Raw genomic sequence first — 72,089 nt, 5'->3', positions numbered from 1 at the left:
CAAACAAAAACATCTAAAGAGCTAGACTTGGCACTCAGTACACCTTGGCAGCAAAGACGCCATACTAACTGCAACTCAAAAAACTGTATATACCTGATCACATGCCCCTGCGGATATAAATATATAGGCATGACAACAAGATCGGTGAAAGTCCGCATTGGTGAGCATAAGAGCACGATACGTTGCCAAAGAGCGACGACCCGCTTACAAAACCACTTTCTAGAGCATAACCACCCACCAGAGAGTCTTCAATGGACTGTGATAGAACAGAATCCAACATGGACCCCAACGGCCCTGTTCAGGACTGAACAATGTTGGGTGTTCAGACTCAAGAGTAACATCAAGGTTCTGAACGATGACATACCGTGGAATGATCTAGCAACCTAAACACCCCGCCTACTCAGTCATAACATCCATTTGTGTACCTACACACCCCGACACCTCCCTGTTCATGGACACCCTTGTTATTATCAGTCCTTATCCCCCCCTTGTTTTTGACTGATTACTAGCACTGTACAGTACCATATCATTAATCATGCACGTAAACTAGACATAACAAATACATGGAGACAGTACAGATTACGTACCCCTTTGATATCTCTTAGATATCCATATGTACTGACTACAGTATATGCCTTAATGAGGGGTCCCAACTCAGCGATCTTACCATCATATTTTAGATCCGCTTTTGGTGTAACAAATCTTGTAACTGGGCTTTACCTTGGAGGTACATTGTACTTCCACGCATTCATACTGCTCCAATTTACCTATTCGGTTAGTGTACATTCAACTCATCACTCCCCATCATTTCCATGTCTCACATAGACACACGCACCTGCGGGTGTACAGCGATCAGTACTGCTCTTAACATTACCATTGTATCCAACTATTAGGAAGAGGACTTCACTCTTATTACATCTGTGCGGTATCATTAGTCACTTGATCATTTCTTCTCCCTCCTAATAAATCCCCTTTTTTTCCTTGTTATGTATTGTTCTGTGGTACTGCTCCAAACCCAATCCAACATGGCCGCCACTGTGCACGGACACCCAGCGCACTGGTGACCACTTCCCCCGCCCAGCACACACCCCTGGCGTCCATGTCACGGCGTCGCACAGCAACGAGCATACTCCCTTTAAAAACCGCTTCCCTCCTGCCATATAATCTACCGGCGACCCTGGAGGAAGATCAGGTTTCCAGACTTCACCAGAGGGGGGACACGTAAGTTGTTTTCGTCCCGCTGCTGTCAACTCTCCCGGAACTAAAGGTAACACGCGATACGCTTGGCTTCCCCTGGATCGCACTAATTGTATTTATGTTCCTTTCTCCCCCTTGTTTTTTTCCTGCTGTACGCCTTGACCACCCCATGCAGTTTACCCGTCCTATCCTGACGGGGTTCCGCCGCAGAAGCCTTTCTCAATAAAAGGGAGGGTATGACGATATGTTTGTTTTGTTTTTCCTCATTATAGCTTGCATTACCTTACAATTCGTAAATCACCTTACGGAGTCAATCCGATTGACAGATTGTTTACTATTCAGTTACATCGAGGCTCTTTCCCGTTACTCATTAATATTAATGTTAGTAATCTGTCCTTCCTCGAGGTACCACACCACCACATATGCAATGTGTACTCTGGTCAGTTGTCAACGCCACACGTATTTCTATCTTTTATCTTTTATCTTTTGTCTTCTCTCATGTGGGCTTGCGCCCCTCTCTCCTACCAGACGCCACCACGGAAATAGATCGTGTGGCATTCTTCAGATCCCTGACGGGGTTTCATTCGCTAGCACCTATGTGTGTTTTCGCTCCCTTGCGTCATCCATTGTCCCATCCCAACCTCCTTTACCGATGACCTGTCCAATTAGCTTCTTTCCACCCTATCGAATGCACTGTGTTTGTGATCGCCTCATGCACATTACAGTGGTTCTCATAGAGATGGCCTATCTCTATCCATGTATCCCATGGACCCAGTGTCACACCCCTTTCCACCACACGCATCTGCGTGAGTACCACACCCGGTAATGTTAGCTCTCTTCACTGCATGCTCATGTCCTATAATAACGATATGACACATGTAGTGTTTATGTTGCTACACCCCTGTCACATGACCAATACCATGTTATCTCTCCCCCTTGTCCCTTTCTCCCCTCCCCTTCTCTTTTTGTCTCCAACAGGTTCCGAACATGGGACACGAATAAGACGTGCCCACTTATAAGTTACCGTGACACTCACCTGTCACACGGTTGTAAGGGAATATAGGGTGTCTCTCTCCCTGATCCCCTCCCCCCCCCTTTTTTCCTCACAAAGGTCCTGATGAAGCGCTAAGGGATCCGTTAGGGACCACGGGCAGCGCGAAACATGTCGACCACCCACAATTCACTCACTCATTCATTTTAGACTCACATACGGGTTGCGAGCAGCGGGACAGTATCTTTCCCTCCCCCGACTCATTTCAGCGCGACCTGTGCCTCGATCCCTGATTTATTTTTAATCTGACCCTGAGGACCCACGAATAAAACCACAAGGGTACCAAAGGGCCATTTTATTTCACCACTCTTCACCCAACCCACACACCCACATGCACAACTGCGGCGACTCCTAAAAAGATCCCCAACAGAGCGCCCTCGAGGATGGCCCGTGAGGGATTGCAGCGCCACCCCCACGAGGAGCAGTGCCCAATGATGATGCTTTGCACCCGATAGGGTGTGTGAGGGCACAACGATTACCCGCACAGAGTACCACTAACCTACTCTACACACACCTTAGAACTTGCTCTTTGGAGACACCCATCACTAGATGCGGCACCGACTTGGACTGCCAGATTTCATACTCCCCTTCCCCTTTAGGAACTGATACCACTTTCAGTGTTCATGCTTAACCTTTGAGAGCATCGGTACAGGACCTCTTTCAAAACTGCTCCATGTCCCCCTCTTATATTGTGATTCTAGTTTATTTCTGCCACCACCCGATGGATGCTGCATGGGGCAGCTCAGCTATGGATCCCTATCAGAACCCGCATTACTCCGCTGACATGACCGCGCGTGTGAGGGAACGTGCACCGTCGGTGCAAAAGGCCCAAAAGCACCACAAGCGGCGCCTCTGGAGCCGCCACAAGCTCACACGGGCCCTATGGGCTGGGAAATGAAATCACCTCCCGCACAGGCAAGCGCACCAGGAGCCTTGTTAGCCGCCGCGACTGCGGCCGCCATGTGCGAAAGGCCCCCCCCCACAGGACCCTGTAGCGCCCCCACAACCGGAGAGAGGCCCGGGCGGACGGAAGTGGTAGGGAGAGGAGAGGCAAGGCCTGCTCTCCCGGCTCGTGCCTGAGGCCGCCCCCCACCAACGCTAGGACACCAGGGGCAGCACGTGGGGCAAGATCTAAAGCCGCACTACCCCTGAGCCCCGTTGCACCGGTACCCATAGCCCCACACAGCTCCCCGAGAAGCATACGCGTGCCTACCGCTGTGCGCCCCCTCCCCGGTCAGCACAGCGCTGCCACCGGTTAGGGAAGGCTGATCAAGCCAGGGCCGGTCTAGCATCCATCCATGTTAGCCGCCGCGACTGCGGCCGCCATGTGTGAAAGGCGCCCCCCCCACGGGACCCTGTAGCGCCCCCACAACCGGAGAGAGGCCCGGGCGGATGGGAGTGGTAGGGGGAGGGGGGCAAGGCCTGCTCTCCCGGGTGGCACCGGAGGCCACCACCCACCACCGCTAGGACACCAGAGGCAGCAAGTGGGGCAAGATCTACACCCGCACTACCCTGAGCCCCGTTGCACCGGCACCCATAGCCCCACACAGCCCCCCGAGGAGCATACGCGTGCCTACCGCTGTGCGCCCCCTCCCCGGTCAGCACAGTGCTGCCACCGGTCAGGGAAGGCTGACCAAGCCAGGGCCAGTCTAGCATCCCACCAACAGGTGGTGGATAGGGGGGTGAACACACTCACCGAACGTCCGAGCAGAGACAAAGGGGAGACCAAAGGTGGCGTGTCCGTCGCAAAGTGGTCAGATCCCGGGCAATCGGAAGCGGCGACAAGGGGCTGACCAGAGGGCGTTTGCGGAGGGCAAAAGAGGGCGCCAAAATGGTGGACTTGGGGAGGGATATATACCCTCCCCAAGTCCTGGCGACCAGGAAGTGACGTCCCTCGTGCGCCGCAACCAGGCTGGGGGGACTCCACCCAGAGTCCCTGCCCCTGATGGGGGCGGGGGATGTGGGGTGCCCAGGCGACACTAGAGTGCTGACCTCTATAGTGGCCCCCTGTGGGTGCTTCGGTCAACAGCAAAGATTCTGCTGGGCGCAGGCAGTCCATCCACTGTCCTCATGGATGCCTGGCTTGGGTGAATGACTTGTGTATGTTTTTTCAACTGAGTTCCTTAAAGCGGGCCCTAGTTCATAGCTGCCAAGGTTTCAGATTGCTTATGTGTGACATTTTCATAATTTCAGTGTAATTATGAGTGACACTTTCTTGTGACCAAAAATCAAGTAATAACGATGCAGGAAACATAAATACCCGAAATTACACCCATTTGAGCAACAGAAAACTCTAAGAAACATAGCATCAAGTTTTCAGATTGCTTATGTGTGAACATTTTCATGCTTTCGGTTTCATTCACTGATCAAATGTGTGACACACAGTGACACTTTCTCACAAGCAAAACCAAACAAGGAAGTCCATGAAAACAGATCAGTGGTCGAAGTGGGGGAAAAAAAGTAGGGGAACTGTGGGCGGTGAATCAGAGGGCGGGAATAACCCAAGGATTGGATCAGTGGGCGGAGCCAGAGGTGTGGCCAGAATGCGCAAACATCTTAATTTTTAGTATTTGTTTGACATTTCACTGCCCAGTTTAATCAACCAATGGATACATATGATTATTTAAGGTTATAATGAGTTTTTGACATTAAAATATACTCACAAAGTGGGATATGCTTCTAATCACAGAATGTCCCAAATACGATAAAATGTGGAAGCACAAGCCATTTGTCTCCGAGCCATGGAGTTTCTGTCATCAGCACTTCTCCCTTTTTCCACACAGCAGTTCAAACATGAATGGCAAAATATCCTAGTTTGCAAATGTTTTGTATATAATTATGGCTCTGCCATATTTGACTCATAATGCAAGATCTGCTGCATGATCTGACCATTTAAACTAATAAATTGTTTGTAGTTCAAACGCATCAAAAGTTAATAAAAAATGTGACTTGTGTTGCTGCAGAGTGGATGGCCTATTGCAAAGGTTGACTGATCACCTTTCTCACTGCTGCATTTGTATGTTACACTGGTACTAATAAAGCAAAATCTTTCCAGAGACTGTTAGCGTGTACACATATCAAAATATCAGAAAATATACTGCATTACGCTGCAGCCTTTTTTTAATGTATAATTTAGTCAACACTGCAGCATAATTTTGTCCTCCTTTGCTGCATAATTAATTCCAGTGGCCCCACAGCAGGCACCACATGTTAAAAGTGCTTGTGAATGAAGCAGAGAGACTGTGAAGTTTGTGAACTTAGTTTGGTGTGCGTACAAATCCTGCATTGCCAATCCCAGGTGAGTTGCAGCTACTACTGCTGAAACAAGGCCAATAGAGGTACCTATGAGTGAGGCAGACTGATCTCAAGGGCAGGGCCGGCCTTAGCACTGGAGGTGCCCTGTGCATTAATGTTTGTTAGTACCCCCCAATGACCACCTCTGCCATGGATTCCCTCACTACCCACCCTTTAACAGTGCCCGTCAAGTCTCCATAACCACACTCTCTCAGATGCATTTAATTTGAATTACAGCGCCTCTCATACCATTGTAGGGTGTCAGAGCACTTTACATCACAAACATTACACAGAGATGATCAATATGTGTGTAAATCACTGTATAGAAAATATTACATATGATTAAGGACTACAAGGTGTAGGAGTCACATGACAACCATACTAGTAGGCCGTATAGTTTAATAGTAATTGGTGTGGAGAAACACAAGCTCAGATTTTAAAACGTAATACCATGGTTGGGGTTTCTCTTTAATAATCAGAATTGATTTCTGTCCAAAAGAACACTTTTTGCAACATTAGGATAATCAAAGACTGGGGGAAAAAACAAAACGCTCTGATTTCTACCTTGGAGTTTGTATGCAGCTCTTAGATGACAGTTAATAGCTCACTGTTCTATGTTAGGATTTTAACGTATAAACTGCAAGTAACAAAAGGATCTCTCTAACAAAAGCAGTAGCCCACTGACCTACTTACATTATGTACAATTTGTGATCTGCATGGTACATGGTCTTTGCAGCAGGTACATTAACCCTCTGAGCTACCTTTCCATGAGTCAAAACTTCCACTAGACAAAATTCCTATCTCTCTCTAGGAAGAACATTATTCACCAGAGTCATCATGACATTTTTATTGTTGCCGAAAATTGCTGGAGGCCAGGAAGAAGGCAGCAAGCGCTTTTAAAACCATAATATATTTGCAAACATGATGCCTCCACCAGAAGTCAGCACCCGGTGCGGTCACACCGGTTGCACTGCCCTAGAGCTTGCACTTCTCAAGGGTCCTGTGACCTCAGTGACAGGGTCACTGTTGTTCTAGGGTGTGCTGTTTCATAGGCATGCCCGCAAGACCGGAGGTGAACTTCAGTATGGATAGTGGTGGACAAGCCTTGGAGGTTACCCTACACTTGTCATGCTAGGGTACACCTGCTGGTGCTACACCAGGGCTGCTAAGGTCTTGCGAAGCCTTCTAGAGTCTAGCATGGGATTGTGCTTTCTCAGGAGAGTGGTCTGGTGGACTGATTATTAAGGCTGAGCCTGGTTACCCAGTTCCAAATTCAACAGCTCTGGCCATAGTGCCACATCGTCTCCCCACTGAACACCATGCTGCCCCACTGAGAAAAACTCACACTGCCTTCAACTACAACCCAATTGTTGCCGGCTATAAACACCTGGATGCAGCTCAATTTATATTACGCACTAGACAAGAGCAATATGCGGCCTACAAAAAAAAGTAACAACATACTGGAAAAAGCAAGCACTCATAGGGAATGCAAAATTTAGCAAGCCATGTGAAATGTAAGCAGGAACAACATGGTTACCTTAACGCTTTTTGTTTTCCAATCCACACATTGCAGTACCTCCAGGATTGGTGCACTAGTTCCAAGTCCAGGAAAAACAAAGACAAGAAAACAAAATAGAGCTTCACTGGCAAACTCTTTAAAAGTGGCACTAATGTGTTTGGGTGTGAATAAAATCAATCTGGCCAGTTTGCTACCACTCTGTCTTACTTTATTTAGTTATTTATTTATTTTTCATATTTTTAACCTTTTATTCCTGATGCTGCACTTTGGAATTAAAATGTCAGAAAAATACGACATTTCCAGCAAAAGTGTTTTTTGGATCCATTTCACAGGGGAGCAAATAAAAGAAAGGAGAGTAAAGTGAGTGAGAACCCCGTCTTGAAGTTACGGTTTTCAGTAAGAGAAGAACTGATAGACAGAAAGTGAGGGAAGAAGGAAAGAGTAGGGGGCAGCTGAAGCGGCAGAGAAGAAGTGGACACTGTCCTTGTCTTCTCTGGGCAAGAAGGAAAAGACAGAGTCCTGTTACTTCTCTGGCACCCCGCCCGTCACGAACGCCAGGAACGCCGAGCTTTATCTATAGGCGATGGAAATTTCTTGCGTCCTGGGACGCATTTTCAAAATAAAAAAGTAGCGGAACGGAATCTTTAGAATTAAAGAAGTAGGGGCACGCCGTGCCCTGCTGATCCCGCCCACTTCGACCACTGAAACAGATAAATGTCAGAAGTTACACCCATTTGAGCAACGAGAAACTAAGTGCTTTCAGTTGTAGGCTGGGATCTCATAGCACTGTATATACACAAGTCACTATTCCCCTTGAGCCAACCAGGATTCGTTTTCTTTTCTCTCTGGTTACTCAGTGACAGACATGATCTGCAGTGATTGTGATGCACTCTGAAACCTAACTGGAATACTCCTTAACAGAAGCCAACACCAATTCCCCACTCTACTTCAGCTTTCTACCATGCACATGTTACTCCAACAACTTCCTCTAAAAGTGAAAACGCTCCCACTAACTTGCACAGTCTCCTCACATCCTACATGATTTTACACCTCTTTTGACCACTACAGCTGAGATGCTTGCTGTGCCATGGATAAATTATGACATTCATTGGTGTCGCCGAACAGTCAGTGTTAAATTGCAAAGCCATTGTAACTTGGCTACATAAACACTTTTCAACACAACTTGTTTGTGATCCAACCCCTTTCCTCTATTTATGCAGTACTAAACATTAGTATGATGTTATTCTCAAACATCATAGTGACAGACATCACTGACGCACTCTCTCAGAGCCTGGCATTAGCGCTATGGCGCTCAGTGCAACAATATTTTTTGGCGCCTCCCCAATGACCTCCTTCTCCAGGAATTTTCTCACAACCACTCTCCAACAGAACCCCACATCTCTTCATAGCCCATCTATAATGCCCATTTCATTTGCTTTATAGCGCTACTCATATCAGAGTAGGGTAACAGAGCACTTTACATCAAAGACACATTATACAGAGACAATGAATCATACATGTGTAAAGTATTCCATAGTAAATGTTACATGAGACAATGAGGATTCCAAGGTGTAGGAGTCACATGTCATCCATACAAGTCAGCAGTATATTTTAAAAGTGTTTGGCCAGGAGAAGCGCAGACAGGATTTAAAATATACCACAGGGGTTAGGTTTGGCTTTACTAATAAGAATGTTTTTCTGGGGGCGTGGCCAGCAGCCAACGAAGATGGCCGCAGTCTAGGGAAGCTCCGTGTCTGAAACTCACTCCCCAACTAATCCTGGCATAAATCCAGCGAGAAACTAAGGGCGGAACATCTGCGGCAGCCCGGGAAGGCCAAGGCAGTGATCGAGGGCGGTTCCAGCCCTCCACCGGCATCTGGGGCGAAGCGCGACGGAGTGACGCGGCTGAGGCCTAAAAACGAAAGTAAAGCCGGGGCCTCGGTTCATCGTGCGCCAGGGGCAGAGGGGAGGCGCAACTCTCGCGTGTGCACGCCCTGATCCCTGCGGTCCCGTGGAGAACATGCATCTTGCTCAAGTACCCCGCGATCGAAGGTTATAGCCTGTGAGGAGACTGGGCCACGAGAGAAGAATTGGCCGTTCTCCGAGAGAATCCGACGGAGATGTGAGGTGGGTCCCGCACTGCCTGGGTGGAATTGCTGCCTGTGAGCCTGACGCTGGACGCCGAGCTGATTGCCCCATAACGAGACCCCTGGGCTGCGGTGGTAGGTGCCGGGACCCAACGTCTGCTGAGGCGCTGCAATCGGCGGCTGCTGCGGGAGAGACTCTGCACATGCAGAGGGGGCGGCCCTGTGATTGTGGTCATACCCCATACTTCATGACCGAGTGTAGGGGCCTGAGCACGACGAGGGGTCCCTGTATATATGGGGAAAAGGCATAGAAGTGCTGGAAGCCAGACCAATCTACTGACTTCAGTTAAAGACCTTCTGCTGCTTGGACTCATGGGCCTCGAACGTATCACTGTCTGCCTCTCTAAAAAGTGTATAGGTTGGTGCTGTGGCCCTGGTGGTGGGCGGAATCCTAGCTGGGCGGACCCCGAGGCCAGTCATTGATGAGAGGCCCTGGATGTGGCACAGGGGCATGAAGTGGCGTTTGGTTGACTCTCAGCATATGTGAATGGGAAAGACTCGGCTTTAGGGGCCTATCCCGTAAAGCAAACAACGGCGGTCCCCATTAAGGATTGGGACTGCGTGAGGGGGCCGGGACGCACTGTAGTGTACTATCGACTGGAAAGCAAGAGGAAGATAAACTAGCTGTATAGCTCCACGAGATCTGCTAAGAGGGGGGGTTCCTCAGGGACCGGTAAAACCGACAGGCCGCACGTGGGAGACTCCCCGTGGCAGGCGGCGGCGACTGCTGGTTCCCCCTTATTGGGCCCCCCCTGATATACCGGATCACAGCATCGCCCGCCTCGATCACCATGGGAGGCAGAGGGCAACGTGCGGTGTCTCACACCAAGCTCGAAAAATATACTTATCACAAGGGGCAGGCGGACGCGCCACCGCTGCCCGCTGCCAGCGGCGCAGACCTACCACCCGACAAACCGAAGGAGGTTACCCTCCAAGATGTGATGGTCGCGCTGACCCAGATGCAGGCATCCATAGGGACAATCTCGACCGATATCACGTTGCTACGTGCCGACATATCTAAAATGAGCCCAAGACTAAAGGAGGTAGAAACTACCACGGAGACTCTTACCAAAGAAACGGCGGCGTTTAAAAAAAAGATACAGACATTAGAAGTTGTGTAAAAACAGCTGCTGGATAAGCTTGACGATCAGGAGGGAAGGTCCAGAAGTAATAATATACACTTGGTAGGTGTGCCCAGCGGCATAGCTAGAGCTTGTGGCGCCCGGGGCTATCCCTCAGATTGCCGCCCCCCCCCCAGGGGGATGGAGGAGAGGGCATGCACTTCAAAGAGGTCCGAGAGACACGTAGTATCGCCGCTAATAGTTACCTTGATCATGCAAGTTTCATGCACATACATGACACGGTCCAAGGCTACACCGGTGATTGGCAGTACAAAAGAGAACACATAGACTGCATGATCTATCTGGGAACTCAGAAAAACCGCATGTGACATCCATCAGAGAGCTGTGTGAACAATTACCTGGTAATCCCCTCAACACAATGCAAACATGCACATACATGACACTGTTCATGTAACCTTCATCTACAGCTGACATTAAATGACCTTACATCATGGTCCCCCCCATTAAAGCAGTGGGGACCTGCACAAACGTGATGTGCTCTGTGGACCCAAAACCAACTTAACAGTATTGAAGCCTGTGATTCTTTATCTTTCAAAAACAGCAAATTAGTTATTCACAGGGAATGACTCACTGTGTGCCCTTAAAACTAAACGAAGCACAAAGGGGTCAGTCAGCTCCACCTTGCCAACACTGACCGGATACAAAGCCCACTCTGGTGGCCCAAAGGCAACAACCAGGGGTCGCTCCCTGTCATTACTTCCAAGCAGCAGCAACCAACTCCCTGGGAATGAAAAGACATGTGCTCTTGGTACCCAAAACCAGCTTGTAATAGTGCATCTCTCCTTCACAGCAGCCTCAGCACACACATGGTGCACAGCCTGCCTGGGGGCCCAAAGCTAAAATACAGGGAGGGGCGACACATTATGATCACAATCCTTAAACACAGTTGTGGGGGCCATGGGAACTTGTTCAACTCTATCCAAGACCCGGGACAAACTGTTCCGGCGCTGCGGCACTCCTTGAATATTCAGAAGAAACAAGAAAAATAGGACCAGTAAAACTCACTCTTTTCCAAATCTCTTTCTAAATATTATCACTTTCCATGTAATGTTCCTTTGATGGGAAGAGGAGGTTTCTGAGGTGGGAGTATCAGGCAAGTGATACTACTCAGGCTCCATCTCTTCGAGCCTTCAGGGAGGATCCCTCTTCATTACTACATCCACCTGACCCTGGACTCTGCAACGCACTCCCTTACAGGCTCCCTCTGTGCGAGCCTTCAGGGAGAATCCCTCTTCATTACTACCTCCACCTGACCCCGGACTCTGCAACACACTCCCTTACAGGCTCCCTCTGTGCGAGCCTTCAGGGAGAAAGACCCGGGACAAACTGTTCCGGCGCTGCGGCACTCTTTGAATATTCAGAAGAAACAAGCAAAATAGGACCAGTAAAACTCACTCTTTTCCAAATCTCTTTCTAAATATTATCACTTTCCATGTAATGTTCCTTTGATGGGAAGAGGAGGTTTCTGTGGTGGGAGTATCAGGCAAGTGATACTACTCAGGCTGCATCTGTTCGAGCCTTCATGGAGGATCCCTCTTCATTACTACATCCACCTGACCCCGGACTCTGCAACGCACTCCCTTACAGGCTCCCTCTGTGCAAGCCTTCAGGGAGAATCCCTCTTCATTATCACCTCCACCTGACCCCAGACTCGGCAACGCTCTCCCTTACAGGCTTGATTATCCACTACTCCTCTCTCCAGTGCACCTTATCTCACAGCTGACCTTGGGCCCCAGCCCCATATCAGGCACCATCGGGCTCCACTTTGCTTTTTCCCGGTAAAAACATTAGTAAAATCATCTTCAAACTTAAAATCATTGAATATAGCAGTAAATATAATTAGCATGCACTTTAAAGTATGTTCCACAGTAGCCCTTATGACCCGACTGGTAATTAAATAAACAAAAACAGAAAGGCCATGACAGGGTCGGCTTTAGTGCTGATGCGAAAGTCTTTTTTGGCGCCACACTAATAACCTTTTTCTCCGTAAATACCTTTACTACCACCTTCCAACAGTGCCCCTCATCCCTCCATGGCCCCCCTAGTGACCTCCTCCTCAGATTCCCTCACTGCCTCACGCCACAAGTGCCCCTCATCTCCCCATAGCCCCTCCCCCTCATGACCTCATCCTTGGACTCCCTCACTGCCACCATCCACCAGTGCCCCTTATCTCTCTGTAGCCTCTCCCCCTCATGACCTCCTCCTCAGACTCCCTCACTACCACCCTCCACCAGTGCTCCTCATCTCACCTAGCTCCCCCTCCACACCATGACCTCTTCCTCGGATTCCCTCATTGTCACCCAGGGCACAAGTCCTAAAAAAAGAAGTGGGGGGACGCTGACGTCACAACAGCAAGTGATGTCACGAAAGGTGGCTTGCACCATCAGACTCATTGCCTCCCCTCGCTCACCCCTTAGATGCCATTGCATCAAAGAAGCCAGCGCGTGAGCAGCGTTCTGAATGAGCTCCGATCTCGCCCCAGAGAGGCCAAAGAGTAAATGTGTGGCTCCATTTGCTCCAGTAATCGAGCTCCCGTTAAAATAAGTGCGGGGACGCCGTCCACCCGCCTGGTACCCCGACTTGAGCCCTGCAGTCACCCTCCACCAGTGCCCCTCATCGCTCCACAGCCCCTCCAACTACCTCCTCCTCAGATTCCCTCACTGCCACCCTCCACCAGTGCCCCTCATCGCTCCGTAGCCCCTCTCTCATATGCATTTGTTGTTTAGCGCTACTCATATCAGTGTAGTGTGTCAGCACTTTACACCACAAACACATTATACAGAGACAATGAATCATACAAGTATGTAAATCAGTCTACAGGGAATGTCACATAGGCCAATGAGGATTACAAGGTGTAGGAATCACATGTCATCCATACTGGTGGGCAGTATATTTTGAGAGGGTTTGGTCTGGGGAAACACAACCTTAGGATTTAAAGAGTATTCCATGGGGGTCAGCTTTACTGATAAAAATGTGTATCTGCCCAAACATACACATTTTAGCAACATTAGAATGATGAAAGACTGAGGAAGTTCTAACTATATCACAAAACACAAAATCTATACCATTCATGTTTGTATGCAGCTCTTTGGTGACAGTTCATTGGTCACTGTCCTATGTTAGGATTGTAACTTCTGAACTGCAAGTAACACAAGGATCTCTGTGGCAAAGGCAGCAACCCACTGAGCTTCCACACAAAATACAGTTCATCTGCATTTAAAAACTACTAACAGACAAATTATTGCTCTCCTGCGGATCATTAATCACCAGCGTTATTGGGACATTTGTTATTGTCTTATTGTTGTTCTGCATCAGCCATGATAATGATAAAAACTGTTTAAATGAAGCGCACACGAAGTACGTGTCCTGCTGGGCCTGCGCATATTTTTAAAAAGAAAAGAAAATAGTCACACATTCTCTTACCTACTACTCCATTACGTCAAACTTTGTGTCACAGCCTGATGTGATAAGCAGCTGCAGGGGTCAGGAAAGGTGCTTTTCTCCTGCGCTGCAGAGAAAACGAATTATCCACGCAGCAGACTGCCCCAGGCCACAAATTGGGTCCTCACAAGAGTGCGTAGTGGTGAAGCGCGTCACGCGTCACCGCTACGTTCTCATCGCGAGGGCCGGCAAAAATGTAGCCCAGGGCTGTCATTGGTAGCGCTGGCGCGCGCTCTCCAAGATTGACGGCCCTGGAGCAGGCTGGGATGGGACCAGTCAACCTGCAACGTATACGCGGGAGGCGGGCAGATTAAAGACGGTCATGGACCATGGTGGCAATTGCAGCAGGGCGCTGACGCACTGGCGCACTCAACCAAGTAGGTCAGTGCGCGCAGTGCGCAGCGCACTGCTTGCAGTTAAACTGGGCCGCCTGGCCGCGCACGCCGTTGCGGCGGCGGCGGACTTTATAATTTATTTAGCGACACTCACTGTGTCCCTAAATAAATTATAAAGGGCGCGGCCGCCGCAGCCGCAACGGGCCACCAGTGCCGAGCGGCCGCCCTAATATAGTGCCGCCTGGGGCGGTCTGCCCCCACCGCCCCCCCTAGCTACGCGCCTGGGTGTGCCGGAGAGCGTGAGGGGGCCGGCCCTAGACCTCTTTGTTGAAAAACGTATTACGGACCAGCTACAGCCGCGTGGGCTGTCCAACTTCTTCTCGGTGGAGAGAGCGCATCACGTGCCCGGAGGAAGGCCCCGACCGGGGGCCCCCCCGCGGCCGATCCTGGTACGCATATTCAGCGACCGGGACACCATCCTACAGGCGGCACGCATTGCTCCCCCGCTGTGAGTGGACAATTGTACTGTAACCCTATATCCGGACTACACTGCTGCAGTGACAAAGCAGCGCCGTGATTTCCTGGACGTGAAAAGAGAACTCCGCAATTGTGAATTCTAATATGCAATGCTATATCCAGCAAAGTTACGAGTGGAGGCGGAAGGAAAGACATGGTTTTTCACCACGTCGGCCTAGGCCTCTGATTGGCTAGAAGGCTGGCGACCAGCGAAAGACTCAAGACGAACGGGTCCCGTGCATAAACAGCAGTCTCAGTCATCAAAATCATCAGGGGGCACCGGACTGGAGGAAGCGGAGGGTGCACAGCAGAATGAAGCAGAGAATTCAGACTGATTCACAGATACCGGTCCTGTTGTGGCTGTGTGCTCCCGCTGCTGACCCAATGGGGGGTCTGCCTACAATAATTGAAGACTGGGCTCAAGCATTTAGAATTTTAGATTTCTCGCACTGAACTACGAACTGTCTGGGGAGAGGGCGAAAAGCAAGGAGTGACTCTTCCCCCCTATGCATGTATAAAGTTATGGGGATAAAGCACTCTGCTGAGTTGGGGTGGCGGGTAGTTCCAAATCCGCTGGGCAGAGAGGCAGGGAGGGGGGATGGGTGCAGTTCACAGAGTTCATTATAGGTTTAGTTTTGGAGTTCATGTTTACACTCAAGATATTGACAACCGGCATTTATGGCATTGATGTGAGGGGGAATATACGTTTAACGCAGTCTCGCATTGCAATAGATGACAGGTAAAACGCGAATGCATGCCCCAACTGCTGAATTGGGGCCAAAAATAGTGAGTCTTCGAACCCCCAACCCCCCATTTAAAGTGTTGTCCTGGAACGTAAATGGCTTAGGGGATAAAATAAAACGGGGGCTGGTCTTACAATATCTCAAGCGTAAAGGTCCGGCTGTGGCGCTCATCCAAGAATCTCACTTGACAGGCACGGCCTACAGAGCCCTAGATAGGTGGGGCTTCAAAATGGTGGTACATTCTGACTTTACATCAGGTTCACGGGGGGTGGGTATACTAGTGAATAAGCGTTTCCCACTGATATTAACCGACTCCCGAAAAGACGACCAGGGGCGCTTTGCTGCAATGACCTGCCAATGGGAGGGGAAAATGTATAACTTAGTGACAGTGTATATCCCTCCGACACTACATCAGACTACCTTCCAGGCTTTGGGGGAATTCCTCCTGTCACTTCCACACGGAGAATTAATAATGGGAGGGGACTTCAATGCGACGATGGATGCATCCATAGACAGGCAGCCCCCTAGAGACCCCAGTAGTGCCAATCTTAAACTGCTCGAATTCACAGACGCTTTAGGCCTCATAGATGTATGGAGAATCAGATGTCCGACAGAACGACAGTATACATTCCATTCGGGGGTACACAATAGCCTCTCTAGACTGGACTATATTTTTACATTGGCGACGGGGATTGTGGGTGTTACAGAGGCGACACACTTACCTAGGGGTATTTCGGACCATTCTCCAGTCCTCATCGCATACGCAGCCTTCACCCCGCAGAGGCGTAGGGTGTTCCCGCTCTATCCCGGATACCTTAAAATTCCTAAAATTAATAAAGCTCTTCTTATGACAACTAAGCAATATTTTGCAGAAAACAAACATTCAGTTGCATCCCCGACGACACTGTGGGATGCCTACAAAACAGTCCTTCGAGGACAGGCCATCTCGATGGTAACGGATCATAAAAAGACCCAGCAAAAAGAGATCGTTAGTCTTGAACAAAGAGTGTCCCGGGTAGAGGCAGAACATGCGGTGCATATAGATGAAAATACGACACACCGGGTACACATGGCACAGCAAGAATATAAGTCCTACGTCTGGGAAGCGGCGAAAACTAGGCTCATCAAAACACAGCACACTATATACGAATCAGGTGATAAAGTGGGTAAGTTATTAGCCTGGCTAGAACAAAAGGAACGGGCTAATAGATGGGTGGCGCAGATCCAACTGGACGATGGTAGTTTCACGGCCGAGCCCCAGCGGATTGCAGAGGCTTTGGCGACGCATTATAAAAAAATATATACCCCAGAGGCCACAACCCCCATAGCGGACAATCTGGACTTCCTCAAAGATATAGCTATGCCCACACTAGCCCCATCTGCGTGGAGGCCCTCGAAAAAGATTTGGCTCTTGAAGAACTAACATTTGCGATAGCCGCGCTTCACACAGGGAAAGCAATGGGGCCAAACAGAATTCCGGTGGAACTATATAAGAAAGCAACAACGCAGATTGTACCACACTTACTAAACATCTACACTGACAGTTTAGAGAAAGGAATCCTACCCAGAGATCAGAGACTAGCCACTATAGTGGCCATTCATAAACCCACAAACCACCACACAAATGCATATCCTATAGACCGATCTCTTTGATTAATGCCAAAGCAAAGATCCTGGCAAAAGTGTTGGCAACAAGGCTGCAGCCATACCTAGCCACAGTAATACACCTGGACCAATCCAGGTTTATGCCAAATCGTAATACCGCCCTTATTCTGCGGCGGCTACATGGTGTCATCGCGCGCCGCTCCACCATAGAGGAAGAGGCCGTCATTCTATCACTGGATGCTAGAATGGCGTTTGACTTGGTAGAATGGCCCTTCCTATTTGCAGTTCTTCGACACCTGGGATTTGGTCTGCGCTTAGATCCAGCTATTGTATACACAAACATTGGCGCAGGTTGTAGTGAACGGCCATATATCGACCGCCTTTCCGCTGGGAAGGGGGACACGACAAGGTTGCCCCTTTTACCACTTCTTTTTGCGCTGGTGTTAGAACCGTTGGCGGCCTGGATATGCCAAGACCCGGTTATCTGTGGCTTGAAATGGGCAATGGGATGGGAAGACCGCATCTCCTTATACGCGGATGATATCTTGTTGTACTTAGCATCTCTCACACGCTCGATTAATTGTCTCCTAGATATATGTACGTCATATGGACGGGTTTCCGGGTATACCATCAACTGGGCAAAGTCACACCTCTATGTACTCCAGGGTTCCCCACCACGGCTTCTAAGGGGGTGTGTAATACAGATAGCGGAGAGTGGTTTCAAATATTTAGGGATTTATGTAACAGCTGACAGAACACAATTCATCGCTGAAAATCTTACACAACCCCTAACCCGGTTTTGGCGTGACGTCAAGCATTGGCGCTCCCTACCACTGACGCAGCTGGAAAGAGCGGCCCTCTTCAAAATGATGGCACTCCCTAGATTCCTATACGTTCTGCAGAACATGCCCTTCCCAGTCTCCCCCACATACTTTACCGCAATAAACGCAGATGTGACCAGTTTTTTATGGGATGGGAAAACATCACGGATAGCACTCCATAAATAACGAGAAGCTGGTATGACGGTGGTATCGCTCTCCCCAACATCAAAATATACTATTGGGCCTCACAGCTCATGATTATAAACCAATGGCTACACGTACCCTGTGACGACCCAGCATATCGTATGGATAGACATCTGCTGGGTGCTGTAGGGGTTATGGGGCGTTGTATAACAAGATCAGGAGACATAACCTCACGGGCCCGACGGCACATACTATACAAGTTTGGTTTGAGGCACAACGAGCGCTAGCATGGGAGGGAACGATGACACAGGCCATGCCATTATGGGACACAAAAAGACTGGGTATGATGCGCAATACTAAGGGGTTTCGACAATGGGATCTGATAGGAATCTCGCGAGTCGGAGATCTCTGGAAGAAAGGGGAAATAGTCATGTTTGCTCAATTACAGACTACATATGGTCTGGCAAGCACCGAAAAATTTTGCTACCTACAAATCAGACACGCACTCATGGCCGCGATCGCACCGGGTACACAGCTGGCAGAACCTCACCGTTGGAAGATAGACTCTTCACAGAACATCTTACTCAAAAAAGCCATATCTCAAACGTATCGGAAAATAATAAATAACCAGCCAGACCCCCTAAAAGCTCTTACATCTAAATGGGAAACAGAAATAGGAGAATTCGATGAAACAGATTGGCAGGAAGCACTTTCGTCCCCCAAGGAGGTAGCGATACCATCAAAACTCAAATTGATACAATTAAAAATTCTACATCGCACTTACTATACCCGAACACTCCTACATAAACTTAATTGGACAGATTCATCGCTTTGTCTTAGACACTGTGGCGAAGAAGGGACTCTCTTTCACACCCTCTGGCTATGTCCCGTAATTGTCCGGTATTGGAAGGCGATAATGCGCACACTCTCTCAGGTTACAAAGATCACGACTCTCCCGGATCCAAGGAGATGTCTCCTTAACATATGGGAACCCACAGATCTTATGAACAATTGAATGTAAGTTAGCGCACACCGAGTGTAAACATGAAGTCACATTTCGTACAAGTCAACAAATGAGGCGTGCAACTCAGAGTCGAGGAAGCCCACCTCGCAACTAAAACAGCAAACTGCTGGTGAACAGACACCAGTCAACTGAGTGCACTGCTATTGTGAGAAACAATTAAAATGTTTTTTCCGTTTAGAGAAAATCAACATGAGTTTAAACTCTTTGAAACAGCAATCTAATAATCAATAAACACAAAGCTTGTAGCAGAATGACTGTATTTGTAAGTCAAACACACAACAACAATTCAATTAAACATAGCATCAATCTGCGAATTGCAAAGAAAAAGAAACCATATTGATACAATCAGTGACGGACTGCACAAAGGCAGTGAACTTAATCGTCAGTTCTTAAAGCAAACAAGCCCAATGCATTTCGGGATGGTTCACATCCCTTCTTCAGGGGAAGCTGTGGGAAAAAAGGAGATAACGTTGGAAACTAATGCATTACAAATAAACTGAAAGTTCTCGTACTAGAGCAATAACAAGATGCATCGTATCAAGGCACAGGAAATGGAGAACTGGTCTAGATCAGGCGGAAGCAATTCACCAGAAACATTGTAAAGAGATTAGAAGTGATGTCAAGCTTGAGATAGAAACAAACAGGTCCAAAGTGTTTATCAAACTGAACAATATGTGCAAAGTACCCCAGAGGTTGCCAGAATGAAAGTGTGGCGAAAAAATGGTGAACGAGTCTCCCGTGGAGTAAAACAGAGTGAGAAGACATAAAGAATAAGAAGTTCTTACTGATTCAGAAAAGACGATGTTACTCGATGCGGGGTTAACAGAGATGGCAGCAGGTGGGAAACATGTACGTCGAAGCGCTGTGTAAAGAGAGAAAATCTGAGAACAAAGGCCAGCTGAATAATGGGCTGGGTGCTAAACAAAAAACAGAGCACAACTTACTGAAAGGTAACGTGCTTGGGTGCCGCAAAACAAAGTGGAACTCAGTGAATGACCGAGGGCGTGGATGGTAGACTACGCTGACGGACTGTGAAGTAAACGAAGAAAATCGAAGATTCAAGCAGGGTGGAGCATGAAACGCTGATGCTGCGGATTGCACAGAATGCTGCAAGAGAGGGGCGAGAAACTTACCACTAGGACGTATGGTGTAGGACGAGAAAGCTACACAGGCTGGGAACCTCCGAATAGGCAAGTGACGCGAGCAAACGGAGCCTGGCAGTTAAATGGACGAACTACGTGAGCACGTACAGACGAGCCAGGTGATGATAGAAAGAGGACTGCGGTGTGGGCTGCGGGCCGACAAGAAAGCTGAACTCTAATGTACTGCACAGGTGGAAATAAGTCATGTGTATAAAGTATGAAGTAAAGTGGGCAAAAAACTCGCTAGGAAAAAAGTGGATGTAGCGCAACGAGGTAAGGATGGAAAACCAGAAGTGGAGCGCTGGTGGTGGATATGAAGAAGGCATGGTGAATGACGAGAGGTGGAAAGTGTCGAAAAAATTGAGAATAGTAATAAAGTGCTAGAATGTAAGATAACAAAAGGAAAAGATAAGGAGAAAGCAATGATACAAGCAGTAGCAGGTGTAGAGAGAAAAAATCCCAATCCAATGTGAAACAGGGTGAATGATAACTGAAAATGCAGAGTGCGCTGCAGAAGAAAGTGAATGAAAGAAAGAAATCATGATTTCTGAAATAAATAAGAACAGTGTTGAATTGCTCAGTCTGAAACAGACGTACAATCTACGGACAATGGGTACAGATAACACGCGTGACATAAAAATGAAACCAGAATGGAAACAGTTCTGAATAACGCAGTCTGGGCCGGATGTACAAACTGCGGGGAAAAAAGACAAAATGACATAGGTACATGTTATAAAAAGCATTGCATTTCTAATCTGTCATTTAGTCCGAAGGGTGACAAGGTCTGTAAGTACTTGGTCCACCAGACTTCTCTCTGTGAGAGTAACCTTTCTGTGTTAATCTGGGTGTTGCGAGGAATCATTTCAAGTATGGTGAATCTTAATTGTGCGATGGTGTGGTGGTGTTCTGACCAATGTGCAAACAAGGGAGATTTGAGACTGTTAGTGCGGATAGAACTTTTATGTTCTGAAATCCTCACTTTGACTTTGCGGGAAGTTTTGCCAACATACATTGAGCCGCAGGGACATTTGATGGTGTAAATGACATTAGTACTGTCACAGGTGCCAGTGTATCTGAGTTTGATAGCTTTACCTGAACGTGGGTGGTGGATGACATTGCCAGTGATAACGTTATGGCAATTGACGCAATTATAACATTTATGCATGCCTTTAAACTCTTCAGGCTCAACTGTGGGTGTAGCTGACAGTATGTCTTTGATATTTTTACTGCGAGTGAATGTGAAAATTGGTTCAGAGGAGAATAGACCGTTGAAATCTGGTTCCTGTTTGAGAACTTCCCATCTGTTTTTGATGATCTGACGGATGCGCCGTGAACTCGTGGAAAATGTGGAAACAAATACATGGGGATTCTGAGAATTTTTCTCTGAAGGAGTGAGGAGTTCTGTACGCGTTTTTGTGGAAGTTCTGGATATGGCTGACTCAAGGACTGTTTCAGGATAACCACGCTCTTTGAATTTCGTAACTTGTTTTTGAAGTGATAAATCCAGAAGTTGACTGTCAGAAACGATTCTCTTGATCCTGATCAACTGAGAGTATGGAAGATTGCGAATGAGTGACGGAGGGTGAAAACTGGAGTGAAGAAGAAGGTTATTTCTGTCCGTGGGTTTAGAATAGACTGACGTTGCTAGAGAGTTGGATTGTTTCATTATCAGTACATCCAAAAAAGACAGTTGTTCTGTGCTGATGTTGTATGTGAACTGGATCCGTGGATTTTTTTGATTAAGTTTACTGATTTGTTGAACCAGTAAAGCTTCAGAATTCTTCCAAATCAAAAAAATATCGTCAATAAACCTTGCAAAGAATGCAAGGTTGTCACTCCAGATGCTGTCAGAAAAAATGTGATCATGTTCGAACTTTGCCATGAACGTGTTGGCATAGGCAGGAGCGCCGGAAAAACCCATAGACGTGCCGCTTATCTGTAGGTAGAAATCATTGTTCCACTGTAAATAACTGTGTTGGAGACAGAAAGTGAGGAGCTCCATGATGAAAACTTTGTCTATGGCAGTTTCTGGTAACTGGAGTAATGCCCATTCGCTGGCTTCCAAGCCTTCAGACAGTGGAATCGATGTGTATAGGGATGTCACATCGATCGAACAATGAACCCATGATTCTGAAAAATTGTGGACTTGATTGAGAAGAGATAAGAAGTGAGTAGTGTCCTTAATGAAGCTTTTCCATGTTTGTACAAACTTTTGAAGGAAGTGATCCACGAGTTGGCCTGCTGGCATAAAGATCGAATCACATCCAGACACAATGGGCCTGAACGGTGGGTCTTGTAAATTTTTATGTCTTTGGCAGCATGTAGAGTTTGGGTCGTCTGGGATGAGAAACTGTGAGAAAACTGCGAATTTTGTGAGTTATCCAAGCCATTTCTTCAGCGTGGTCTAAAATCTGAGTCAAGGTTAGTTGAAATGACAATGTAGGATCTTCATCAAGTTTTATGTAGGTGGTGGTATCTTGTAGATGAAGATTAACTTTGTATTCGTAGAATGCTCGGTCCATAATAACCAAGGCGCCGCCTTTGTCTGCTGGTTGCATTGTAAGCCTGTTGTCCTTGGCTAGATTATTGATAATGGCAACTTCGTGTTTTTTCAGGTTAGTAGGAAATGGTTGCTTGAAGTTGAGTTTCGACAGATCACTGCGGACGAGTGCTTCGTACGTATCCAAAGTTTTGTGAGACATGGGTGGCATAAAGGTAGATTTGGGTTTGAATCGTTGCAAGTCTGGATTAGGATCTTCAATTTGTCCTTCAATTGGATCCTGAGAAGGTACTATGTTTGAAAAAAAGTGTTTCAGTCTAAGATTCCTCATGAATTTGAACAAGGATATTTCTACCTCTAGGGAGTTAGTGTGGTGGACGGGAACGAAGGACAAACCTTTGTTCAGAACTTTCTCTTGAAATGGAGATAAAGGAACAGATGAAATGTTTATGGTAAGGGTTTGCCTTTGCTCCTCAGATTCCGGGCATCCAAATCTTTTTCCTTTTCTTTTGCTCCTCCTGATTTTTTTGGATCCGGTGGTCGGCTGGAGGATGGGCCGCTGGACAAAAAAGAAGAAGAAGAAGAGGTAGGTTGAACATTCGTATCTTTATCCGTGGGTAAAGCACTCGTTGTTGGTAATTCATCAGGAAGCGATACTGGTGTACGTGTAGCATCTAGTTCGCGATCTGAGACAACAGATTCTTGAGATGAGGTGTTGGGTCTCTGGAATGGTCTTCTGCGGGCGTATACCTCCGCCCAGGTATAAACTTCATTGAGCTTGTAATCTATGGTGTCTCTGCGAAATTTCCGTAGTTTGCGCTCTTGTAATTCTTTGCCGTAAGTCTCGAGTTTGTTGTTGATATCGTCGAGAGTAAGTTTCCAGTAGTCAGCTTTGCATCGGATGGATAAATCTGATTTTAAAGACACTATTTCTTCATCTAATTCTCGAATTGTTCGGGCAAGTTCCTCGATGAGCAATAAAATGAGATCCAATGAACATTTATTCAATACAGCTTGCCACTTATCCATAAAGGTTTTATTGAATTGAAACTTGTATAGTAACGGTTTAATAGGTAGACGAAGTCCTCGTGGGATACGTTGGACTTTGTGATATTGGATGAGTGTGGAAGCATGAAGTCTTTGACTTAAAGCCCTGCGGGTGACAAATTCAAGTTGGCGTATTTGTTGTGACACGGACCCGCTTTGTGCATTGAAAGACGGTGCATCTTGTATGAGTGAGTAAATCTCATTGACCTGTGATGATGAGTATGTGAGAGTGTCAGCTCTGTTATCGGTTAGGTTGGAGATGCTTTCAAAAGACATTTTAGGAAAGACAATATGAGGGGTGCAGCTAACTAGGGACGGGCTGACAGAAATAATGAACAATTGAATGTAAGTTAGCGCACACCGAGTGTAAACATGAAGTCACATTTCGTACAAGTCAACAAATGAGGCGTGCAACTCAGAGTCGAGGAAGCCCACCTCGCAACTAAAACAGCAAACTGCTGGTGAACAGACACCAGTGTACTGAGTGCACTGCTATTGTGAGAAACAATTAAAATGTTTTTTCCGTTTAGAGAAAATCAACATGAGTTTAAACTCTTTGAAACAGCAATCTAATAATCAATAAACACAAAGCTTGTAGCAGAATGACTGTATTTGTAAGTCAAACACACAACAACAATTCAATTAAACATAGCATCAATCTGCGAATTGCAAAGAAAAAGAAACCATATTGATACAATCAGTGACGGACTGCACAAAGGCAGTGAACTTAATCGTCAGTTCTTAAAGCAAACAAGCCCAATGCATTTCGGGATGGTTCACATCCCTTCTTCAGGGGAAGCTGTGGGAAAAAAGGAGATAACGTTGGAAACTAATGCATTACAAATAAACTGAAAGTTCTCGTACTAGAGCAATAACAAGATGCATCGTATCAAGGCACAGGAAATGGAGAACTGGTCTAGATCAGGCGGAAGCAATTCACCAGAAACATCGTAAAGAGATTAGAAGTGATGTCAAGCTTGAGATAGAAACAAACAGGTCCAAAGTGTTTATCAAACTGAACAATATGTGCAAAGTACCCCAGAGGTTGCCAGAATGAAAGTGTGGCGAAAAAATGGTGAACGAGTCTCCCGTGGAGTAAAACAGAGTGAGAAGACATAAAGAATAAGAAGTTCTTACTGATTCAGAAAAGACGATGTTACTCGATGTGGGGTTAACAGAGATGGCAGCAGGTGGGAAACATGTACGTCGAAGCGCTGTGTAAAGAGAGAAAATCTGAGAACAAAGGCCAGCTGAATAATGGGCTGGGTGCTAAACAAAAAACAGAGCACAACTTACTGAAAGGTAACGTGCTTGGGTGCCGCAAAACAAAGTGGAACTCAGTGAATGACCGAGGGCGTGGATGGTAGACTACGCTGACGGACTGTGAAGTAAACGAAGAAAATCGAAGATTCAAGCAGGGTGGAGCATGAAACGCTGATGCTGCGGATTGCACAGAATGCTGCAAGAGAGGGGCAAGAAACTTACCACTAGGACGTATGGTGTAGGACGAGAAAGCTACACAGGCTGGGAACCTCCGAATAGGCAAGTGACGCGAGCAAACGGAGCCTGGCAGTTAAATGGACGAACTACGTGAGCACGTACAGACGAGCCAGGTGATGATAGAAAGAGGACTGCGGTGTGGGCTGCGGGCCGACAAGAAAGCTGAACTCTAATGTACTGCACAGGTGGAAATAAGTCATGTGTATAAAGTATGAAGTAAAGTGGGCAAAAAAATCGCTAGGAAAAAAGTGGATGTAGCGCAACGAGGTATGGATGGAAAACCAGAAGTGGAGCGCTGGTGGTGGATATGAAGAAGGCATGGTGAATGACGAGAGGTGGAAAGTGTCGAAAAAATTGAGAATAGTAATAAAGTGCTAGAATGTAAGATAACAAAAGGAAAAGATAAGGAGAAAGCAATGATACAAGCAGTAGCAGGTGTAGAGAGAAAAAATCCCAATCCAATGTGAAACAGGGTGAATGATAACTGAAAATGCAGAGTGCGCTGCAGAAGAAAGTGAATGAAAGAAAGAAATCATGATTTCTGAAATAAATAAGAACAGTGTTGAATTGCTCAGTCTGAAACAGACGTACAATCTACGGACAATGGGTACAGATAACACGCGTGACATAAAAATGAAACCAGAATGGAAACAGTTCTGAATAACGCAGTCTGGGCCGGATGTACAAACTGCGGGGAAAAAAGACAAAATGACATAGGTACATGTTATAAAAAGCATTGCATTTCTAATCTGTCATTTAGTCCGAAGGGTGACAAGGTCTGTAAGTACTTGGTCCACCAGACTTCTCTCTGTGAGAGTAACCTTTCTGTGTTAATCTGGGTGTTGCGAGGCATCATTTCAAGTATGGTGAATCTTAATTGTGCGATGGTGTGGTGGTGTTCTGACCAATGTGCAAACAAGGGAGATTTGAGACTGTTAGTGCGGATAGAACTTTTATGTTCTGAAATCCTCACTTTGACTTTGCGGGAAGTTTTGCCAACATACATTGAGCCGCAACCCACAGATCTTAACAGTACTGCAAAAACCTGGGTAACATTGGGCATGATGCTGGCAAAGCGAAACATAGCACAGCATTGGGGATCCAGACAGCCTCCTACCCTTCCCCAATGGTGTAGGGACATGGATACCACAATGATCATTGAAAAGGCAGTGTATATACATAGAGGTTGCCCCAAAAAATGGACTCAGATATGGGGAGGGTGGAACACCTATCGAGGGAATATATGCAACCCCCCCGAAGGAAAATTCTGATTTAGAAGTAAGTGACTGAAGGAATCAAGGGGACGGATCGTGGAATGCTAAACAATCTGATTGTCCACGATAGGGCACCAGCACAGAGAGGTATTCAATGCTATTGTCATATCAATGTATTACTCTATCAGATGTTGAATGACTGTACACATGTAAATGGACTGATTCTCATCATATTCAATGCCGATGAATGTTCCTATGTTTTGGAAATGTCAATAAAAAGTTTTTTTAAAAAAAAGAATGTTTTTCTACCCAAACAAACCCCTATTAGCAACATTAGGATAATGAAAGATGGGGAAAAAACGTAACATTCTAACCTATACCATGCAGTTTGCATGCAGCTCTTTGATGCCAATTCATAGCTCACTGTGCTACATTAGGATTGTACTGCACAGTAACAAAAGGATCTCTGTGACAAAAGCAGTAACTCACTGAGCTAACCTACATAAAAAAAGAGTTCTGTGATCTGCATGGTATACGTTCTTTGCAGCAGGCAAATGAACACCCTGTGCGATCTTATAATGAGTCAAAACTGCCACTAGACAAAAACTCAGATCTCTCTCCCGCAGGAACATTAATCACCAGGTTTATCTTAACAGTTTTATTATTGCGTGAAAACTGCTGGCAGCACAAGGAACTCTGCAGCAGGTGTGTCCCATAAATTATTCCTAAACCCAGTAGCGTCCCCAGCTCAGAGCCAGATGAGGCTGCACTGGTGCCACTCTAAAGCCAGCCCTGCACATCACTCTCTAATGTTGGCCCCACCTGTAGATTACCACTGGCCACTTGACTTAACAACACTCAGTGTGGGAAACATAAAGCCTGCTGCCTTGGGCTGTCACTGTAGCTGCAGTGTGTCTGTGGACTCACATTCACTCATTGCTGACAGTTGCACAGGCACTTAAGTGCTGGAGTAAGTTACCGATCTGGAGATCACAAATTGCATTGGCCCTCCTGCGTGCAAAATATCGGTTGACCCAAGACACAGGTCTGCTTTTCGGATATGGGTACGTCAGAGTTTTCCCAGCTTCTAGGGAGGCCAGCTTATCTTGCCAGTCCCTTCCTCATATTGCCTTAAAGTACCAAGCCCATGGAGGCACCGAACATATCGGATCCGGTGGCAGCTGTTTTGCCTAAGCAGATACAGCAGGCCAGGCTTATTTCCAGATACATTATCAAGCAGAGTTGGGTCCCTGTTCTATACCTGTCTGTCTTCCTCACAGGACTCGCTTTGAAGCAGCAGTCGAAGTGAAAGGTGATTCTGTTCGTACGTACAGTTTCCCTCTACCTACCTAATTGCCTCACTGCTTGGTTCTCCTTAATGGTGAGAATAAGCAGCTCCTGGAGAACAGAGCCCCGTGTTTCATAGCCTGAAAGAAATAATTATTAAAGACACACACACTCAGGTGCATGGCTGCACTCCACTGTCTCACCGCCTTACCAAATTCACTTGTTGCAGCGTGGCTCACTCTCTCTCTTGGCAATTGAATTCACCTCGGTGCGGCCGGGGGTCAAATTTAGTGCAGCTGCTCTAGCTGAGTGGGCCACACAACAGCGGCTGGCGGTGCGAGCAGGGAGCGCTGCCGGCACGCCATGATAACTTGCCACAAAGTAGCCCAGCATCTGCCTCCCACAAGTTAACTGAACACCGTCAGCATGACGTGACGTCAGGTCTGCGGAGCACCTAAGGCACCTAAGTCAGAGTTGTATCACACAATCTGACTGAACTGTCATGTCTCGGTAGTAGCCATTGGACACTTCCTCGACATGATGTCATCTGAGTGCCGCGCTGCGGCGGGAATCACAATCTCCTTCAACTTCATGATACATTGTAGCATGATTAAAGCAGCCTGCTAGCAGAGTGAGCCCTAGGCCTGAGGAAGCAGCACGTGCAGGGTACGGCGTGCTGCCAGCTGCCACTCCACAGTTAATTTTATTTTGGCAGTGCTAATAAAACGGCTTGTCTTCAGTGACAGCTGAGGTGCTATGTATTATGTGTGACAATGCATTTCAGTGCGGTGATGCAGAACACCACGCTGAAATGCGTTAGTCTAATGCCTGATTGCTACTGGGCAGGACTGCTAGTTTGAAAATGCCCAATGGAAGGTCACAGGCAAAAAAGATTATGCATCAAACTTACAGAGACACATCAAGTATGGTACTTTATCTCAAATGCCCTAACCCTACTACCACCACCACTTGTAGACAAGCTAGGTATTGAGTTAGGCATTCAGTCCTACCTGGTATTAACCGTAGTTGTATTTGAAGTCAGGACAGTTGGCTGGTCTCTTCCCTGGACTAAATGTATTTATGGGCAGTCCCCATCCAAGATCCCAGTTTGATCATATGCCAGCCAGTCAGCAAAGGGCCAGAGTGGAATAGTGAATGACACAGGGCTATGATGGATGGTGTTGTCCACTAAAGCCCGATGCTCAACACAGCAGTGTGGTGCAGGAAGGACAAGGAGAGCATCCCTAGCACTAGCCCAAGTGTGAGAAGCTGGCCTGGTATATGATGTACACTCATGTAAGTGTACACCTTGCACCAGTCCAGACAACCTTTATGGTGATTTAAGAGGTCTTAGACAACCTTAGAAAGCTCTCTATGGTAGCTGTGGAGAGCAGCCTTCAGGCTTACTCCAGGAGGAGTGTAAAGCAGCTTATTTTACCAGATTGCAATCTTATAGTATAGTTTAAGTGAAAAAAAGAACCACACAAAGTATTTATAAAAATATGTATTTATTATAAAATACCCTCTAACACATAAAAATATCTCCTACCCAGAGATATCCACAATGCACACAATACATTAGCAAAGAAACACAGTAAATAGCACGAAATACACAGTGGCCCCGGTGGGGACCAAACCATGTACTAAGAAAGTGGTATAAGAACCACGACTCGGGTCAAGACAATGTCGAGAGGACGTAGAAGTGGTAGGGACCCAAGGAACCACCCAAGGTGAGTAGATAGGGACCCCATGGAGAGCGTGTGCCGTGTGGGAACACGACCGCGTGCTCCGTACAACTCTATGTGTAAGTCGCAGTTGGATTTTTAAAGATTAAGGACCCTTCTCAGTGGACCCTGAAGAAACCCCATGGAAGACAGAAGGTTGGAGAGCTACCCCACCCATGGATTCCCTAGTACCCATGTTACCTACACCAGGGAAGCCGGTTGCATACGTGTGAAGTAGTGTTGGAAACCGCTGTCAAACCCAATGAAGGACTTCAGAAAAGTGCAGCTACTGGAAGAGGAGAAAGTGTCCGGTGGAATCTGAAGATTGATTCTTGATGAGAGGTACCTGCAAGTAGAGGGCAAAGAGTCTGTCACTCAGGGGTGACCAGGAAACTTGGAAGACAAATGCCCTCCGATGTCAGGTGTTGCAGGATGGATGACAATGACCTTGACTCTGCAGCTGTGAGGACCAGGTGACGCTGAGGAGGACCAGGAGCCATGGATGACTGTCCCACGAAGGATGTTGAGTGCTGAGGGGTTGGTGTCCAGCCGGATCACCAACAAGCCTTGGCAAATGAAACCAACGCAGGAAGTGAAGAAGGAGCAACGTTGGGACCAGCAAGGTCCATGGGACTCACCACAAGCAGGGGAGTTAGTAGAGGCCCGAGCAATCAGGGGAGCCCAAAAGAAACAAGTGTGACCCTCAAGTGGACCCACAGGCCGGAGGCCTCAAGCAGCTCACCAAAAGTTGCAGGCCATGATGCACACGATGCGGGGTGGCTGAAGATACTGGTCACTGGAGGTGCTCGAGGTTGGGGCTACTTGGAACCCGAAGATCTTCTTGGAAAGAAGTCAACAAGCCTTTGCAACTGCAATTTGACACGGTGCACATGGGTTCAGTTACTGCAACCCCCACAAGGGATACTGGCCTCAAACTTGGTGAGAGGGCAGGGCAGGCCTCGGGAGATGTGGAAAACCACCACCTGTGTTGCAGAACCTTTCGGAGTCTGGAGGAGCTCAGGGTCAGCAGACTGGTCGACGTAGTTGTGGTGCTTGAAGATGCAGGGGAGTGACTCCTTCACTTCAAAGGAGATTTCTTCAAGTGTCTTTGATGCTTCACAAGCCTTGGAAGGTTCCTGTATGATGCACAGGCACAGACGATGCAGCAGACTGGAAGGGAGATAAAGTTAGACCCAAACAAAGTCCAGCGAAGTCCAGAGTGCTCAGATGGGAGAAGAGCAGTGGTGTCTGATCTGAATCTTATCCCAGGACGAATCTAGGGACCTACACCCAGGTAAGCCCTTAAGTACCCCAGGGAAAGGGTCAGTAAGATTCAGGAGACCGTCCCAGGGGAGGGTCTGGACAGGTTACTCCAATGTCCTTTGTCCAGTTGCGCACCAGAGCGGGAGCCGTTGGTTTGAACTGGACTATGCACAGGGACACCAAATGTGCTCCTCATGCAGAAAGCGCACCCACCCGCATCCCCATACACTAAATCCTGTCTGGGAGGTGGTCACACCTTCCTATGACAGGATGCCTATTGTTCTGCCTTCCCCTGCTCGAGCTTGGCTCAGCAGCAGGAGGACAGAATTGTGTCTCTGGGCAGCAGCAACCATTTTGTGCCGTCCCGGTCAAGAAGGCAGGTACCAGGATCACTGAGAGCCTAACAGAGGGCTCTTCCAGTGCTTGGAATCATACCTTCCATACCATTTATGGTGTGGGAGTATGATTCCAATATGTTTGATACCAAACATGATAGGATTCGTTGCAGCCGTTTTCGAGATGGTCAACGTGTAATTACGCGGTGCCCTTATATGGTATATGGCTGCTTCACGGACAACCCGGGAGAATGGACTCTGTAGGCTGTATGGGTGTCCTGCTCATGCAGGGGCACCCTCTCACTTAGAACCAAGCACCCTGCCTTCAGGATTGCAAAGGCCTGCTATAGGGGTGACCTATAGGTTTTTAAGTGCAGTGACCCTAGATATAGAAAACCTATATCTTTAGTAAGTGGTGCTAGCATCAGCTTACACAGTCTGCAATGACAGGCCTGTAGTTCCATTCTGAATGGTCTCTCGTGGGTGTCATAATACATGCTTCAGTCCATGGGAGACCTCTGGTGTACTTATGCCCTGTAGTACCATCTACTAAGGACCTATAAGTGTACCCCAGTGTCCAATCTGGGATGTACCTGAGCACTGAACATGACAATTTAAGGGAGAAAGCAGGCAGAGAAAATGGGGTCCTGATTAGCAGGATCCCCGTCAGACTAGTTCAAAAACAGCTTAGCACCAGGCAAAAAGTGGGGGTAACCATGCAGAAGGATCCTACCTTCCTACACCAAGTCTAGCAACAGAAGACCTGGCTAAGTGAGGGAAGGCCAGCAAAAGTAGGCTTAGTTGCAGCCCAAGCCAGCAGCAGACCAGGCTTGGGGGGGGGGGGGGCAAGAGAGCAGGCTCAGCAACGGTATCAAACATGTCTGGGGTGATGTAGGAATAACGTTGAAGGGCTGAACGAGAAATAACATGTACAAATTCTTCTTGGTAAAAACTGTGTTACAGCATTAAACATACCTACCTAGAAGCATTTAACAACACAAAGTACCCCAGGCTCCAAGGGCAGTATAGGAAAGTTTAACACTACCAGGATTTACTAAAAAGCCATAGGCTCTTAAAGGACACTGAGAACTTTCCAGTGCTTTCAAGAAGTATCAAGCAAGCCTGACTTTGCCCGTAAGAGTTGCAAATGTACTCTTTCCAAGTCAATTTTTAAAAACTGGTATTAAAGTGGTGGAATCAGACATCTCTTGTTCAGGACCCACAGGATGTCACTAATGGACTTTCTGCACTTCAAAAGTTTTCCTAAAATCACAGGTATCTTCAGATATCATCAAACCCACTACGGTGAAATTCTCGACCCCTAGGCATGAAGCCCAGCATGGTAAAGGCAGGTAAGAAGGCTGTGGCACAGGATTGGAATCCAGTTGGGGAGTAGAGGCCAACTTTCTTTTGTTGATCCAGGGAAGCAAGGTAATCAGATAGATCCTATCCTCCAGAGCTCATCACCTGGCCTTTTGTAGATCATTGTTGTCACACTCCCTAGGGCCACTGGATCAGCTCCAACACCTGAGTTTCGTTTACTGTGGCAGGTACTACACTCCCTAAAGTTCAGGGGGCATGAATTCCTAGACACTTCACTTGGCAACTCATGTTGGGGATGCTTCTGTCACTTTAGGAACACCTTCAGAAGGAAAACAGGCAAATTGTCTTGGGCAGAGCTACATTCCAGCTGGAGGCAGTCAGGCTGAGTACAATTTTATGTTCTGATGACTGCACAAGCCCCATAAGTCAAGTCTGAGGTCTGGTGCAGATTAAGTTTAGTACTGATCTTCATTAAAGCAAATAGCCTGTTCAGGAGGAAGACGGTTTCGCTGGCTTTCCCCCAAGCTGGAAGACTGAAAACCATTTTTTGTTGCAATTAGATTTGGACTCAAGATTTCCAGCTAGACAGGTACAAAATACATTGTTGTGTAGAAAGGTAGATGGAAGAAAAGTGCACAGGGGTACAATGACAAATCCTACCTAGAGATGAAGGGACACATATAATGTCCCTCCTCTTGAGTGGCGTGCCCATTCCCTCTATACACATCAATGCTAATTGGTCAGTGCACTCACAATCCAACGCAGTGGCCAAATCCATTGGCATGGATGCTTCAATGAGTACTGATTCTGTTGGCTTACAAGATTTCCGCGTATAGGTTATCATTCAAAATCATAAGAGCAAACAGTGTTTTTTCATTCAGAGGCAGATAAATATGTGCCACTAAGCTGTGCATTCGTTCATATTTTCATGCAGAGGTTTAATTCCAGGTGCCTTTGGCCTTCTTACTCCTTGCCTTCCACAGGTCAGCTGACACATAATGGGTTTTCCATACTAGGATAGAATACACCTGCATATATCTACCACTCAGCTATCATATGTGGTCCAACTTGGATCTGAAACTGTAAGACTGCTGTAGCAAACTATACATGCACAATGAAGCAACACCTAATGCAAATCTGTCTCACCAACATGTACCTCCACTGAGCCAAACCCCAGCACCCAAGTCACTCAAATTCACCCTGGATACCGACCTCACCATCAAGTAACTCATCACCAAGAAAACAAATACAGTTTGAAAACAGCGTTCTCATAAAGAAAGTGAAACCAGTCCTGCCAGAAAGCTCACCCCCTCTGTTTTTCAGTCTGGAATGCAAACAGGGAAAAAAAGAAAAAAACAAGGCAACAGGCTTTCTCCATCTATGCATCTAGGATCTTGAACAACAACCACATACCATCTTGCAAACTCACCTCTTCAAAGAACACTACATCGTGATGCAGAAACAGTCCACTTCTGCTCTCTCCCACACACACTTTTTCTCTCTTTTACACACGCCCTCTCCTAATTGACATAGACTGTTATACTGACCCTCCCCCCGACTTGCTGCAACTCCCAAAACTGACCAAGTAGTGCAACCCATTGCTGACCAATAGCACTCCCTATAACTTTAGCACTATGTAGAAGACGCACTATTCTGGCGATACACTTACATTCACTTCTTACCTGCGGGAGGCCCTGCTAGGTCTTTCTCTCCTTATACACAAGCCATATACATACACAAGATGTTACACTCATCTCTGACCACCAGCAGTCCCTGCTATTCCACACCTGGTGGGAGGAGAGCTCCACCATAGCTCTGTAGTAACAGCATGCAGGTAGCAACCTTACGTCTTTCAGTGTTGATGCTAAGGCAATCAGTATACACACACACACACACACACACACATACATGCACACGCACACACACACATGTATACTCACACAATTGTTACCCTTTATTTATTAAAGCTGACAGAACACTGCATGTTTAACAGTTCATCACTAAGCATTGACAGAGATACCCTCCACAAGCAATGTCCATTTCTAGACAGCGCATACAGAGAAACAATAAACGTTTATTAGTAATATGTGGTAGCTCATCCTATCATAGTTGATAAAACCAACGAGAAAGAAACATTCCTCTGACCGTGGATTCAACCTTGAAACACAGCTACAAGTCTGAGAACAGAATAACATAGTTATCCTCCCTAATAATTCTCACAGCCCACTACAGTCGAGGTCTGCAAAATACTATTTTATTTTTTTTGCATTATTTTTTTTAATTTATTTAAAGAGTGAAACCATAGTGGCAATCATTACAATACTGTAGGCAGTTAAGGAAGCATACATGTGGTATCATATAGTGCTCACTTGCAAGATATCAGTACAAGTACATACACAGATATCATCTTCTAACCTCACTGCACCCATGTGACCTAGGAAATAATGGGAAAGGGGTGAGGAGGAAAGGAAGGTAAAGTTAGGTGAGGAAACATGTAATGATACAGGCGCATGGAGCTGAAATGTTGCTCAGCAACATCACGAAATCTGCCTATCACCCCCCAAGCGACATACCTCCTGCTAGCCTGTGGTGAAGACAACAATACTATAGGTAGAGTAGTTCAAAAGCCTGGTCATGTGATCAGTAGAGCAGATGCCAACTCCCATTAAAGGGTGGCACAAGTGGAACGGGGACAAACCTATTAAGTCTTGAAAAGAGCATGGACCAGTCCATATTACCTTTGTTTGTCACCACGTGTACCAGCACTGGAGACGTATGACTATACAAGAGTTCAGCAGCCAAAGAAAGGCAGAAGAAAGTGGAGTCTATGGGGTAGAAAACCACCACTCTCTCAACATCTACATGCCCAGACCATCCCTGGAACATTCTGTGACAAGAGTCAGGAGCCCTCCCCACATGTATCTCACCAGGATGGCTATTGCATATCCACTGTGCCAACATAGGGGCTTATCAGCAACAAATAGCGATAATTATCGCAAAGCGCTCTCAGCGTTAATTTTTTTATCGCCGGCGAAGTCCTGTTTTTATCGCCGCGGCAGCGACGTATTAACAACGCGCCGCTACCCGGCGATAGCTAGCATTTCCGTCGCAAATGGATGGCGATAAATCCTTAGCACCGGCGATAAGAAAATACACGCTAACGCGAGAAAAGTCGCGATGGGCCAATTATCGCCAAAAGCAACCTGATAATTGCTATCAGCCCTACATTTTGCACGCTGCAAGTGGAAAAATGCACTATAAAAGGCCTCCAAGCAGGGGAAAAAAATGGAGAACACAGCAGAAAGCAGGAGAGACATGGAGGAAGCTGGGGCCAGCGCTGAGCCAACAACCAACCCCCCAGCCAGCCCGGAGGAGCAGAGAGAGACCCAGGAGAAGGCCAAGAGGAGGAGGAACCCCAGGTTCAGCCACCAAGAAAATCAGGTCCTGTATGCCCTGGTGGCTGAACATCAGCAGGAGCCGTTCATATAACGCACAGTGCCATTGTCCAGAAAAAAACATATATGGGAGGACATCACGGCTAAGGTCAATGCTGTGGGAGAGAGGAAGAGGAGGACAGTGTAGGAGGTTAAGAAGCGCTGGAATGACAGCAAGAAAAATACAAAGAAGAAAATAGCAGCCAACCAGAAGGCAGCTATGGCGACTGTAGGTGGTAGTCCAGGGCCTCTGCTGGAGCTGGATGAGCAGGAGGAAATGGTGGCCCAAGTCATCACAGAGGAAACGGTGGTCGGAGTGCCGAGTTGGGATACTGCTGAATATGAGCAGACACAACCACAGGGTGAGTACAAACTATGGAGTGGGTGGACGGGGGTGGATGGGCACAATGGCACACACGTACAATAAATAGCATTGCATAGCCACAATACCTGTGGTTCAGGTCCCAGATAGCCCTGTGCATGGTGGCATGGACACACATCACCTGATCCAACCTAAACATTGCAAGACACATATTGCGGGACACACAGACATTGAAATGTGCTCTGAAAAGTCAGCCAAACACAGTCCAGGTACAAACTCACCACAAAAGAAGTGAAACATCAAATTGCAAGGGTGCCACATCACCTAGAGACGCTGCATGCTGCCAAAATGCACCCCTTGCACCATTACAACCCATATCCAAATCATCTTCACAAGGCCGCATCTCCAATTTGCCAAAATGGGAGATGCAGTGTGAATGTGACTGATCACATGCACGAGTAAGCATGCCAGCAACAAGCTCAGCACACCTGCAACATTGCACATCTGTCTGACTCGTGTCTGACTCGTGTGCAAGGTTGTGCGTGGCCATCTAGGGTGACTTGGATGGCCACACACAACCATGCAGTCACACTGCATACTCATTTTGGCAAATGGGAGATGCGGCCTTGTGAAGATCATTCGGATATGCGTGGTGAAGAGGCAAGGGGGACATTGTGACAACCTCATGCATTGCCAACAAAAATGCTCCCTTGCCTGTACATGCTATGCAGTACTGCGCACAGAAAGATGAGAAAGCAACGAGTGAGTCTGCATACCAGCAACACATGCCATGTCACAACAAAGTGACCATGTAGGCCGATGCCCAAAAAAGTAATATGACTAAATGGACACATGCTGCAGACTGTACTCATGGGGCAATGAGCAGGGGGGCAATATCTGCAACACCACAGTACCTGGATAATGCATGTAAGCAATGTGTCTCACAAACTTGTACTACTTCACTTGTTGTTGTGACAAACTCACACAACCACAAAGTCCACGTAAATAAGTATGCCAAACAAAGTATGACAACAAGCAAGGAAGGCAAATTTGCCACAATAAATTAACAAGACAAAAATGCCACACTAAATTATAAAGTCAATTTACACTCATACACCACCAAGTGTACACATTGACCATACTGAAAACAGCATTCCACCTCTGTCATCATTTGAGTTGGCCATCACACAATCATGTGCATGTTAACACATCCTTCATGGTAAGTCAACTGTGTCATCGAAGAAACATCCTGTCACGTCAGTAATCATCCACACGCAAAGCCAGGCATTGAACATCCGGAACCAGCACAGCATGTATCATCCATGTCTGCAGCTGTGTGGCACATACACAAATACACATCACCATGACATTTGCACCTGTTGATAGGGTTGCACTGACAAGGCCTGAACAACATAAATACGCATCTGAAAATCAACATACTATAAATCATGTACCACACACCAGTAGCGGATATCATAGGGTGTGCTGCTGGGCTGTGATGTGGGGTGGGGAGGTGCATTGTGGGGGCTAGCAAACACCGGAATACGGATGAATGTAGGTAAGGAGACATTTAAAACAACAAAACTGATTTTGTTGTGTGCCCTCAATTGATAAGTACGATGCAGGGCACACCACAAAATCCTTTAATTCATTCAAATTCTACTCACCTGCATTCATCCATATTTCTGTCCATACTACCCACCACCCTCCCCCTCCCCACGTCACCGCCTGGCATTTACTATTTTGTCTTGTAAAAAAAAAAAATTCCTTAGGTCTGAGAAAGCAAGATCTTGACATCTACCAAATCATCAACCTAGTCCCCCCTCCCCTCACTATGATGTACAAGTGTACAAGCATAGGATCCTTGGCTCGTTCCTATGACATTTATCCTCTACTACCTTGCAGATTAAGAACCATGTAATAAGGGGAATAACAACCAATATTCAACGGAGCCCATATAAACAAACATCTTCATCACTAATAAATCTACCCTGAAGCTAATTTCCCCCTCCCCCTCCCTCCAGGCATGTCACAACCCATGTTACTCTGTACACTTCGATATCCATTAGCAGTGCCTAATCGGTGGTCTCCAGAAGGTAAACAATAAAAACCCATTATACAGGCTGCCGCTTTAGATTCACTCATCATGTATATCTCCAATGGGGTCGTATGGTTATATCTACGTGCTATAAAGGCTCTAGCCTGTTACCAGCTCTCCTGGCTCAGTGTTGACATCGCTATCAGTGTCTTGCTCTAACAATAGTACAACCAAATGTTCCCATGCCCTAGCCGCCTCAAGTGATCCCTCGCTCACCGTTCCCTTGACTAGTAGTAGCCTAACTATCCCGTCACACTCTGCCCATTTGGTGAACTCTCTCTTCCATTGATCCAAACTCGTGGCCCCACTCGCCTTCCAGTGCATTTTAATTTCCCTCATGGCCACTACCAATCCCATATCTATAAACTTGCTGGCGATCCTAGTTTGAGCTGTGTGGGGGAACCAATGCAGTATACAAGTCCCCAACGCCAGATCTAGCTCACTGTCCATCACCACCTTCAATTGCGCCAGTACTCCGGTCCAATAACTGGACAAAAGTGGACACCCCCAAATCATGTGAGGCAAGTTTGCCCCCTCTCCCCGACACCTTTGGCAAACGTCTGAGTCAGTGTTGAAAAATGCATTGAGTCTTCGCCTGTGTGAGGTAAGGCAATGTAAAACATAAAAATGAGGACATTGAAAGCGGGTGTTCCTGGTGCTCTTCTATGCTTACTCTACAATCTCAGCCCAAGCCCTTTCCGGTATCTCTCTCCCTACACCTACCTCCTATTTTAAATTAAGTATGTCTAAAGGGGGCAGCTTCTCAAGAGTCATGCGCTTGTACAGGCATGTGACTGCCTTAAATTTCCCGCTGCTGTCAATATGTTTTGGCATCCTAAAGAAACTCAGGTTCTGCTTGGTTCTCTTTCCAATGCGCACGGATAGCCGCAGTGTTCGCTGCATGGAGTAGGAAGTCCCTCCTTTTAAATCAAATCGCTTCTGCAGAGTACAGAAGGTCACCGCCTGGCATGATGCACAAAACGGTCTGCCACTGACACACACACTCCACATGTGGGCCCATAGTTGCGGATAATGGGTGTGGACACTGTCTGCTCAGACAGCAACAAAAATTGCTATACATGCTGCACCATACTCAGAAAGGGTAATCCAACAGAAGTGCAGTAAGCAATACATGCAAGATTAAACATGACAGACGCAATGCACACAACACAAATCACAAGGAGCCAAAGCGACATAGAGGCACATGTGTCCTACACAGTGCAGCTCCGTAGAGAAAGGCAAGTAGGCCCTCATTGCCAATGTGCCAAAAGTTGGCCCTCCTCACACATAACTAATCACACACAAAACACATGCACATGTGCAAGACCCTGCAAAGCTGCAGCTCTGTGAGCCACACTGACAAGGCAAGTGATAGGGCATGATGACTAGTATGCCTGCAGGACAAACATATTAACATGGTGCAGGACACCTCACTGATGTTGCGGAGTGTGGAACACATCCTCAAAGGAGCATGTCACACCCTGACACAACCTTCTGTGCACACACTCCTGATGTGAACAAGACACTTGATGACCTACTATGCACAAGTGTCACAACTCTGACCAAGACAAATAATCCCCACAGCTATCAACATGTCTGCATTGTACGTCCACAGAAGTCAAAGGCACATTTCATGAAAGGGACAAGGGGCAGCTAAACAAAAGCAGCAGGTGCCACTATCACACAATGCAGTGCACACACATACAAATCTTATTATCCTCCTGTGCTTGAGTAGCAGCCACCGCACACCAAACCAGAGGGCGCGTCGTCGTCACCGGTTACTCAAGCTCAATCCGGTCTATTATCATGCATCAGCCTCAAAACTTTCAAGGAAGGACGACGCCATGTGGTGATTAAATCTGCTTTATTCGTCGTTTACTCAACGCGTTTCACCTGTGCCAGCAAGCTTGTTCATGAATAAAGTTTTTAACACAGACCACCATTTTAAATCTTGTGCATGTGACGCAAATCACGTGAAAACTACAAATACATGAAAATAGGAGACTGACTCGTAGTTTTTAGGTCTGTCTACAGTTAAACAGTGACTTTGAACATCGTTCTTACTTCACACGAGCTGTATTGATAATGTATACAACAGTTGGCATTACAAAAGAATGGAAAATTACATTCTAGAATTCATTGCTACTATGATTATAAATCATGAAAAGAGATTATAAATCAATGCCATCTTCTTGATTAGTTCATTTCAGTAAATCATGCCCAAAGTGGGCTGGAATGTCGCGGTTCTTATTATATGTCACCTAAGTTATTAATAGCCCAAGTGGGCAATAAGAAAAACCCTCATATAGTCTGTAGTATAATAAAAAAAAGTGCTTTTGTGCAGTGTTTCAAAACAAAGTAAGGGAACATCCTAAACTAATCCAATATAAAATACTAGCAAAAAAATATATTATTTACACTTTTGTTCGTGACACTATACATGTGGCACCAGAAACACCTTACAAATGAGTATACAAATCCTCTTCTATATTCAGATCAGCAGGGCTTCTTGTGTTCAACTCTACTATATAGCAAGATTCCAATCTCCGCAAGCTTTTTTGTCTATCACCTCCTCTTTTGTTTGGAGGAATTGCATCGATGACAAAATAAACCAAACTTTGTACGTTCTTGTTATGGAATCGTTCAAAGTGACGTGCCACTGGGTAAGATCTATCTCCATTTTTAATCGCTCTTAAGTGTTGCAAAATGCATTCATGCACCGGTAAAATTGTGCTTCCAACATATTGAAAATTGCATGCATATCTTAAAACATATAAAGCATACTCAGTTTTACAGTTATACTGTCCTTTGATCTTTTTGACTCTTTTTGATAGACCAAGTTTATAAGATACCATATTTAGCCCATATGTGCAAGCTTTACATTTCATGCATTTTACAAAACCATCATTACGTTTTAACCAAGATCCACTCGTGGAACTGTTTTTACTAGAAATCATATTGCTCACCAACATTTGTTTAAAAGATCTAGCTCTGCGGAAAGTTATCAAAGGTCTTTTAGGAACTAATGGCCCTAGTACTGAATCGTTTTTAATCACATGCCAATGTTTTGATACGATATTTCTAATGGGGCCATGTAGTTTATTGTAGTTTGTAATCAATCTACACTCACTGGTGTTTTTCTCAATGTCTCTCACTTTAAAAAGTACATCCTCCCTTGTTTTTTTCTGTACCTTCTCCATAGAGGTTCGAAGACAATGCTCTCTCTCTTTGAATTGATTTTTTAGTTTCTTCAACTCTTTCTCTTTTACTTTTGGTTCACTGCAATTCCGTACTACTCTCAGACATTCCCCATATGGGATACTATTCACTAGATTCGTTGGATGGAAACTCGCTGCATGAAGCAGTGTATTTCCTGCTGTATCTTTCCTGTAAAGTTTCGTCTGGAGTTTAAAATCCTTAATGTAGACTGTTAATTCTAAAAAATTGATGGAAGTATCACTGATCGTGCTAGTGAACTGCAAGTTTAAACTATTCTTCTGAAGTCTATTGATAAAGTCTTTCACAGATGGTACTGTGCCCTTCCATACAATGAATAAGTCATCAATATACCGACTCCAGTGTAAGATATTGTTCTCCCACTCAATATGGTACTTCTTCTGGACCACCTGCTCCTCCCACCAGCTCATATGCAAATTCGCATAGCTGGGGGCGAAGCAGGTGCCCATTGGAGTACCACAAGTCTGATGAAACAGTTCATCATTAAAGAAGAAATAATTGTTTTTTAAACAGGTTGATACCATAGCTAATAACATCTGGGTATGAGACCATAATTTGATTGGTCTATTGCCCAGGAAATATCTAACCGCATTCAACCCATCTTCATGTTTTATGCTCGTATACAATGTAGTCATGTCAATGGTAAACAATAGAAGATCTTCTTCCCATGGTAGGTCATACACTGTTTTGAGAAAAGCCCCCGTATCCTGTATATATAAGGGAAGTTGTTTAACTAGTGGATTTAAGAATGAATCAACAAATTTGGAAGTGTTCTCCAACCCACTCCCTATTGCTGATATAATCGGTCTTTATGCACTTTTGGTAAAAGATAGAATATTGGTGTTATTGGGTTACTGATTTTTAAAAACTTAAATTCATCTTGTGAAAGCATTCCCTGACTATGCCAGTCACATAATTTTTCATAATATTGATTTTGACTTGCTGACATAATTTCTGCTGTTATCCTCACATAACAGGATCTATTATTCAACTGTTTGTATGCCTTATTCAGATATTTCTTTCTGTCTCACAACACCAAGTTTCCACCTTTATCTGCATTACGTATTACGCAATTATTATCTTCTCTCAAATTAGAAATCAGAGCTGATTGTTGTTTCTCCTGTTTAGAATTTTTTTTATTTTCTCCACTCGTGCATTTCTCCAAATTTTTCAAATCGTTAATCACTAATTCGTTAAACACATCAATGGAGTCTCTATCTGTTGACGGAATAAATCTCGAACAGGGTCTGAAGGATGTCAGGTCACTCTCTCCGATCACAATTCCTTCTTCTGCTGCGATCAGAATAGCTTGTTCATTCATTGTTGTATCTTCTTGACTTTCATACACATACAAATCTGAGTACATCAACATTGCCTACTAGGTGTTACTGACTGCATCATTCACACAACACAACACAGGACACAACAGGTAGCGTTTGTGTGTAGACACTGTCAAGACACATTTCGCACATAGGTAACTTGTGTTATTACAATGTACAAGTACACACTCACATCCGTGATGTCTCTGAAATATTCACCATCCAGAAAATACTATGCATCTTGTCCAAAATATCCATAATGTACAGTCTCCCGCAGTCTGCTTGTTAAGTAAAATAATGCATGTCCATACATGTAACACACTGTTAAACTGCGTCTCCCATGAACATTGCAGAGGGAGAGACAACACCTCCTGGACAGTAGAATGACCCACTCCGCAACGATGACTTGTATGAAAGCGTCACCATCAATGAGGACGGATTTCAACTGATCCTGGAATCCCTTGCCACACCAACCCAGCAGCATTGCGCCAAGCCCACCCCTGCACAAACCACCCAGCAGCAAGCACCTTCCACCACAGCTGCCTCACAGGACCCTGGTGACCCATATGTGGCCTTTCACCGCTGTGTGCGTGAGGTCCAGTGGGAGACACGTGACATTGTAAGTGTGGGGTTGGAGAGCCTGGCAGAGAAATATGACGACTTACATGGGTCTCGAGTCACATCCACGACCACATGCAGACGATGACAGACATCCACATCACCCGCAATGCTATCCAACGCTCACTGGATGACATTGCTGGAGTCATGATCCGGAGAGCTGACACACTGTCCCAGCAGGCTGTCTCCAGTAGTGTCTGTGCAGAATTGTCACGACTTGCATGTATAATGGAGAGCAGGGAGCAGAGGGAAGAACACCAGATGGCTGCCACGGCTGAACACCAGCGCAATCTTGCAGGGATATACCAGGCCCTGATACGTCACGTCACATCAGTGGCTCCCCATGGTCTTGCGCCAACAGTTGCTGCTGCTGGCGCATCCACATCCTCAGCTCCGCATCCTGATGTGTCTGTGCCTCACAGTGCTGCTCCCACCATACCACCACCCACATGTGAGACACATGTCACATCAGAGGATGAACCTGAGGATGAAAGTGCCACACTGGTAAGGCGAAAGTCCTGCAAAAAGTGACGTCTAAAGGCATGTCTCACCATAGTTTTTTCTTACCATCATTCCACTGATCTTCCTCTTCCACTGTCTTCCAACATCCACCAACACTCACCTTGGACCCACACATGGACTTGTACAATTCGTCGTTTCCTTGACAATGGCACTACAAACTCCGCCTCTTCCCTTGGCTATGTCACTCCCAATGGATTCTGTCTGCCACTCTAACGGGCATCCATCCAATCTTGCGTTGTATAGGCTAGTACTGTCCAGTCTCCCCCTTGTACTGTAAATACATTCTTATAATTCACACAGATGCGTGTGTACATGACCAATCAAGTATTTAACTAAGTCAATAAGTAAGGGGCTGTGAATCCACAAGAAGGTCCACCAAGGGAAATAGAATCAATGTACATGTGTTACCTGACACGGATAGGCAGTGAGATGACCGCGTAGGGACAAAATCTATCAATCAAGTAATCAAGCAGCACATCTGTAAAGCACACTACTCAGCTGTGAGTGTCTCAAGGTGCTGGGGGTGGGGGATGCTGCTACTGCTTGAAAAGCCAGGTCTTGTTGAGTCTCCTGAAGGTTAGCAGGTCCTGGGTCTTCCGTAGGAGGATGGGGAGAGTGTTCCAGGTCTGGGCGGTGAGGTGGGAGAAAGATCAGCCAGTGGAGGATGCTCTTTGGATGCGGGGGACTGTGGCGAGGGTGAGGTTGGCGGAGCGGAGCTGGCAGGTTTGGGGTGTAGAAGCTGAGTCATCGGTTGAGGCATGCTGGTCTGGTGTTGTAGAGTGCCTTGTGTGTGTGGGTGAGGAGCTTGAAGGTGATCCTCTTGTTGACGGGGATTCAGTGCAGGTCTCACAGGTGGGGTGTGATGTGGCTGCGACGAGGAATGGCGAGGATCAGGTGTGCAGAGGCGTCTTAAATGCGTTGAAGTCGGTTCGGGAGTTTGGCTGAGGCCCCTGCGGAGAGGGCGTTTTCGTTGTCCAACCTGCTGCTGCTGAGGGCCTGGGAGACCTTTCTCCTTGTTTCGGTGGGGATCCACCTTTAGATCTTGCGGAGCATGCGGAGGGTGTTGAAGCTGGAGGACCAGATGGTCTTGACCTGCATTATCATGGAGAGAGTACATTCGAGGAAGAACCACACGTCATGTGCGTGGTTGTTGGGTGTTGGAGCTGTTCCCAGTGCGGTCGTTCACCAGGAATTGTCCCAGGCTGAGGTGGCGGAGCCGAGGAAGAGGACTTCCGTCTTGTCCAAGTTTAGCTTCAGTTGCCTGTTCTCCATCCACTCAGCGATGGATCTCATTCCTTCATTGAGGTTGGTTGTGGCGGTGAGGGGGTCCTTGGTGAGGGAGAGGATCAGCTGTGTGTCGTTGGCGTAGGAGATGATGTAGAGGTCGTGCAGTCAGGCAACGTGGGCAAGCGGTGACATGTAGATGTTGAACAATGTTGGACTGAGGGATGAGTCCTGGGGTACGCCACACATGAGTGTGGTGGATTTTGAGCTGGAAGGGGGAGGCGGATGCTCTAGGTTCTGCCAGAGAGAAAGGAGGTGGTTCACTCCAGAGTCTTGTCTCGGAACTCTGCGTCGGGGAGGCGTGTGCGTAGTGTGCGGTGGCAGACAGTGTCGAAGTCGGACGACAGGTCCAGGAGGATCAGGGAAGCTGTTTCTCCATTGACCAGCAGGGCCCTGATGTCGCCGGTGGCGGAGATGAGGGCAGTTTTGGTGCTGTAGTTGCCTAGGCGGTCTTTGAAGGAGGCCCTTTTGCGGATCAGATGAGGTGATGGTGTCTGCGGGTAGCGTTATTGTGGGCTGCATAGATATTCGGTGTCTGTACATGGTGACATACCTCCTCTGTCTTTTGGCACGTTTGCTTGGAGTCCTGGAGGTCCTCAGTGAACCTGATGGCTTTCCTGCTGGTGTGTCTGTTAGAGGGTTTTGTGGTCGGGGAGAGTGTGTTGGCGCAGTCATCGATCCATTGTCGTAGGTTGCGGGCGGTGGGGTGGGGGTTGGCGTGGTAGGTGGGTGGGCTACGGGCGAGGGTGGTAGTTAGCTGGTCTTCGGTGACTTTGCCCCAGCAGTGGCGGGGGATCTGTTGTGTGCGGTGGTGCGTGGTGGGGTTCCGGAAGGTGAAGTGGATGCGTAGATTGGCGGTCCAGTGAAGTCCGGAAGTGTGGTTGAAGGAGACGTGGGAGCTTGCGGAGAAGATGTGGTCAAGCGTTTTGCCGGCAGAGTAGGTGTGGGTTGTGACGATTAGTCTGAGTCTGAGTTTGGCGAGGCTGTCAATCAGGGCGGTGGAGTTGGTGTTGGTGTTGTTCCCGAGGTGGATGTAGTCTGTGTAGGCGAGGGCGTGTGTACTGACAAAGTAGGCAATAGAGTCACAGAACTGTGATCGGGGTCTGGGGGGTGTGTAGACGATCGTTCTTCTGAGGGTGGTGTTGGGATCGGTGTGGCTCATGAAGTGCAGGTGTTCGGCGTTGCTGAGGATGTCGTTGGTCGAGACTCTGAGAGTGTTCCTGTGGAGGATGGCAATTCCTCCTCCTACTCCATTGGTGCAGTCCCTGCGGGTGATCTTGTAGCCGTCCAGGATGGCTATGTCGATGTTGTGTGCCGAGGAGAGGTTCATCCAGGTCTCTGGCAGGAAGGGAACGTCTGGGGATGTTGTGACGAGTATGTCCCAGTGTTCAACGGCGTGTTTGCGGGTGGAGTGCGTGTTGAGAAGAATGCATCTGAGGTAGGTGGGTTCTTACCCAGTTGGTGGATTTGTGGATCGGAATCTGGTAGAGTTGCAGATCCAGCATGAGAAGGGTCCTTGTGTGTGTTCTGTTGCGGGCCGGAAGTAGGTGTGTGATCGTCCGATGTTGAGTGCGAGGAGGCTGCTGGCATCGTAGTGGCATTGGGTTTTGTGGCATTTGTGTGGGCCAGGCGTTCTGGCGCTGTGCGTGGTCCTGGCGTGGACGGGCACAGATGGGCCTGCCTTATGTGCGCCTTTGGCGTGCCAGCGATGTGGACATGCAGTGGCTGCCATAAGGAGGGGAGGTGGGAGGGAGGAGCATCTGTGTGGGGTAGCGGGACAAATTGCAGTGCGTGGAGGCTTGGCCGCAGGGGATGCTGCTGCGGGAAGTGAGGGCGGAGATGTGCACAAAAAAGATGGACACAATACATGGGGTAAATTCTGAAAAGGAGCAATACTACCAAATCAAGCAGAAGGGGGCACAGTGGTCAAAATAAAATTACATTGGCAACGGAGCTACCGAAGAAATTACAGAAGGCAGACAGTGAAAAAGGGGCACAGGGGTTAAAACAAGAGTACACGGGCTAAGATGCTGTGTCCACATGTATCAGATATCAAAATCTAGCAATGTACCAACTTTGACCCATGTCCAGTGAAGAAAAATGCATGTTTGAGAACATGTACAAATCAGTCGCAGGACACAAGTAGGGTCACCCAGAAGGATAGCAAACTATTATCTCCTGGCATAGCAACTTACACGGTACGTGGTGGATGAAGATTGTTGTGACGTTGCGCATTGCAGATCACATCCCTAGATGTGGCACAGCAGATCCACATTGATGAGGTGACCTAAGGGCACATGTGTAACATACATATATGGAACTACAAAGTCAGCCACACTGTATTTGAGTCCAAAATAGAACTGTAGCCTAAGTGTAACGCGTCAGTTAGCCCCTACCTGTGCACAAGCAATGCCAAAGAAAATCTGAGCCCTCTCATGCTGTGCACACTGTGAGCATATTGGCCAAAGTGTCCATGGATGTCTGTAGAACTGCAATTAGCATATAGTCTGATTCAGTGGCAACATTTCAAGTGTGTCATCACTATGAGCCTATGCCAAAAGTAACAGCTGGGATGAGTGGCCATGACACTGTCAGTACAGCTAGCAATGCAACATGTCACCACCTGGGTGCTGCAGAACAGGGTGCCTGCAACAAAACCTCATCAGTGACTAAAGCATTACTTAACTTAGTAAGGGTGTCACAAAAGGAAGATAGTAGAAGTTAAGTCAGTCTACCTAACAGTGCAAATCATAAATGACATCTGTGAATGACCTCAATTCCAAAGTCATAACTCAGTACCACATTACTCATGTGACTCACAAACACTGTTGTGCCCTGTGACGTTACCAATGGACACACATCTGACCTACATCATGCATGTAAAGGAGATTGGTCGTCCATGCACAGGAACATGTAAGGCAAAGCAAGCTGATGCACTGGCACCACGCATCAAGTGTGCCAAGGTCTGTGCAATGGAGATGGACTCAGAGCCTGGAGCATCTGATATGCATTTCTTTGACGCAATATGTGGTAGCCGGGCCATACATACATCTCAATGATGGATAACTGTAGCAACTCTGACAGACTCACAATGCTATGTGCCTACGTTGAGTTGTAAATGTGCAACAATGTGCAGTACAACTCTGTGCATCACACCTAAGATGTTGGACGTCACAAAAAACTGTCATTAGGCTAGGCCGTGAACTATCCTTGCAGATCTGTCAGCCATGCAAGTTCATTGTGCCCACATCTAAGGTATCTTGACACAATCCATCCTGCTAAGTAACAGGTCACGACCATAGTTACACATACAAGGATTAGTCCACTGATGGTATGAGTTGCATACAATGGAGCGAGCCCCACACCCAGCATCGTCCCTGACATCAGTGCAAGCAGAAATCAAAGATAACAAGATTTATTAGACAACTGAAATTTTATAATTCCCTACACAAACACTAATCCCTAATACTAACCCTAAATCTAAAGTAACTACAAATATCTTAAAATTTACTAAAGTTGCTAACCTAACTAATCACTAACACACCTAAATAAAACGGACATCAACCCCCCACCCAAAGCAAAATGAAACTTACCCACAAATACCATCACAATCTAGAACAAAAAAAGAGTCAGAATTTAAAACTAACTATGCCTATGCTAAAACTACTCTACCTAAAACAGACAAAACATCACTAACAACACATCTAATGTAAACATTAACATTGTGGGAAGGGAGAAGAGGGGGATGGGGGACAACATGGGGAGGAATCACGGAAGTCCAAGATGGCCACGAATTTTGCGGATCTGCCTGTTAAGGTAGAGGAGTTCACTGCGAATGTCAGTCAGCAATGAGTGGTTACGAGTGACCATACGCAGTAGCTCTGCATTTGAAGGCGCCACCTGAGCCACAGGTGCGGGAGGCACTGGCACCTGGGCGTGTGTGGTTGGAGGGGGATTCACTGTCAGATGGCCCACACTGGCCCCAGAGGTTGAGGGGATGGGCTGCCGGCTTCTCAGGTCATACTCTGGAAGCGCCCTCCAGGTTCCAGCTTTCTTTTCATCCCGGAGCCTCCTCACCATGTGTCGAAACCCTTTGTTGACCTTTAGAATATGGAGGTAGCGTCCTTGGCCACCTGGAATACATGCTGCTCAGCAGGTGTCATGTTGTCTGTAAAATATGCTCAAAAGGTCAATTTTCAGGCACTCACACTATGTCATGGTCCAACATGAAATCTATGTTCAAAGTTCAAAACAACATGGGAGGCAACACACCAGCATAACTCTGTTAAGTCACAAAGTGACCTGTTCAAACAAATGTCAAGGCATGAATCGTACACTACAGTCTGTGGAGGCTGACATGACAGTGCATGGCATGGGACATGAAAAATGCTAATGACACAGTCAAGACATGGCACCATTGTACACCCTGAATGTGGGTGACGTACAATTGACTTGAGTAGGGAGGCATTAGCCCTCCATGCACAGCACCACCCTCTTCCTATCCTGTGGCACACTGCTGCTACTTATGTACAATTCACATGTGCAGCCCTGTGTGTCCACCAGCAACTGTGTGCAGTACATTGAGTCATTGCCAAAAATGGCACTCTTACACAAGAGTGCAAGGGTGGCTGTGTGCAGGTGTGAATGTCAACCTATTGTAAGCTCACCCTACATGCACAAGAACAAGACTGGGACAGCCCTACTCACACTTACAATCATGCTGCATCATGCAGCAGACATGTAAACATGTTTGTTGTATGAACGCTGATTATTGCATGATGTACTGTTACTCACTCCACCATTACTATACAATATCTGACACTTTTGACACTGCGAGGGGCAGATATCACATAACCAAATATGTCACTCATGCATGTCTTGTTACCACTAATCTCACTCCGTAGTAGATGAGAACACGCATGCATTCACAACGCAAACAGTAACAATGGATTCCACATTGTAATGGCACCATGGGGTCATGAGGGTTGTGTAATTCTGATGGCTAATGCCTACTCACAGATAGTGTCGTAGAGCCCTGCATTGTCAACACAATGTGACATCAGATAATGCTGAGGGAAAGCATGCGTAGAAAATGCTTGTTGAGTAATGTCACCAATTGTGACAGAGGAATTTGTACACATGATCCACAGTCAAGCATGGAATGTCCCCACGGACACAGCCTGACAACACCATTGCAGTGCACAAAGATGCAATTGCAATTGATATACACATCTTTTGCATGTGTGTGTAACATGCCATTGATATGTTTTGCTCTAAGCTACACACTGCCACTTCTGTGAAGCTGCAATGCAGCATACATTACAATTCACTGTGCCAACATGTCTGAGCTTGCACGGCCTGAAGAGCACTGCCTCCTTGTGCATGACGCAACACCCACTGCACGCACCATGGACGATATACACAGCATGAAAGTGTGCCTTATTGACTAGGCAGCGCAACTCAATAGGTGCTAAAATCAAGGTGCCTATTGCCAACACAACTTGAGTGAAAATGACTAGTTTGCGTGATTAGGTGCTAGAAATTATGCACATGAATTGAAATGTGTATCACTGACTGTTGATGGGCAAAGTCACAACTGTGAATATGATGCATTGCCCCACCTTCACCTACCAATTTGTACACAAATCTGAAAAAACAAATACATCTTCACATTGTGGGCAAGTGACATGCGATACACACCCATACTGCTAATCGACAACGTGTAGCATTTGGCACAGACATTCATGGCCTGACACCATGCCAATATATCTTGTCCATACTCACCAGTGGTGTGTGGGTCCCGGAATCTGTCAATGTCCCCCTGTGTGATCGGTGGACATCCATCTGTGAGTGAACAAATGTAAATATGTGTTGTCACCAGACATAAACAAACTTGACATATTCATGATGAAATCCACTACAGTCACAGAAAATGCAACATCCCTGTGGTGTTGACTTACATTTTTTTTTAAAGAATTTTTTTGAGTTTTTCCCAACCAGTGTACCAATAAACCAATATTACATACAATAGCATCTTGTAAGAGACCCAACCATCATTGTACATGTCAGGAGAAACCGGTTTTTCAACATTTTCCCCCTAACTCCCCCACCCACCACCCTCTCTACCCCTAACCCCCTGTCAGTGCGCCCGCGTCAACCCCCCTTCAGCTTAGGCATTTAGAACCCCTCAAAAAGGTCAGTGGGAGCGTGAAATATGCGGACGCCCAGATATGGTAAGCACGCAGGTTCCCACCTCAGGTCTTCAAGCGCCAAGGGCATCTGAACTTCAGGGCACAAAGGAAATAGGCAGGTCTTGGTCCAATTCACCTGCAACCCCGACAAGCGGCCATACTCCCGAAGCAGGGCTCTGGCGCCCCGTAGGGAATCCCCCGCATCAGCCAGATACAACAGGAGGTCATCCGCGTACAGGGATATGTGATGGAGCTCCCCGCGCAGCGGAACACCCTCATAGAAACGCCCCTGTCGGGCATGCGCCGCAAGAGGTTCAATTGCCAGCGCAAACAAAAGTGGGGATAGAGAACAACCCTGGCGAGTGCCTCTCTCCACCTGGCAAGCCGCTGAGATAGTGCGTCCCGTACGAACCCTAGCTGTGGCGGAGCTATATAACAAGCTGGTCCAATGCACAAAATGATCACCCAGGCCAAACCCCTTCAACACCCGGAACAGATACGGCCACTCCACACTGTCGAATGCCTTTTCGATGTCCACCGACAGCACCACAGCTTCCGACGAACCTTCCCCTCTATCCTTCATGATCCGTACCAACCGCCGAATGCACGTCGCAGTATTCCTAGTGGGAATGAAACCCGATTGATCCGGGTTTACTAGGGTGCGCATGTGACCCAAGAGTCGCGTAGCCAAGATCTTACTGAGGATCTTATAGTCAACCGAGAGCATGGAAAGCGGCCGGTATGCCGTCCTGGAGGTGGGGACCCCACCCTTCTTCAGCAGCGGCACTATGATCGCTTCTCTCGTAGTGAGCGGCAGCCTACCCAGGCCCCACGCCTCTCTGTACACCGACTGCAAACACGGTGCCAGAATGTCCAAATACGCTGCATAGAACTCCACCGGGAGTCCATCAGCCCCTGGAGTCTTTCTCCAGGCCATGTGTTTAACCGCTGCCCTGATTTCTCCCAGGGAGATAGCTGCCCCCAATGCAGTGCCCTGCTCCGGGTCCAAGTGTGGCAACCCTGTAGCCTTTAAATAATCGTCCAGACCATCGGGCAGGTCCCTCATCCTACTCTGGTACAGCAGCGTGTAATAATCCAGGAATTGGTCATTGACCTCCTTTTGCGAGTAGACCAGGCCCCCTGCTGGTGTAGACAGCGACACTATTGGGGATCCCCGGACAGCCGGATTAGCCAGCCAGGCCAGTAACGACCCCACTTTGTCCCGTTCAGCGTGCGCCCGTACCATGTATTCTTTATAGTCATAGCAGCGCAGCCGCTCAACCTGAGCGGCCACCTCCTCTTGCGCCGCCAACACCTCCTCCCGGGCGCCCCCATTCATGTGGCCATCGAGTTCCGCCTGGCGCAGCCGAGCCTCAGCCCAGTCAATGTCCTGCAGCAGCACCTTAGGTGTCCCAGTGACGGACGAGATGCAAATCCCTCTCACCACCGCTTTAAGCGTGTCCCATTCATGAGCTCTGCTCGTCGCCGTCCCCGGGTTGTCTAAAAAATAGTGCTCTACGCCCTCCCCTAGTTCTGCATGAAACACGGGATCTTCCAGCGTCACCGGATTCAAACGCCACGTCGGGATCACTTGCCGCTGTTGCGACCAGAGCATCGTTATCAAACAGGGGTTGTGGACCGAGAGTGTCTTTGCCAGATACTCACTATGGCGCATGATTTCCAGGGCTCCCGGGGTACATTAAAAGCTATCAAGCCGAACATGTAAGTCATGCGGCGCTGAGTAGAATGAATAGTTCCTGTCTAACGGATGTTGTACCCGCCAGGCATCCACAAGGCCCCACGCTTCCTGCCAGTCCCTTCTCACCCTGGCCACTCTGCGTACCGCCGACTGAGACAGAATTAAAGTCCCCCCCGAGGAACACCGTACCAACTAGAAACAACGCCAGCCTCCCAGAAAGACGTGCAAAGAATGCGGTGTAGTCGGAATTCGGGGCATAGACACTGCAGAATGTCACATCTCTGCCATCTAGACGGCCGAACACCAACACAAACCTCCCCTCCGGATCTACCATCGTGTTCATGGGTTGGAAGGGAACCCCGGACCGCACCCAAATTAAAGTCCCTCTAGCAAATGCAGAAAAAGTAGAGTAAAATAACTGTCCCCTCTATCTCCTCTGCAACGCCCGCCCCTCAGCCTGGTCAATGTGTGTTTCCTGCAAAAAGGCCACCTGAATCCCCCTGCGGACCAAATATGCATGCACTTTATAACGTTTTCTCATGGAATTCATCCCTCGCACATTCCAAGTGACACATTTCAATTCAAGTCGGGTCGCCATATAGAAGGATACAACAGAACACAATCCAATGCAGCCTAGCGGGCACACTGACAAACCCCCCCCTTGCAACACATCCCCAACAAACTCCCCTCCCTCCCTTCCCCAGAACAGGCTCTAAACCATAGTTACCCATCCAAACACAGACCCAACGAAGGAAAATACCCTGGTAGCTACCAGAGTCTCACAGTAAGTGTGAGGTAGAGGGGGTGACCCAGCACCAACACGAGCCGGACAGTGATCTCACTAGCCAGCCTGTAGGTCGGGCCTCAAATGTCGGATTCCCCTCCTACCGGCAGTGTCCTGCCCCCAGCGACCCCCCCAGTTCGGAACCCCCCCCCCAAACTGCCCCCCTGTCCGAGCCAGGAACCAGGCCCCCCACTATCTTCAGCAGAACCATACCCACTCCCCACTTTGCCACAAAGCAGCTACTGGCGCGCCACCCCTTACTGTATACAGATTGAAGACAGGCATCGTCATTCGTCCAACAGGCCATCGGCAGTCCTTGGTGTAACTTCCGGTAGACGTCCGACGTCTTCCCCAGAACTCTCCGACCCCTCCGACACCACCCCTTCGGACCCCCGCCGGGATCCTGAATCCGCCAGCGAGGCCGCAGTCGCCGCTCCAGAAATGATGGAAACCGCTTGTAGAGCCGCTTGCCTCTCCAGCTCCGTCTGAGAGGTCGACGGTGACTATCCACTTGCCACACGTTTCCTGTTTCGGCGGCCCCAACGAGGTTTTGGCTGGGTCCCAACCTCCGGTTCCCGGTGTCCAGTGCCGTCCCCACCCGCGCGGTACTGCTCTAGCCAGTGCCATGCGTCGTCTGGCGCGTCAAAGAAACTAGCAGTCCCGTCCACCATCATCTTCAAACGTGCCAGAAAGAACAGAGCATACTGTATCCCCTCCGCACGAAGGGCCTTCTTAATTGTCATAAAGGAAAAACGGCTCCGCTGGACCTCCTGGGAGTAATCAGGGTAAAGGGAGACTGAGGTATTGTCCACTCTGTATGGGCCAGATGTCCGGGCATTCCGCAGTATAAGGTCACGGTCCCTGAAATGCAGCAGGCGTGCGACCACCGGCCTAGGGGGACGGCCCAAAGCCGGTGGGCGGGCCGGCACTCGGTGGGCCCTCTCAAGAGTATAGAACTGAAATAATCCTTCTGGCGCTACCACCTCTCGCAGCCACTTTTCCAGGTAGTCAACCATGTTGTCCCCTTCAATTTTTCCAGGCAGGCCCACCACCCGCACGTTGTTGCGCCTGTTGCGCCCTTCTGCCTCTTCGGCCCTCTTCTCCAGCAGCTGCACTCTGCGCGACAAGTCACCCAACGATGCTTCCGTCGCCTTCTGGGCAGGTTCCAGTGTCTCAAGCTTGAGTTCCGTGCTTTTGACGCGGCCAACCAGTTTGCCATGATCAGCACGCAATAGTCCAAGGCTCGTGGACACCTGCGCTATATCGTGGCATAGTGCCTCCCTCGTGTCCGATATGGCCTTGAGAATTTGTTCCAGTTGCTGCTGCTGCAGGCCCGCCACCAGGGTTCCAGCTTGGTCTTGATCCTGAGAGGTGAGTGGGTCCTCCACGTGATCGGTCTGTGCCGCACCCGGAACGCGCCGCGGCTTCCCCATGGCCCGACCGCAAGAGCAGCGATCCAACTCAAAGGGCGATGAGACTCCCGCAGCGGTCCCCAGAGAGTAAGAAATGCACTCCAGTCGCCCCACTCAGCAGCCACAGTTCCAGTTGTCCTGCTTCACCACAGCAGCATCCCCCAGTCCATCAGGCACAGCTCAAGGGCAAAAGCATCGACCACCGCCAGTCAAGGGGGCACCACTCCACCAGATCCTCCCGCCAGGCCCACCAGGAAGGGGGCCGCACCCTGCTTCGCCAGCAAGCTGTCCACCGCACCCGCCCTCGTCGCAACCAGGGCGAGGTATTCCTGGGTGCTTCCGCGATATCCCCAGCTACTATATCAGGCGCGCCGTGGTCTACTCATCAGGGTCGCCAGCCGCCACCAAACGGAGCCAACCACTCCAAGGCGTCCGAGTCAGCGTGTTCTGCAGGGTAGCGGCTCAGCAGGGATGGGGGTGGATGACCAGCACCATGTCGCCATCGGAACTGTGGCTCCACCAGCACAGTCACACCGAGTTGCCCTCCACGAACCAGCCCCTCCAGAAAGCTCGGGCCACAGGACTTCAGGGCAGTGTACTTATGGGAGCGTGCTCGTCCGCTCCAGTCCTCCTGTGGGCAGGCTCTCTCCCACTCCGAAGCGCGGGGAGCGAAAGCGCGAAGGGGGGGTGTCCCGCACTACAAAGTCCCCGCAGTGCCCGCACAGTACCTCCGCAGCCGCTCTTGCGGCGGGCCTCAGTCCGCCATCCCAGCCGATCCTCAGGGCACCGATATGAGGCCCAGCCCAGTGCCAGTCACCATCGGCGCAGCAGTTACACCTGCGCCTCCCCAGTCATCGCGGGCTCCGCCAGTGCCGCCAGCCATCCGCGGTCCTCTAAACAACGTCCCGGGCCGACACAGCTCACCCTGCCCTCCTCCGAACCAGTGGACCGCAGCGCGGCCGGAGCTCCGCCTCAGCCAGGTCACCGCTCACTTCTGGTGGGCCTCAATTCACGCGAGGCCGGGGATGTCAGGCCCTCCTCAGGCCACAAGCAAGATGACCGGGCCTCTCCAAGAGGGTCAACAGCAGTCACCAAACAGGGCGGCCCCTGGGTCCCGGCGCAAGGCTCAATCAGCAGGCAGGCACCTCTCAGTCATGGGGGGCCCCCTCAGAGCCTTCAACACCGCCAGGGAAGTTTTTAAACAGGATAACTCACGAGGCCGACACAGAGCTCACAGCTCACGCGTCCATACTCGGTGGAGTCCAAGCCATGCCCCCGTGGTGTTGACTTACATGTTGGCCACATGACTGTGTCTACTTTGACTGCCATTCACACACAACCTGTGAATGCAGTGGTGGGCCACACAAAACATCAGTGCTTAAAGACATGCACATATTGGTTGTGTCACGCAATCTCAAGGCACCATTTCTACACAGGCATGAGATAACATTTGTTCTGTGTATGATGGCATCTCGGCCGTTTGAAAGAGGCAGTTACACAGAGGTTTGTGGTGTATGACACTCTGGAGCTGTCATATTTCCTTGGTGTCTTTTGACCTCCCAAGTACATTAACACACATTTAGTATGTACAGGGGCAGCGTAGGTACGGTTCAACTTTTGATGTAGATCTGCAATTTTTACAGTAGGTGCTGTCCCGCACATAGCTCACACACACAATGGCTTGGATTGGACATGTACAGTCACCCTTACTAGACACACACATACGGCAACCTGCACACAGTATTTGCACAAATGTTCCAGCTTTGGCACCACATTGCCAAGTGTTGATCCTGCGCAGTGGCACACCCACAATAGCCCCCTATGCTTGTCAACATGATGCAGCATTGTGTGTCTGATGTGACTACATCATGCGTAGACACATTGCACCTCACACATCACTCTGCAAATCTTTAGCAATTGGAACACTACTTAATGACATCCGCTGCGGGGACAGACGAGCATGACCACTGACTATTTGTCAGAGAAATTGATCTCCCCCTCGCACATCCACCATTGCATGTGGGCTCCCACAAGCCCCTGCACTCTCTAGTGTGAGTGTCTGAAGGCCTCCTCCATCCGCAGGTTCACGTGTGCCTCATCCCTGGTGTTCCAGTGGACCTCTGTCTCCCACTTACCGCTCCATATTGCAACCATTGAAAATTGTAACATCAAATCTTTTCACCCTCATCCATTAAATATTGCCCCCGCGGGCCTCTTGCCATCTCCATCACTGACATCATCTCCCCGCATGCCATTGCATCCATCCAACTACAACCCGCTTGGGAACCGCAACTTCCACGTTGAAAAACAACTGTACCCCAGCACAAAAACCCTCCAGGACAACCTACACAACATTGTACTCTGCCAGATCGTGACTGACCCCACGCACTCATCAGGACCCACACTTGCACCACTCTACACAACAGGAGACTCAATGAGCTTCCGCCAGGCCCACAAAATTGCATTGACTGACCATCGATGTGTCCACTTCACCTCCAAGCCAGTCACCATCCACAGGAATCTGCATTTACTCCCACAAAAAGACTGCACCAGAATCAGTGCTCAACATCCAAACTCATCACTCAGCAACTCCACCCAAAACATTGTTGAAGGCTAGACCAATGACAACGCATCACAAAACATGCACAAATGCATCTCCAACAGCGACAACACCATCGCCCCCAGAAGAAACTGGACACCGCCCCGGAAGCAAGATGGTTTTTAAACAAACTTTGCAAGTCCAGACGCACTTGCCGCCGCATTAAAAAGGAATGGAGGACCAACATGCAACAGAACACCACTACAACTTCTGACCAGCCACCAACGGCCAACACCAACTCATCAGGACAAACATTAGAAACATGATATGTTGACAGGATCCCCACTCATGTGCACAACATCAAAGGAATATTCCACATCATCCATGGAGTTGGCCCGACCCACCAGCAAGTTCACCAACATCCCTCCCTCACAAGATATCTGCGACCAACTCTGCATTTTTTTAAATCCATTGTGTTTAAAACACTAAACTATGAGCATGTACGACAACTCTGACGAAGACAACAAACACACGGAACCCTCACCAACCACCACCACCAACCGGAAACCATCGATCAAAAACTGGACACCCATCACCAACGAAGACACACTGAAGGCAATGAACTCAATCCACTCCGGGTGCTGCACGGACCCCTGCTGCATGCACTTTTTCAACTTGGCTGCAAAATACATTGCACCCATACTCTGACACACCATCAAACCCTCTCTGGCAAATGCATTGTTGCCCAACGACAGGAAACACGCCGAGATCAAGACACTCATGATGGAACCCGAGGCAGATCCCACAAACATCCAAAACTACAGAGCCATCTCCCTGCTACCTATCCCTGCAAAACTCTTTGAGAAAGCCATCAACAGCCAACTTGCAACCTTCATCAGACAGGACAACATCTCCGACTCCTCACAATACAGCATCATGTAAAACCACAGTCTATGAACCACCATCCTCGACGCAAGGGATGACATCTGCACCCTACTGGCCAAAGCAAACACTGCTGCCCTCATCATACTTGACCTCGCTGTGGCGTTCAACACTGTCACTCAACACACACCAATATGCAGAGTCCACGATGCAGGGATCCAAGACAAGGCCCTCAACTGGATCTGCTCCTTCCTCTCCGGACGAACGCTGTGGGTCAGACTCCCCCTTTTCCTCTCAGACCCTACAACAGCCACCTGTGGAGTCCACCAGGGAACCGACCTCAGCCCTACGCTCTTCAACATCTACATTGCTCCACCTGCCACAATCATCATAACCTATGGACTCAACATTGTACCATACGCAGAGGACAAACAACTCCTCCTCTTCACATCCAAATGACACAACTCCGCCATACACAACTATTACGAAGGCATGGAAGCCATCGCCATATGGATGGCAGACAACTGCCTACAACTAAACAACAACAAAACGTCTGGTCCCGTCATGCTCCAAAACAGCGACGCATGGATGTACACCTGGTGATCCCACGCACTTGGAAACCCAAATACCCCCACGGACAACACACGCAACCTGTGAATCTTCATGGACTCAAATATCAAAATGAACCGCAAGATCTACCCCATCTCCTCCTCCTGCTTCCACACCCTCTGTCTCCTATGTTAGGCCATCAAATGTATCCCACTCAAACACACATGGACAGTCACACATGCCCTGGGCAGCAGTTCACCCAACTACAGCACCAATATCCATGCCGGAATTAACACAAACCACATCCGCAAGCTACAGGACGTCCCAAATGCCACCGCAGGACTGATCCTCACACTGCCAGGACACTGCCACATCTCCCACCACCTGTGCACACTCCACTGTCTCCACATTGGAGCTAGAGTCCCCTTCAAGATGTTCCCCCACGCTCACACAGCCCTCCTCAACACTGGGCCAGCATACCTTAACGTCCGAATCACTTTCCACACACACCAGAGGACCCTACGATCAGACCATCTCTCCTACGACGTGTTCACCCTCACCAGAGAGACCAGCTTGTGAGTCTGCTCCTTTTCCTACCTCACAGACCTAGCCTGTAACGACATTCGACTCCACCTCCGACAGACAACATTGCTCAACATCAAGAATGATAAACTCTGGGCATATCTCTTCGACAGACACCCCCCTTGATGTACTTCAACATGCAAAGCCCCCCCCACAAATTGCGACCCTTACTGCTGAGTAGCCGCTCACAATAAGCATATGAATTTTAGGATGGGTCACACGTGAGACCTCTGTTTCAATGTCCTCTTTACTGCTCAAAATCTTTTCAACGCAGTCATTACAATGCAACTCGTCACTACAACTTGCACTGGATGGCGCTCTACAATAAGGGAGATTAGGATTGACTTTTCAAACACCTTCTCTACTGTGGCACACACTGTTGTGGGAAGACTAAGTCATACAAATCCAAAGTCCCTTGTATCATGCGCAAGTTCATTAGGTGAATTGCATTGTCTTGACCATGTTGTTACGGTGTCACGGTGTTGAGACAGCATAATGACGTAATACCTTCTTGTCATACACGTCACTTATTTATGTAGGTAACATTGGTCATGGACAAAAATAGGCTTTGTACTTACCACCCTGTAGGCCAGGCAGCACTCCAGTTTAATCGAGGAGGTCGGCCTCACGTGCCAGCATGTTCTGCCAGCGGTGCTTCTACTGTTGCACTGTCCGGTCCACTCCAGAGCACCGGAGCATCTGGGCACACACTCGCTCCCACCGCAGCTTGCGCACTGAGACATTGTACCCCTGCAGGATACGTCCTCCCTTCTCCAACATTAATGGAAGGTAAAACCGTATCATCCAGAGGAAGCCCCCAAATGCCCCCTCAGTTATCCTCCTAGACCTGCCCACAGCCGGCATCTCCCTGCCCCCAGTAACCAATCAAGCCTAACAAATAATAATCCTCTAAACAAACTGTAATTAAATACCCCTACACAAACACAACAAGACAGAGGACAGTAGACAGTTTGACAATTGAAAACGATAAAAAAAGATTTTACAGACACTTTTGACAAGACACAGGACACAGCAACACTCTATAACTCTCAGCACAACACCAGAAACCACCAGACACCTACTTCTCTCAGACAAATCAACAGCAATGTGCTCAAAGTCAAAGTGAAAGTGAAGATCACTCCCCTGTGAGACAGGAAGCATGCATACATCACTTCCTGTGTGTTTGCGGGCTTTTTTTTGGTATGCAACACAAATCTGCATGCAAAGAGGCCGCAAATGTCCTTAGTCTGATACTGTGATGTGTATGCGGCCCGTTTTGTTGAATGCGATTAAAATCTGCACGCGAAGAGGCCGCAAAGGTCCTTAGTCTGATACTGTGATGGGTATGCGGCACATTTTGTTGAATGCGATTAAAATCTGCACGTGAAGAGGCCGCAAAGGTCCTTAGTCTGATACTGTGATGTGTATGGGGCCCGTTTTGTTGAATGCGATTAAAATCTGCACGCAAAGAGGCCGCAAATGTCCCAATGCTGATACAGTATTGTACAGCGATGTTTTTTCCATATCAAGGATAATAGAAACATTGCGTGGGCATGAACATTTAACGCCAGGACAAATTCCATACACAGATGGACAGTCAGAGCAAATTCCAAATCAAAGCACAATAATACACTGAAAGTATTGATTTCCACAATGAAGACAGCCTACATTTCATATTTCATGTCAGTTGACAGCCTAACTTGCATGCGACATGAATCATCACCATCTCAATAGCAATTTGCACAAACATTTATTCCCAAAAATGATGTGAATTGTAAGGGCACTACTCACCTGTGGTGGTCTGTAGGTGATGAGTATGTGCGCAGATCAATCAGACAATAAGCGTGGCCATGGTATGCGCTACTCACCCGTGAGGCTCACAAGTCGATTTGTAGATGTGTGTGAGTAGTTTGACAGTAACTTTCTTCTTGATGGTGAGCCAGTGGAGGTTTTGTATGTGTTGGCTAATGTGTTAGTGACGTGGGGTTCTGAGGACGGGTCTGTCATCAGCCTTCTGTCTGTTTTCGAGCTTGTGTTGTGGCGTTTTGTTCATCCCTGCATTGAGGGCGTTGACGTACTACAGTCCGCTGGTGATGAGTGCGTTGATGACATTTGTGATGTATTATAGGTGTTACCCATTCGAATTTATTGCGTTGGATCAGTATGCAGGTGTAGCTGTTGCAGGCAATGGAGTTGATCTGGCAGGTCATGATGATGAGGAGTAGAGGATGATGACAAGGTTGCGTGCGTGGTCTGTCACTGGGGGCAAGCTCACAAGGCCAGAGATCCACCAGGGGTTGTCCCATGCGGATGTGGATGGAGCAAGGATGAGGAGGTCATTCTTCTCTGAGTTAAGCTTTAGGCAGATGTTTTTCATCCACTCATCAAGTTCAGACATTCATTGCTGGGCACAGGGTTTTGTGTCTGCGTCTTTCTTTGTGAGGGAGAGGATGATCTGTGTGTTCTCTGTGTGGGATGATATGCTAAGCCCATGCTGGCTGACAATAGCGGTGAGGGTGGCCATGTAGATATTAAGAAGCGTGGATCTTAGTGACGGTCCATGGGGTACTCCGCATTTGGACTCTGTGTGTTCGGAGATGGAGGGGAGTTTCTGATCCTTTGGCTTATTGCAGAGAGGAAGGAGTTGAACCATGAGAGGGTGGTTCCTCGTATCTCCAGGTTGTAGAGTGTGGTGTATGTGGTGCGGTGTGAGACGTTGTTCAGAGCTGCGTCGAGGTATAGTAGGATGTGTTGGCTGCAATGTGACCCAGGTCAAGTGGCATGCGTATGTAATTATTGGCAGCAAGGTGTGCGTTCTTGGTGCTGTGCTTGCTGCCAATTCCAGACTGGGAGTGGTCTATGATGGAGTTCTCTTCAATGAAGGCAGGCAGCTGGGTGTTTATGAGTCTCTGGGTGACTTTGTCCGCCACAGGGTGTAGTGAGATGGTCAGATAGTTCATCTTGTCTGTTGGGTCATACTGCCGATGAGCTGGTTTGTTCGATGTAGAGACAGGTCTTGACGGTCTTCATGAAGGTGTTCAGGGATGGTGTGCATGTGAGCTCTGCTGGTGGCTCATTCAATGTATTGGATGCATGCAGTGATGTATTTTAAGAATTGACCCCCATTTCACAGTCACTTTTCAGAATTGACCCCCATTCAACACCCAATATTCAGATTTGACCCCATTCAACACCCACTTTTCATATTTGCCCACAATTTCTGACCTACTTTTTAGAATTGACCCCCATTTCACACCCACTTTTCAGAATTAACCCCATTTCACACCCACTTTTCTGAATTGACCCCATTTCACACCCACTTTTCAGATTTGACCCCATTCAACATCCACTTTTCATATTTGCCCACAATTTCTGACCCACTTTTCAGAATTGACCCCCATTTCACACCCACTTTTCAGATTTGACCCCCATTCAACACCCAATATTCAGATTTGACCCCCATTCAACAACCACTTTTCCTATTTGCCCACAATTTCTGACCCACTTTTCAGAATTGACCCCATTTCACACCCACTTTTCAGATTTGACCCCCATTCAACACCCAATTTTCAGATTTGTCCCCCTTTTCATAAACTTAACAGTGAAATTTAACACCGCCTAAACATTCAAGTTCATTATTTCAAGTTTTCATACCAAGTACACCCTGTAACACATCAATTGATGAATTGGGTGCCAGATTTTACTCCTTATAAAGTCAAGTTGTGCACAATTGACACACTATGGCATCTCTGTAATGAGGGGACATACACACCATGATTTAACTTTTGGGATCTTACTTGCAATTATTGTACAATGGTAACATTTCATTGAGATCTACTTATGCAGGAGAGTAATTTGCAGACAGGGTATGTGTGTTGAGTTTGTTTATTGTCATAAACAGTTATTGTGGTAATTTTCCAAAGACCTATCTTTATTTTTGACATTCACAATGTGATGTGCTCACGGAAAGTAATTGTTTATTATACTGTCCCTTCGGGCAATTCCTGCTGCTGTGGCTGTCTGGTGGGGTCCACCTCGCAGATCTTTCTCATCATCATACGGTGCTGCGGCACTTGGATCCAGGCGGCATTTGTGCGCACACAAATGTTGTGCAATACACAACATGCTAGTATGATTTTATTTACAATTTCTGGGCTGTACAGCAGTTTGCCACCTGTGATATCCAAGCAACGGAAAAATGACTTCAGCAAGCCAAATGTGCGCTCCACGATACAACGTGTGCGTTGATGAGCAGCATTGTACTGCCTCTGTGCCTGGTTGGTGGGGTTTCATATGGGTGTCATCATCCACGGGTAGAGAGCATATCCTTGATCACCTGTGACATGTAAGAGAGAGATGGGACCATGATTCATTATGCATACTATGTTGGCAGTGTTGACAGTTTTGTCTATGGTGATTTTAGCTATTTTCAGACTTAGGTTAGACATGTGTTGCTTCTGTCTATCTAGCGGCATCAATGCTGAGTACATTGCCTCAGTGTTGATCCTCCAAACAGCCATATTGCCTGTTTTTTCTGCACGGTTGCATCAGCATCAATACAACTGTACAAAATGTGAATGAGACCTGCACCAAAAACACAGACACCAACAGGCACCCTGGCTCTCATACCATCTAGCGATGGCACTGATCCACACTCCTCGCAGTCACCGCCATGTGAATGTTCCAATGACATAGGCCACGCCTGACACAGCTCACATTCAGACATGCATCTCATGCTGATGGCAGACCTGTGACACCACACAAGCCATGCAATTGTATGTCCAGAGCTAAAACAAAGCAACAGACAGCAGCCACCTCACCTGCAGGGCCCACTGAGGACAGTGACAGTTTGCACACACCATCAACAACATCACATGACATGACGTAGACTTCCTGGGCTGCATCATCTGTCACGAGCAGAGCATCAAACTCACATAACACAACTTCGACCCTTGACCCTTTGGCAGATTGGTCCCCACGCCGCACAGAACCACCTGTGCGCCCGTGCCCTCAGCCCGGCTGCCGCTGCTGCTGACAGGGGTTCGAGACCCTCCCTAGCTCTCGCTCATGCTCTCGGTATTTTTCACTGTATTTTTATTTTTATTGCATTTCACTGTAATTGTTGGTGTCTTTGTTCCCCAGCTGTGCCATCACTGTGCCCTTTGCCTTTGACCATCTTTTTCCTTCTGTATCCTGCGCCGTTCCACACCCCCGTTTCATGCCGCTGAGTCCCCTGCGGCTCTGCCCCCCACGTGCTCTCATTCGTCCGCTCCCCCTCCAGATGCTCCTCCCTCCCACCTCCCCTTCTTATGGTGGCCGCAGCGCGGCCGTGCGCAGAGGACGCACGCAGCGGTCGCACCGCTACCGCGCGGAAGGCGCACCCAAGGCAAGCCTGTCTGCGCCCGTCCACGCCTGGACCACGCCCAGCACAAGAACACCTGGCTCCCACATCCGCCACAACAACTGTCACCGCTACGACTCCAGCACCCTCCACGCCCTCAACCCCGGACGATCACATACCTGCTGCCTGCCCGCCCCAAAGCGCACCCAAGGACACTTCTCCTGCCAGAACTGCAGCTTCACCAGCATCCGGACCACCAACCCAACCACCAGCAAAGAACACAACTACCTCAGATGCATTCTTCTCAACACCCGCTCAGCCCGCAAACACGCCTTCGAACTCTGGGCCCTACTCGACTCAACCTCCCCAGACGTTGCCTTCCTGATGGAGGCCTGGCTGGACCCCACCTCGGCACATGACATTGCCATAGCCATCCAGGAAGGCTACAAGATCACCCGCAGGGACCGCAACAACGGAGGAGAAGGAGGAATCGCCATTGTCCACAGGAACACTCTCAGAGTCTTGACCAACAGCGACAACACCCTCAGCACCGCAGAACAGCTGCACTTCCAGATCCACACCGACCCCAACACCACCCTCAGAGGAACCCTTGTCTACAGATCCCTCGGACCATGACCATAGTTCAGCGACTCCATCGCCGACTTCGTCAGCACACACGCCCTCGCCTCCACGGACTACTTCCTCCTTGGGGACCTGAACTTCCACCTCGAGAACAACAACGACACCAATTCCACCAACCTGATTGACAACCTAGCCAACCTCGGACTCAGACAGCTCGACACAACGCCCATCCACTCTGCCGGACACACGCTTGACCCCATCTTCTCCAAAAGCCCCCACGTCTCCAAACACACACCGGACCCCACTGGACCGTCCATCGCTGCATCCACTTCACCTTCTGGAAACCCACCACGCCCCACCGCACCAAACAGATGCCTCGCCGCTACTGGAGCAAAGTCACAGTAGACCAGCTAACCACCACCCTCGCCCGGAGCCCACCCTCCAACCCCACCGACCCTGACACCACCGCCCACAACCTCAGACAGTGGATCGATGACTGCGCCAACACCCTCACCCTGCTCAAGAAACCCTCCAACAGTCACACCAACAAGAAAGCCAGCTGGTTCACTGAAGACCTCCAGGCCTCCAAGCAAACCTGACGTCAGCTGGTGAAGAACTAGCTCAGTGAAAAAAACACCGGACAGCTATGCAGCCCACAAGAACGCCACCCACAAACACCATCACCTCATCAGATCTGCCAAAAGGGCCTCCTTCAAAGACCGCCTAGACAACAACGCACACAACAGCAATGAGCTCTTCAACATCGCAAAGGAACTCTCCAACCCCAACCCCAGCTCCAACACCAATGACATCCCACCTTCTCAAGACCTGTGCGACTCACTGGCCACCTTCTTCCATCACAAGATCACAGACATCCACGACAGCTTCGATGCCACGACCACCCAGACAACCACTGAGATCTCCGCCCCCACGACCACCATCCGCCCCAACCGCCTGCTCTCCTGGACCAACATCAACGACGTCGACACCATCAAGATCATGCACACCATCCACTCCGGATCTCTGTCAGACCCATGCCCACAACACATCTTCAACAAAGCCAGCACCACCATCGCACACCATCTCCGGAAAGCCATCAACATCTCCTTCAAGATAGAAACCTTCACGGAGAGCTGGAAGCACGCCGAGATCAACGCCTTACTCAAGAAACCCAAGGTGGACCCCAAGGTCCTCTAGAACTTCCAGACCATCTCCCTGCTCCCGTTCCTGGCGAAGGTCATCGAAAAGACAGTGAACAAACAACTGACCCACTACCTCGAGGTGAACAGCATCCTGGACCCGTCCCAGGCCGTGTTCCGCAGCAACCACAGCACTGAAACTGCCCTCGTCGGCGCCACCGATGACATCAGGACCGTGCTAGACAACAGAGAAACTGCAGATCTCATCCTCCTGGACCTGTCAGTCGCCTTCGACACTGTCTGCCACCGCACACTACGAACACGCCTCCACAACGCCAGAATTCAAGAGAAGGCCCTGGACTGGACCACCTCCTTCCTCTCCGGCAGAACACAGAGCGTCCGCCTCCCCCCTTTCCGCTACGAGAGCCACCAAGATCATCTGCAGCGTACACCAGGGCTCATCCCTCATCCCAAAGCTGTTTAACATCTACATGGCACCGCTCGCCCACCTGCACAACCTCAACATCATCTCCTACACCGATGAAACACAGCTGATCCTCTCCCTCACCAAGGACCCCCACACCGCCCAAACCAACCTCATCGAAGGAATGAAGGCCATCACCAAATGGATGAGGAACAGCTGACTGAAGCTGAACTGGGACAAGATGGAGGTCCTCATCCTCAGATCCACCCCTTCGGCCTGGGATGACTCATGGTGGCTGACTGCACTGGGAACAGCTCCAACACCCACCAACCACGCACGCAACCTAGGGTTCATCCTCGACTCCACCCTCTCCATGACTAAGCTGGTCAACGCCGTATCTTCATCCTGCTTCAACACCCTCCCCATGCTCCGCAAGATCTACAAGTGGATCCCCACCGAAACGGGAAGGACGATCACCCTGGACCTCGTCAGCAGCAGGCTGGACTACGGAAACGTCCTCTACGCAGGAGCCTCAGCCGAAACTCCTGAAATGGCTTCAATGCATCCAGAACGCCTCTACATGCCTGATCCTCGACATCCCTTGCCGCAGCCACATCACCCCCCACCTGAGGGACCTGCACTGGCTCCCCGTCGACAAAAGAATAACCTTCAAGCTCCTCACCCACGCACACAAGGCACTCCACAACACCAGACCAGCATACCTCAACAGACGACTCAGCTTCTACACCCTCACCCGCCAGCTCCACTCCGCAGACCTCGCCACAGTCCCCCACATCCGGGAAACGACTGCCGGTGGCAGATCGTTCTCCCACATCGCCGCCAAGACCTGGAACACCCTCCTCATCCACCTACGGCAGACCCAAGACCTGCTGACCTTCAGAAGACTCCTCAAGACATGGCTTTTTGAGCAGTAACTGCATTCCCCACCCACAGCGCCTTGAGACCCTCACGGGTAAGTAGTGCACTTTACAAATGCTATGTTTGATTGATTGACCTCACAAAATCATTCACACTATGTGTATTATTTGACAAGATCAGACTGTCCACACACTTCACCACACTGTTACACATGGCATGGCTCACCTTTGCACACTTCTTGGCATTTGTAATAGATTAGCATTTGACACATCAATTTCAACATACAAGTAGTGACCAAATACACATCCACTTACTCATCGGGCACACCCAAAACACACCATATTACAGGTGGAACAATGAGAAATATGTGTAGCTGAGTCAGTGAGGAGATGCTACACAACACAATCAACAGCAGCTCCCACTACACTGCAGTCAACACCAATGGCGCTAGATGGGGGTTTCATGACAGATGTTTCAGCCTATGCATGCACATATGCCCCACAATGCAACTCCTCCATTCAACGTGCATTGTTACGACCTTGGTCACAACAGGGCTCTGATTTAACACACTGATTTTACATGTGTGAGTACTTATGCAACATTGGGTCAAGCCTAATAGGTCACCAGCAACAGGGACAGCGACATGATCATCTTCCTCGACAATACGACCGCACACCGGACTGGGATACCAGTAAGGATGACTTTGATTTGCTACATAGATGTTCAGAAGCTGTGGGTTACTCTACGTAGTGGAGCCTGTAGACCTCATCCTCGTACACAATACATCAGCATGATGTGCCCATGCCTTTTTGCGCTCTCCCCCCCCCCCAGGCAAAGTCTTCACATCCTCCCACTTGATGGGTCAACATGATTGTGTATTTTGGGCATGTGGTGTGTTCAGTTGGTACTTACCGACAAGCAATGAATTTCCATATGTGCCATTCTGGAAGCGCTGGTTTATGGTGCAGTGTCGGAAGATGAATGCATCATGCACACTCCCTGGGAATTTGGCAATGACATTTGTGAACAGTCCGCGGTGGTCCACTATTGCCTGCACATTCAATGAATACGTGTGCTTCCTGTGGCGGTATATGTGTGCGCTGTCTGCAGGGGGCACAAATGATACATGTGTGCAGTCAATTGCACCGACCACCTGCGGGAAGCCAGCGATGGCATAGAATCCTTGCTTGATGGCAATCTGCTCCTGCACAGTGTTGGGGAAGTGAAGGTGCTGGGGAATCAGGCTAATTATGCCATCCAAGACAGTGGGGAGGAAGGTTGAGAAGGCTGCCTGTGATACTCCACCAACTGGCTAGTGTTGGTTGAAATGTCCCAGAGGCCAAAAATTGCAGCACTGCAAGCAGTTTTGTCTGCGGAGGGATGTTGGTTCTCCGCTGTGTTGGTGGCGTCAGCCTGTGGGCAATCAGGGTCAGGATATGCTGGATGGATGTCCTTTTGAGCCTGTAGTGGGCTATGACTTCCTCTGGCCTTAAGTCTGCAAGGCAGACACGTCTGCGCAGTGCCCGCTGTCTTCTTCGTCGCTGCATCGGTGGTGGTGGTCCTGGGGGTGGTGGCATTGGCAGTGGTCGTTGTTGTTGCCTTGGTGGGACTCCAATCTGCATGATGACTACCTCCATGGCTTCTGTGGCTGTTCTGGGGAAGCTCGGGCCTAATCTCCCTTATATACACCCACGTATCTCCAGTGTAAGTCAGGTTTTTATCAGGTGTTAATAACTGGAGATAACAGGAGTTAGAGTGAGTTTTTTTGTAGCTAAGCGGGTTAGCGATATCAATGATAATAGTGAGAAGCTGTGTTAGCGACTTTTTTCGTGAAATTTCAGTCAGGAACGCCTACTTTGCATGTCATTAGCGTTAAATATCGCTGCCGTGCAAGGCGATAAATTTCCAGTCGCTGTCGCCGGAAAACTAACGCTAAAGAGGGTTAGAGACACCTTGTTGATAGGGCGATAAAATTATCGCCGCTTTATCGCCAAAAACTGACGCTAACACGGCGATAAATCCCTTGATGATATGCCCCTTTGTCCCTTCAATCCATTCTAGCACTGAAAAATAATAAATCCCCTGCAGACTATCCAGAGGAAAGGGTCCAGATCATGCTCTTGTTCAGGGTCAATCTGATTCAAGCATGGATCCTTCAAGGAAATTATTGGAAAAATGGAGGGGAGAAGAGACCGATGCCTAGCTAAATGCGGGTGTCCTCGTTAAAGGAAGAGTCACCCTTTCATATGCCCCCCAATTTGTCATTGAGTAAATACGTGGTTCTTTCATGGAGCACTATCCTATACAATTACAGCAGCCCCTCTTGACCCAATGAGGCTGTGGGTTGGCACCAGTGACGGTGAATGCACAGCTTGGCAGCCACTAAAGCAGTTGTCAGCCAGTGATGAATGTGGACGTCAAAATCAGGGAGATCAGTGTCGTGAAGAAGCGTCAGGTGGGAAGATGGATTTGGAGCCAAGGAGCAGTGCAGGCAAATATTGGACCACACAGACACCCAGTAGGGTGCCTAGTAGGGTTGTGTCACACTACAGGACCATAATATATGGTAAAGATCACAGCAGGTTTCTCCACAGGTCCAGCATTGATCATGCGGTAACAAACGTGCCCTGTGTAATTTGAAAGGTAACCAATCAGCCTTATTACGAGTACGGCAGTCCTGGGACCACTGTACTCGTGGTCCGATCACCGCGGTCTGCCCACCGTATTTAGAGTGCAGTGGTCGGACCGCCAGCAGCCTGCTACAACGCCACCGGCACCACTAGGATCCTGGATCCCGCGGTGCCTGCGGCATTGGAAATGAGGAGGAATGGAGGTGGTGCCGATCCCATAATATGACTTGCCCTTCCGCAAGCCTTTTCATGCCAGTGCTCTTACCATGAAAAAGCTGGGGAAAGGCAAGGAGAGGGCCGTCAAAAGGGCCCCAGGGCAAATCTGTCCATGGAGGGGATGCAGGAGGTGCATGATGTATCCCCCACAAGTGCATGGGTGTGCGTGCACTGTGTGGCATACACAACATGGTGCATGCCACACTGTGCACGGACGAGCATTCAGCGCTGTCACAGCAGTGGTATGCTGTATAGGCTCTCCTATGAGCCTAACATACCATCGCTGCAGCACTGCCGCAGCACCACCCACCCACCCAGGATTATACTCATAATCCAGCGGGTGGGCTCACCACAGCCTTGGCAGTCTTCCTGGTAACGCAGCGGTCCCAGTTGAAGACTGTCAAGGTCGTAGTAAAGCCCTAAGTATTTTAACATAAAGGAACCTGAGCCAAAACTGTCTCAATTCCCTGTTGTGGTCTAGTATAGAGCAGTCCAGTCTACAGGCGAGTATTTCTTAGTGAGCAATATTTGCCACCACAGTCTGGGCACTGTTAGTGATGGGTTAGAATGCAAGACTTTAATTAGGACTTTATAAAGGCCCGACACCACTCCTTGAAAGTGACACCAGAGCCTCAGGTATTGGTAGATGAGTGATACAGATAGGACAGTTGGTGAGGGTCCCAACATTCTTCTGAGACAGTGTGCCAGCTGTCCATACTTCCATTGATCAAGGGTTGCGATGCCAAACTCATCTCTCAGTATCACAAAGGATTTCAGAGCATCCTCTTATAATAGGTAATTGACCATTTTAACCTCCTTCATATACCAAGACGCCCAGTAAAATGGTTTGGTCGCAATACGAAACCCCATATTGTACCACAGTGGTGCTCTGGAATGCAGGAGAGGGGGCACACCCAAGAGTTTGTGTGACAATAGCTATGCCGATAGGGTTGCATTTAGTATCAAGTTCCCTGTGGGTGCGAGGTAGACAAGCATAGTGACAGTAATGCATTGGGACAGCCCAGGAGACGTTGTTCGATTTGGACCCATACGGGTGCATCTTTAGGCTCCATCAGGTGGGAAGCCAGCTGC

This window comes from Triturus cristatus, chromosome 6 (genome assembly GCF_964204655.1).
Source record: "Triturus cristatus chromosome 6, aTriCri1.1, whole genome shotgun sequence".
Classification (NCBI taxonomy): domain Eukaryota; kingdom Metazoa; phylum Chordata; class Amphibia; order Caudata; family Salamandridae; genus Triturus; species Triturus cristatus.
The sequence above is the reverse complement of the archived record's forward strand: the minus strand, read 5'-3'. Positions refer to the sequence as shown.